The following is a 56345-nucleotide window of genomic DNA, read 5'->3' as shown; positions in this document are numbered from 1 at the left end:
CAAATTATTATCTTTTACATAATTATTAAATAATTTAAGAAATCACAAAATTTTGTCCCTCAAGGTAGTTTTCAGTTTTACGATTTTTCATCGAGAAGATGTTCTGTGTTGAAATACGCCCAGAAATCGTCGCCTCAAAATTTTGAGATAACCAACTGTAGAAGAGAGTGGGCTGGAATAACAGTGCCGGTCTCGGAAAGGGAGTGAAATAATTTCGCGGCCTTAAATACAAATTTGCAGCCTCGATTGTATCAAATATCCGAAAAATACAATCATGGGAATCCTTGGTCAAAAATATTTTAGCCCTCGTTTCCCTATAAAAAAAGATTCAAGTGCCCCTAGAGAGGGGGGTTATCGCAGTTAGTGTGCCGATATCTTCTAGAGAGGGACTTCACATATATGCAACCAAAAATCCAAGTTTGGGGAAAAACCTTTGCGACGGATTCGAAGTGACACAGATTGTGTTTCCGACCGTTCCAGCCGGCTCAGAACTAAATGCTAATACACGTTTCCCAAATTACATGTTTTTAAAAATTTTGGAACTTTATTGTTTTGACTTTAAGATCATATTCATTCTTCTTCATTTTCATTCTCGACCCCAGAGCTCGTTGAGATGAAACTTTTCAAACTTTTATCTCGAAGAGCTCTGGGACGAAATAGCAGCGGCACATCAGAAAAAACTAATTCATGAAAGGCGTATTCTACGCGCGCTCATGCTCGTCCCCAGGGTTTGTTGACTATGCAAGCCGCTAGCGCGCTTACTTGACGGCTAAACAAGATTTCGTTTGCCGCCTCGACGTCAAGAAGGCAAAAACCTGGAGACGAGGTTGTCCCCGCGCTGACCGGTCTACATGTTTTTTCAATGAGGCGCGCCCCGTAAGTTAATTTGTGATTTTGGCGCCCTATGCGTTCAATGTTTTTGACCTGGAAGGGAAAGAAAGAAACAGAAAGAAAGAGAAGGTGTTATATTTCTTCAAACGTAAATACTGTCAGTAAGTATTAATATTACATACCTTAAATTTATGATAGGTAATTTATATATAGGGCTGGGTTCATAAAAAAATCAAAAACGAAGCGAGCAATAGATTATTTTCTAAAGAGTGCAGTAAGAAAGATAGATGTGCATATTTTACATGGCTAGCCTCACAAATATCGAGGGATATACCCGGTCTATTATTTCCAGGAGGGGCCATGGCGTAGATGGAGAGTCCTAGAGTATTTAATGCTCATTTTGAGCTACGCAGACCCAATTAGAGCCCGCGCTCTACTAGACAACTCCCGGCAACATCCAACGGCCCACACAGTGTGCCATCTTCCCAATTTCCCTCACATGGCTTGGGTTAACCCGGGGCTATGGTAACATTCACTCGCCCATGTTGAATCGCCGTCAAGAGGAATCGAACCCTGGTCTCCTGCACAGAGTACGAGCAATTTTTCACCTTTTTGAGTGTTTACATTTTCTGCGGTAGGCCCTTCTTTTTTGCCTGCCACGCAATTGTTAAAGCAAAAAGTGTTTACCGGTGATATTAGCTTAGCTAGCAAGTTCTAAGCCATATAAATTTAATATATATATAGGCCGTCATCAAAAATATGTTGTGTTTGCGTCCTCCAGCGGACTCACTTTTGGTAATAAAAACCCAAGTCGATAAGTCGGAAAAAGATCAGGAAAAAATTTCGCGAAATATTTTTCAAAAAGAAAATTTTTTTCGCCAGAACTAATTTATGCAAAATTGGCAAAAACTCACGAAAATTAATTTTGATAAAAATTAATACCTTTAGAGCACTCCTGTGGCTACTGACAGTTTACAGGGTGACGAAAAATGGTCTACAAACGATGTTGAGTGGTGCTATACTGTCTTGGCCCCTGGAACGAATTTGCTTGCTCTGATCTGAAAATCCCGGGGAAAAATAGGCCCAACCGACTCATTTTTGCGGGGTCTTCAGGACGCGAACACAACATATTTTTTATGGTGGCCATATAGTATATATGTACTGCTGAAATTTAATTATAACATTGACAGGTTTGTAACATTATTAATTGATATGTTTAAACTAAATACAATTAAAAAAAAACAGAGAAAAAAGTAAACAAATTTCACAATGATACAATTTGTTGTTATGCTTCCCAGACTCCATGCAATTTGACAGGCAAAAATTTAGCAGCTCTGTATGCAAATAATAAAGAAAAATTATGATAAAAATCTGTATTAGATTTTGTAACACGCCACAATATATACAGTTCCGCTTAAATGTAACTTCACATGTACGCAAGTTTTACGATGTTGTGTAACAATGTCATGTCTACATAAAGAACATAGACATCTCATGTCTGTTAACGATCTCATGTCTACATAAAGAACATAGCAATAAGATTTGATGGATTATTTTGTTCTTACATGTATATATCATGAATGCTATTGTTTAAAAGTGTTAACGATCATGAAAGCTATTAAAAGATATATATTTTTCAAAAACTGAACGAACACACGTAAAAAGTTAAAGATTTTGTGTTTAATGTAAAATCATGTTCATGCGAAGAATGTAAAATCAAAGCGATCATACTAAAACTTTTTATAATAGTTTGTACCTTGCGCATTGCTACCTGTTTTTTTATTTCTATTTTGGGAACACTGTTTTAATACTCATGTCCCTTGATTTTTGTGCATGCGGCTAAAAATAGTAGTTTCAAATAGATTGTAGAAATATTCTTTTCAATTTGTTTAAAATGTAGGAAACAGTCTCTAAATAAAATGCAATAAAATTGCGCGCAAAACACAAGATTCTATCAAAGTATTATAATAAATCGCATGTAAAAACAAAAGATAATACGTTGCCGTGTAATGTAGCAAAACTTTAAGTTTTGTTACACTTTATATTTTTCCTTTCGTTGATCCCTTGATGGTTATAGCAATTAAATACAACACTGATTTACGCAAAGTTTACATGAGCTAATTAAAGTTCGCATGTGACACACAAACTCTATTGTTTTCAACATGTAAAAATAGCTCATGTATTTAACAATAGGTTAACAATAACAACAAAAGTTCTGACGCTACCGAAGGTTCGTGTGAAGCTGATTATCGTGCACATATAAAGTTACATTTAAGCGGTACTGTAGGGCATTGGAACTGTTTTTTTTGAGGGCAGTATCATTTAATAACAAGTCTTTAGGTTGTTGCAAATCTTAGGTTGTTATCTCTCATGATTTTGTGTGTGACTGTTCTGATCCAACTACAAACACTACGGGGGACTGGCCTGTCTTTTGATGGGCCAGTCTCATGTGCATGCACAGTTGGGATGGCCTATCTATTGACAGGCCAAGCCCAACTTAGACAAATGTATGCAAATTTTGTTACAGACCTAACTATTGACAAAGAAATCTCCTGCTTTTAAATAAATCCATAAATATCCATAAATATTCCTTAATGACCTATGTGTACAAAATTGCACAGGGAAAACACTACAAAGAATAGACAAAAAGCTAAACTTTTAGGATATTTTCTATAACCACTAAATAAGACTTTGTATGCAAACATAATTGTTTTTTTAGGTAAAGCCTTGTAAGAATGGAACCATATCCTATGATGAAAATTTCAAGAGACAGTAAGGAAAACAATGTTTGTAAGTTTATCATTTATCAGTTAAAAGTGTTGACGGGATCCATTTAAAAAAATGAATGTGAATAAGTTGCAAAAAGGTAAAGAAAGAAAAGAACATTCATTTTCCCTATTTCTTCCCTAAACTTTTAAAAATAAATACATTGTAAGAAATTCTGAAAAATTTGGTAATGAGGATTAATTTTTTTAAAAATGCTGGTTAAATTCTGACAGCAAAACAATATTTGTTTTAATAAAAAAATTAAAGCAATTTTATAACTATGAACAACTATATCATGCCTAAAAAACTGTATATTACAGTCTAATCTAATTAGTGAAATGTTCATGTATGAACAACTTGATAATAGTGCCCTCAATAGAGTTTTTTTTGCAAAGCTGAGGGCAGGTCTTACTTGTTGCCTGCTGTCTTAATGAGAGAAGTTTGAGGAGTGTTTTTTTTTTTTTTTTTCATATCTATTTAGTGACGTCACCACCTTGTTTCCAACTTATTTGGCCTCAAAGTTTTAGGTTATTGACGTTAAAGTGGTGTTATTGACGTCACACCACTTCCACTTTGCCTGTTACAAGGACACAGAACTGGCATATTATTATATAGAAGTAAAGTCATTGGATGGCACTTTAGTAAGAGGCCTAAAAACTTGAGAATGAATAAAAATAACTGAGATTGTCTTCTGCATGAGTAACTAGGGACCTTAAACCTTAAAAAGTGCGAACTTAATTTTAATAATGACCTGCTTCTGCTTCTCATAAAAAAACTATACATGCGTCAAGAAATTTTCCATTTTTTTATTATAGCCAAAGAGAGATGTCCTGGTGATGGTATGGAAGCATATACACTAAATAATCACATACAGCAGCTGTCTACATCCAAATACAAACTTCCAAAGTCAACTTACAAAAAACATGTAAATTCTAATCGAACTGTAGATAATTTAACAATTGACACCAACAGGGTGAATACAAAAGAGTCCTTCATAGAAAATACCTCCTTTCGAACCCCTGAAAATACCTTAAGTACCAGTTGCAATCAAAATGAAGAAACTTTTATGCGAACTCATCAAGATATGCTTGTGACGATTGATAGTTTAAAAACACAGCTGAAGTTATATGAAGATCATAATAATCAACTAGTTGAAGAAAAGATGAGGTTATCTCAACAGCTAGGAGTTCAAACGCAGGTAAATAATATTGGATATGATGTATATGCATTACGCAAAAACATATTCTAAAGTTAGTAATAGTAGAAATTCATCTTTAATTTTGCTAAGACATTAGGGTAGTAATTTCTGTGTGTATAGCAGTTTTTAATTTAGCATTTAATTATTTCTTTTTTCACAGGTCAACAATGAGATTAAGAAACTTTTAGTAGCATCCATAGGTGAAGATATGCAGCAAAAGTAATAACCAAACCTTTTACTTTACATTATATTTTATATGAACATTGTCGTGTATTTCTCAATGATTAAATGCCATATATTTCTCAATGATTGAATGCCATATATTTCTCAATGATTCAATGTCATATGAAAGTGGACAAAAATACCTCAAACATTGATTTTGATAAAAATTATGAATCTTTTTTTTGGGCTTAGTTTAGTAAATACTGAGAATTTTGTTTCGATGTTTTATCTTTTATGGTTCTGGTTATATACTTTCTTTTAAAGATTAAATGATATTCAATTGGTGCATTAAAAAAAAACATTATAAAAAAAACAGTAGGAATTTCAGGCAGACCTACATTTTTATACTTATATTTTCACCCTGTTTTTATTTTTCAAAATATACCAGTAATATTGTTACTTTTTTATTCATTTCATTCTAATCCATATGAACCATGATTGGATTTTGTTTCGTGTACTTATGACAGTTTAAAATTGAATGAACTCGAGTTTCAAAAGTATCAAAATCGAACATGTTCTTTTGTACTTCCTTGATGACATGACAATTACAACTAGAAAAATAGCATTAATTTTTGTTGACATAGAAAAATTTATTTTTCAAACGAGATGCAATCATGTAATAAAACGGATACTAATTCGCTTTTGATGTTCTGATTGATATATATTGTAAGATCCAATTCCCGCGGTCAAGGGCACAGACCTCACAAGCTTTATCTGTACTTTTAACCTTGTGCTTTGTATTTCACAGTACAACATCAAAACCAGTCAGTATTCATTTATTACCACTCACACCAAATTTCATTACATAAGAAGCATCAAACTGCCTGCTAAAAGGACCCCTTTATCTTTTGAAATGTAAAATACTTTGAACTTTTTTTTTTTAGGATTTTAACCTTAAGTGAAACATACTAATTTTCCCCGACATCTTGGACTGTGATTCAGATTTTTCATGTTCCATAATAGCATTACTGGCCAGTCACAGTTATCTTCAAGATAGTAGTATGTAATTGTTTTCCTCTGGAAGTTGTGGTCACATTTGGAAATTATTTTCAATATAGATACGAACGCCTAATTCAAGATAAAGCACATTCTGATTTGGAGCTGAAACACCTTCATAATGTTATGCAAGAAGATAGGGAAGAAGTTGAGCAAGCCATGATACAAGCAGATGTGTGGAGAAGCAAATTTCTTGCAAGCAGGTTTGGATATATGACTATTATTTTTGATCCAAAGTATCTTGCTGAGTGAGGACTTTACACTCACACACTTCCTTTAGTAAACATTGTAGGGATTGCTTTATTTCCTAGAAATTTTTAGAAATAATACAAATTTAGTCAATTTAATTTTTAAATCTCCTTGTCTTACATTTTAAATACTACACATTTTTTTGCAATTTCTGCTAACAATTTTCATTTTGATTACTCTATAAAATAACATTTATACCCTAAATAAATAAATTAATAACTAGTTACTGAGAAATGGTATAAGAACATATTTAATTGGTCTTACCATGTACTGCATAAATTGCCTTTCGATTGTAAATAATTATTACATGTGCATAAATAGGATGATTTTACCCTGGTTTTTCAGCATGGATATGTTATTAATTAAATGTGCTTATGAGAAAAGATCCTAAGTTTTCTTTTAAATCTGCGACTTCTGTCGTTGGAAGCCTTTTAACATTAGTGTTGACACCGTATTTCCACATAAAAAAGCGTTCCTATCCCTAATAATGTTTTTTTTTTCAAATACTACTTGTACTGTTAAGGGGTGGTGTATAAATCAAAAGGTATATTTTATACCGTCAAACATCGATTTTTCTGAGTACAAAAAGTACTTTTGGCATTGCATTCCTCACAGAAGCGTATGTCCGAGTGTTTCTAGTTTCAGAGATTGATACGTGAATTCTTTGGTTTGAATGTTAAAGGCAAGGAATGAGGAGTATAATCAAAACATCAAATTGACGTTTAGTCTAAATGTTTCATTTTGTGACTCCTAAGTAGTGTGAACGAAGCAGGTGTATAACTGGTTACTTCATCTTTATGTAGGGTAATGGGTGATGAACTAGCACGTTGGAAGTCAGCACTGTATTATAAATATCGCGAGTCACATACTGCTCTGCAAAGCTTATTAGAAGAACATTCAAAAATCAGAGCTTTGAACAATGCAACAAGAAGGTAAGCAGTGAAAAAAAAATCCACGAGTTCGCCCGTCCTTTTTATACCGTACTGCGTGCATCTCGCTACTTGCGCAGATAAGCTACCATTTTGCGTGACAGACGGACAGACGTATACCGGTATTATAATATAGACTAGTCGTTAACCCGTGGAGAAATCCACGGGGTCGCCCCCGTCGCGTTCGCTCGTCTTTTAAATTAACCCGTTGCAACAAAGTGGACAAAAATTTATCGCATTTGATATTCGTGCGTATTTTAAAAATTTCGTGTTTCCGTTACGGGACACGGCTTTCGCGGACACACAGACAGACGGAATACGGCTATTATTAAAGAGACTAGTCGTTAGCCCGTGGAAAAATCCACGGTTTCGCCGTCCATTATATTTACCCGTCGCAACAAAGTGGATAAAAATATATCGTATTTGATATTCGTGTTTCCGTAACATCATTTTCTATCTCAGCGGGGGGTCCGCGCAGAGACGGACAGACGGAATACGGCTATTATAATAGAGATGTTTGGAAGAATTTACTCTACCTAGATGACGCGTGTTCAACATTGCAGAACGATAGAAGTTAATAAGAAGAATTTACAACATAAAAAACTTTATAAAAAACGGTAGAACAAACTTAAACAATCATTAACAATCTACACAATCTAGAAAAAAATGCTACGAAAATGTGTAGGAAAAGAAAAGACAGCGTAAAAGCCGGGCATGTGGAGCATTTTAAGCGCTTATTACAGTCAATGTTGCGAAACTGAAGAAAAAAGAATATATAATATTCTATAACTTCTGTTTTAAGAACCCAGTCACAATAGCCAAACAACCAAACTAGAAAAAGAGGAAGTTATTAGGAAGTTAGCAAACATAAAATTCTTTTATAACTTATAGGAAGAAAATGAAAGTACTAAAATTCTTCACATGTTCTAATTTTCTGTCTTTATGCTTGACAATTATTCTCATGTGTTTTTTAGAGGACTTATATCTGTAGCTGAATTGTTAGGCTGCAAAGACCCCTCTCTCGATTCTCAACAATCGTTGACCACCATCGATGTTGCTTTCATGAATCACGATTTAGCAGAAGCTTTAGTTGAAATCATTACAGAGGATAAAGAGAAAACACCTGCTGAGTATCAGCCTCATATGATTGAGATTAAACATTCTGTAATGGAGAAAGAGAAAGGGAAGACCAGCATGAGGAATAATATTATAGTCGAGGCTGATGAACTCACGCCAGCCGAACAGTTGGCTCATGAGGTAAAACAAAAATTTAATTTCAGTTCTCCATTATTTTTCCCGCTAAGTATACAAGTTAAATTTAGCGGTTGTACTTACACCTACACGAGTTTCTTATTACGCTGATCTGAGAATAGGATCACCGAATTTCCTTTTACGCTAAAAAAATGGAAAACTGGATTACCAAACTTCCTCAAAACCTCTTAGTGTTTCTCCAAATGTAACATTACTTTCTCCTTAAATCTCTTTATATTCAATTATTCCAAATTTGCTAGTTCAAGATTTATCATCATAATGGTATTTTGTGCTACATTGTTCGCGAAATATATGTTAAGTTCAAAATTGCTGTTTTTACGTCATCAAGAACAACCTTTGCAGCCCTGTAGGAGTGGCAACCATGTGCGGAGTACTGTAATAAATTTAAAAAATAGGTGTACTTGACATAAGAGTATTATAAACTGTTTTCCTTTTCTTTTTTCCAGGTTGTCATTAATACAGGTATACAAACCGAAGAACTCACTCGGATGAGGCACGATTATCTAGCTCACAACCGGATCAGTCATTTTCTATCCACCAACTATCATGTTACGTTTAATTGCTGCGAACAATGTAAGGGACCTGTCCAGATTGTGTAGCTGATGAAATATTTTTTTTTAGAACTAACTTATTGATATAAATTAGTCAGTAGTGTAAAAACATAGGTTGGGCGACTGCTGTATGGCTTTTAAATGTATTTGATACGAACCGATGTAACCTTTTGAAATGCGCCGTTTCGTTATTTTTTATATTTTTAAAGGTCATTTATATTTTTGCAGTGTTTTTAACGTGGGATTCTTTCACGAAGAAAAGATTGTAAAATGCGTTTCCTGTAAAAAACCTGTATTTACAACGTAGAATATTTTTTTACGGTAATAATATTTGTATTGGAATTCAGTCCTGTTTTTGTCAGTTTGTTTCTATTTATAGATTGTATATTTACACGCATTAATGACGATTCCATGTGAAATCGTTTTCTAGAAATAGAAGAAAAATATTGTTTACTCATTTGCGTTCTTCTTTCCATCGCCTGCCTTCCCGCCCGCCCTCGTTTTTTTTTTTTTTGGTTTGTTTGTTTTTTTGTTTGTTTGTTTGTTTGTTTTATATTGTTTTTCATTTATTCCTGTTTTCTTGATACACAATTACTTGTAGCGTTCGAAACGTCAGGAAACAAGCTAATCTGAAAAAAAAAGTTTGAATAGTAAACCTAACAAATTCTACAATAATTTAATAACTATTGATATATTTTTCAATTCTTCGCTTTTGGGTTTTGTTAAACATTTGCTCAATTGATTCTTAGCTAATTGATTATGTTGTATACAAGATATTTGCTGTGGTGCTCTGTTAAGATTTATTCAAAGTACCATTTCATAATTGTTTAGGTAAAAAAATTATATCTCTGTAAAGTTCTTTTCTTGCCAGCAACGTCGGATAATTTGTTTTGGGAAAACTATTACACCTATAATTGTACCCAATTCCGCCAGCTCGATTCCGATAGCCACAACCTGGGAATGAGATTGTGTGGTGTTTTTTTAAAGAAGGAATGATTTTTGTGAATATACAATTAGGACTGTACAAGCACTCTCGTCCTCAGGTCTTTTTGGCATTTCTTGACACGATATTGCCATCTTTACTTTATATCAAAAAGTTATTATGCAGGTCTCTTGTTCTTCTATTTTGTTATACCAGTGAATCTCGCTGTCTTATTAATCTCGTCCCCAGCGCTTGTTGGATTTTTTACATTGGGGAAAAACCTGTCTGTGGGTAACGCTTACAGAGAAGAAGCCTAGCATTCAATGCGCAGAATAGCGCTATATGTTAAATTGGGGATGAGGGGTGAGCGCGAATGTTTATTTAAGATGAGGCACTTACTTGCCTTTTTTTACGAGAAAATGCTTTAGTTTGTAAAATATTATAAGACCTAAAAATAATTTTCTAAACAATGTTCCCCTTTTATCTTCTGTTCTTGTTCGTTATTCTGTTACCACGTGCCCCTGGGTATGAGGTTTGTTAAAAAAGGCCTTTAGCGCGCAAAAAACGCTAAAATGTTAATTTTGGCATCCCATTTGATAATTCCGAGAACTGACGAATCAACATGGCAGCGAAGGCTGGCGATAGTTTGGTTGAGAAGAAATACTTGGATAAATTGTCGCAATGGGATTCAAGAAGTACTTCCTTGGCCCCCCTTACAGACAAACAGAAAGAAAGTATCGTAGAGCTTAATACATATACACAAAGACCAATACCAGAAAAGGTAGATATAAACAAAATAGTTATTTTTGTTATTTGTAAATGAAAATGTGCAGACAAATTCTGAAAAACTGAGTGGATAATAAAATGCATATACGGTTAGGCCACCTTCGAAAATATGTTTGGTTAGCGTCATTTCTAATTACAAAAGTGAGTCGGTCGGTCAGATAAAAATTTTTCCCTTAAAATTACAAAAGTACTATATTTCGCAGCCATATTTTGTTATTTGTTTTAAATGTACGCCAGCTGTATTTTTAGCCTCCGTTTCAAGTTCAATTTTTGTCAGTCAATGTTGTTCCCATGGTTTTCGCTTGTATTGCCGTAAAAATGTGAAGCAGGAAAATATAGCACTGAGTAGCACAGCACAGTCCCCTATTCGGCGATTCGGTTGACGTCATAACAATTTTTTTGAGGTGAAAAGTTTCCGTATTTAGGTGAAGAAAGTGCAGAGATAGACACATTTTGGAGTTGTAAGAACAATGATAGGAAGTTTAAGCACATATAATTTTTTGGAGCTAAATCTAGATAGCTAAGCATCATTTCCAGACAGATTTTTATTGTGGTTACCTTTCGTTAGCTAATTATTCTTCCATTTCCACATATTTTAGCATTCTTCCCCCTACAAACTAGGTTTGTTTTCACCCTGCGAAATTTTAAAAATGGCGGATGTAGCACAAATGTGATTCGTCATTTAAGCAAAATGTCAATCATCGCTACAGCAACAAGGCTGAACCGAATCACCGAATCGAAATAACATTCGGACGTAACAACTGTAATTTGGATGACCGCTGAAAAGGTAAATGGTGGATTTTGTTGCGTGTCGAAGATTGTTTGTGGATTGTTTGGTTTATTTTTTACAAATTCGATTCGACAAATTCTATTCAACTTTCGCCTTTCAAAGTGAGTCGGTCTGGTGACGCTAACCAATTATTTTTTGGGGGGTGACCTTAGCCTCTGAGACACATTCTCAGTATATATATTTAAAATATCTACTTCTGCTGGTGATAGTATTCCCATCAACTATATACAGCCCTCCGAATTAGGGATATAGCATGGCAGCAAAGAAACGACAAAAGAAGCGGCAAAAAATTGCTCTCGTAATTCATATTCACAACAGCAATTGTCAAAGTTACTTTATTTTCCATAAGGTGACTCCAACTTAATTAGTTGCTCTACAGCTAATATTAGCAGCTTACAGTCGGTGGGTCGGGGAAATAAAAATAATGTTTTCGAGAATGTATGTTCGAATCAGCAACAAAAAAATTATAAAAAATAACAACAAATAGGTTGTTACGACAAGCATATTCTTTTATGTATTTTCGCATCACACACGCAGTTATTATTTTTTGTTGTGAAGGAAAATAATAATTATTAGTCTCACTTGTTTCGAATTAGTAAAATAACTAGCTGTCAAGGGCGAAAAGACTTGTTTTTAGAAGTTATGCAGCAAGAAATTATTCTTGTGCTGTTTCGAAATTTATACAGCGATTCTTCTTCCACTTAAATAATAAAAAAGACAAAAGGTATTTTGATAAAAACGTTTATTGTTCCTTTAAATGTTTTTTGTGCAGTCTTTTAAGAAAATCTAAATTTAAGTGTAAAATCTTTTTACTATATATAGTTTAGTTGACAATATTTAAAGTCTTTCGTAGCATTAAAATTATTTATTTAAAATTCTTAATCTAAAATAGAGCAGCGGTACATACATTCGAAAAATTAAATGAAGATCAGGAATGGTTTCTACAGAAAACTTTTGTGTTACATTTACATGTATCATATGTCTACACTGTGAACGTCTGTCATCTTGTATCACTGTCTGTCTTTATGTAGTTGCCTCACATTCAGTCTCATAGCAGCCTCCATTCTATATTGTATATATTCACAAACCCTAAATAAATACACATTCTTTTCGCAATTCTGGACTCATTTTTGAGCTTAAAAAACAAAATAAATTGTTTCCAAATCGTTTCAATTCCCTTCAGGTTCGTTTCATGAAATGATCTGTAAAGGAAGTTAAAAAAGGATGATACGATCTTGAAACGATCATGATAGTTTCAATTTTTTTAAAATGTGAAATGATGGTGGAGATAATCCCTATAAGGTATTCTAGATGAATGGATTGTTTGGGACCTAAACGATTGCACTATTCGCCTAACAATAATTGAAATAATTAAAAACTATGATTACTCTATTTGTGGGATCCTAAGTTTAGTGTTTTTTTAAGTGATAAATTTGAGAATGTGTAATAAAAGTAATAAAATTCCAAGATATAGATTGAAGCCAACAAATAGCCATTTTGTGATATTTTTAGCATCATTCTCATTTTGGTTCCCTACAAACTTTATTGGTGCCTTACCTTTTATTGGTACTACAGCTTAGTAGTTATAACTTTTGCACTTTTTGAGAGGAGACCGGGTTTCGATTTCCCTTGCCTGCGATTCAATATGGGTGAGTGAGTGTTATCATAGCTCCTGGTTTAAACCACTTTCCATACCCATATATATAAAAATTTAAGTCATGTATTAAAATAATGTAAGGGAGTTTTTTTACATACATACAATTTTAAGTTTCTTTCTCAAATGTGGAAATAAAACTAAGGGATCATCATCATCTTCATTCTTAGCTTAACATGCTTTTTCCATGATGCTACATAAGTTGGATGGGGTATATTAATGACCCTCTTCCAATCTGATCTAGACTGTGTTAGATCTAAACTCAACTTCCTCTGTATCAAGTCTGTCCTTACCTCCTGCCAAGTCTTTCTCGGTCTGGCTCTGGGTTTTGCCCCAGGAACTATCAAGTCTCTACACTTTCTTACCCAATTATCTCCCTCCATTCTTTCCAAGTGCCCCAAACAATTTAATCTTTTTATCTGGATAACATCTTTAATTCTACGAATACTTAGCCTGCTTTTTAGCTTATCTGAACTCTTTCTGTCTCTCAGACTGGTGTTACACATCCACCTAACCATTCTCATATCATTTCTTTCTAAACGGTCAAGATCTTCCTGCTTCACTGCCCATGTCTCACTACCGTACAATATATGCCCATGTCTCACTACCGTACAATATCACTTTTATCATATTTTGATAACAGATTTGTTGGAAATAATGTCAATATTAACAATGATCATAGTGTAAATACCAGCCAAAGTTCCTATACAAATGTTGATGTATATAGTGGAAATAATTGTTGCAGCTCGCCTTGCGACACTGGTGATAAGAATTTGATACAGAAAAAGCTTTATCATCCAGTGAAAGGATTTTTTTCCACGGTCAAAATGTAAAAAGTTTACTGACAAATTAGATTTGTATCAAGTAGGCAGGGAGTGTCGAACCATATGAACACCTGCAAAATTTGAACAGAGGATTTTTTGTACAAAAATACAAAATGTACAAAATAGGTATTGCTCTCTGAATAGTTTTGTTATAAAAAAGGTGCATTTTTCTTATAATACACTTTTAATTGCTTATAACTAAACACTCAAATAAAGTTACATAAAAGGATAGGAGAGTTCATTTTGAGGCATTCTCAAAGGTGAAATTTTGAAAATCTTTATTTATGTGTGCACCCAACCAGGGTGGTTTCTGCTATGTCAAAAAAATGCTTTTATTATTTTGTTGACAGATGTGAAATATAGTATCTTTATGGAAAGTCTCAGTAAGAACACAGTCTTTTTAGACTTTCATTGTAAAATTCTCTAAAATGTGTGGTACTCTAAATTGTTCTAAGTGAATTTTCAGGAGTTTTGAGGACGTCATTAGTGCAAGCACAAAAGATTTTTAGTCAATTTATGAAAATTAATCTATGTAAGGAGCACAGGTATATACAATAAATCTACAAAGCAACTATGTATTAAAAATACTAATAACTATTAAGCACCAATTTTCTTACAATAGTAAATTATAAACATTATTTACAATTAAATATTTATTAGTTACTGATGCAAGTTATTTTAAGTCCATATCAAGTCCTTCTGCATTGATTACAACCAATTATATCATGTAGGGTGATCAGAAGACCCATGTAAATAAACATTCAATATCTTAAAGTCATGTCAAGCAAAATAAATTAAATCATTACAATCTTGTTTAAGGCATTCTTTCGATAGTTCAAGTAATGTTTTGGTCTTCAACTTTTCCTGTGCAATATCCTTTACAATTTTTTCAATTCTTTGAGTACTCTCAGGGTACCTTTTCATGTTTTGTTCTGTGTATGATATTTTTATAGACAACGGGTAGCTTTTACTTGTTTTTTGTTTGACACCCTCTTGTTCGCCAACAACTGGCCTCAAATCTTCTACTGATGATATGAGGTTAATTCTGTCTGAAAATTTCAAAGTAGATTTACTTCCGTTGTTTTTGTATTTCGTCATTGCTGCTATGTATTTGTTTTTATATATGTTACTAAGACAATGCTAACACTGTTTTTACCATAACAGTTTTGTTTGAACTGCTTACCAGTGTATTAAAATCTACAATTCCCTTAATAATAATATTAAACTTTAATTATATGGTATTTCAGTTGGTTTCTATTGTAGGTTTCCTATTGTCATTTTGTCTATTAGATGTTTTTTTTATATATCTGAAGCATGAAATTAATTAATTTAACTAAGCAATTATAATATTTTAACTAAGCAATTATAATATTGCTGACTGTTATGGGAACAATAATATTAAAATTATAGAAATTGTTAATATTGTTTTGTTATTATACATGTCTTGCAGCATTAAATTTGGCTTGGATCATTTTTTTCAGTAAACCAATTTAAAATGTAATTTAGATTTAATTAATATGGTGTTACTGTTTGTCATGTCAAAGTTTGACAAAATTAAACAAGTTCTTTTCACTAAAGTAGAATTAAGGCTGAAATATTTTCACCATTTTTTATTTCAAACGAATTCAATTCATGGTATTGAGGTTAATATCTTGTATAAATTGCAAATTGTAGTTTTAAAGCATCTTTTTTATTTAATTTCACTGTTACTTCCTTATTTACATTGTACCAATCCAGTTGCTGATAAGGTACCTTGTCATCACATTTGTACAAACAAAAATGTTGGCCCTTATTACCACATCACAATATGCTACTTGTATTTTCTCTGCTTTCAGGGAATATTTTATTCCACATATTAGTTATGCTGGGACAGCCATTTTTTTTACAAGTTTTTTTTATTTTTGTTATTAATTCTTTTCTTCAATTTTTTAAAATAAAAAGGTAAATAGAACCACAAAAATTAAGTAAATAAAGCTACAGATTAATTTGGTGTATGACCTTTAATAGGTATTAATACAGCATTGTTTCTATAATATAAGCTGGTGATGGACTTAAAACCTGGGTCCATTGAGTATGCCTTTTCCATAAAAAAAGATTAACAAATATGGCAAATCTAATTATAGAGTATCTTCACCCGCATATGATAGGGAGATAGTATCGAGTTAATAAAACAGTAGAGCAATTGCTTGACAAACAAAGGAGATTTAAGTTTGAAATATTTTTACTACTTTTTATTTCAAATGAATTCAACAATCTATACATGGTATTAAGGTTATTAACTTGTATAGATTGCAAAATATAGTTTTAAAGCATCTTTTAATTAAATTCCAACATTATTTCCTTATTTACACTGTATGCCTCTCCCATAAAAGGTGTATTTACTATGGAAAATCTGATTATAGAGTATCCTCACCTCTATGGAGATAGTATTTAGTTATTAGCACAGTAGAGCAATTACTTGACAAACAGGTTGTGAATTTAAGTCCCACTCAATTTATCATCTTTGCAAAACTTATGAAGCTAATGTGCAGTTTCACGAATGTAATTAGTTAAAACCTCATATATGCACAGCTGTTTCTATAATTTATTTAGGTCTTTGATGACATTGATTGTCTTTTTTTTTAGTTTCGTGTTGAAAAAAAGCTCAATGAAAGCCTTTCTCAAGATGACGAGCTTTCGCGACATATTGCAAGTTTGGATCTGGGGACAAGAAAAATTGAGAACGCACAACAGGTAACATAAAAAATAAAACTTTTTATTTTGGAATTCAAATATCTATTACAAGCTAAAGAAGTTTAAATATTACAGGCTTGTAAATTTTTTGTGAATTCATATGGGCTCTTACTATATTTAAGGGGATTAATTTTTGGAACTTCTCAGTTTTTAATTGAATCCAAAAATTTTAATTGAGGAGAACAATATATATAAAGGGGTCATCTATGAAAATATTTCCGTGTCAGAACTCTTAAAAAATAATGCTAAGGCTCGAAAATTAAAACTCTTTTCTGTTGCTGCAGTTTGACTTAACAACAATATTTTTGATACTTTGCTTCTTCTAATGATTGTCTCAAATGCACCAAATCCCTGAAATTTTTAGGAAATCGTTCCTTGTGAAATAATGTTCCCAAAAAATTGTGCCTTATTATTATTGTTACCTATAGTTTTTCTCCTGGTTTTCTCAAGTAGAAGCTCAAATGGAAAAAGAACAAGAACAAAACTACAGGTATTTGTGGAGTTAAAAACTTTACCTATGAATTTGATTAAGATGTTAAAAAAACACATTTTCTAGATTGTTAAATACTACTGTAAAACAGTAATATTTTTAATAGTATTTTTTGTTACTTATGCCATAACTGGATTCAAATGGATTTTGTGTTTACTGATAATTTTATTTACAGGAATTATGAGGATGAATTGTTGCAGTATGTTTCTAAATGTGATGCCATTCTTAAAGAAGTTGATAAAGTTCTCAGTCATCTTGAAAAGTTAGAAAAACAACATGTTTTTGTTTCCACACAAACGAGAGCTCTTCATGATGCTTGTGAACAGTCCTTACAAGATCAGGTACTATCTGTGTCTGTTTAAAATAATACCATCACAGTGCACTTTAAACTTTGAGGCCAAAAAACTTGGAAATAAAGTGGTGACGTCAGTCATTTTTCACTGGGGGGGGGTAACTAGGGACCACTTGGAACCAAATTTGGTAAGTTTCCCAAACCTGGGCAAGATTTTTAAGCCTTTATATCTCTCCTTAACCCTTTGTCAAAAGCACATTATAGATTTTGCTCATCAGCATTTCAGCTCTGCACACTAGAGGCAACGGATAAACAAGTTTCGCCAATTTTATTTTTGTTTATGCACTGTTGATGTCAGCAAAAGACCTAAAACAACCTATTTTTTCCATTATTTTTCTGTGTAAGTGGATTTTTGCATGGGCCTGATTGAGTAGTTTTTATTTATTTATTATTATTTACTATATATTTGTTTAGGCAAATCTAATGGACCAAGCAGAAAATATTTCAAATAGATTATCTTATTTCAGTTCATATGAATCTATAAAGCATGTGAGTAATATTTTCTATGTAGTTTTTACCATGAAAAACAGATTCCTACAGAATAGATATTTCACCTGAAGATCTTAACCAATTAGATGATAATAAAAGAGCAAAACACTTCTCCTGCCACCTTAAATCTTAAATTTCGGTTCTTTGTCTGAATTGGGTAAATTCTGCATATTTTATACTTTCATACTTTTTCATTTTACCAAATTTAATGAGAAATTTTTATTTTTTGCTTACCTTTCTCAATGTATGAACTTGCAATAAAACAAAGAAATGTCATCTAGGGTTCCTTGGTATATTTCAACTCTTTGGGCAGCTTGTTAGGTAACAATTAGGAAAATTCGTTTAAAACATTATACTTAATCAAAATTACCGTACCCGTACCAGAATTTCACAAAACTGAGATTTGTCATTACCTTGAAGTTTCTGTAATGTAGACTATGTTCACACATTTAAATCCACAGTTGGATGATCACACCCCATATTTTCTGTTGTATTCCTGTTTACCTGACAAGAAACTTTCACTAAAAAGCATCTATTTTTTAATAGAAAAATTAAGCTTAACCTGGCTGCTTCTGAAAATTTAATTTTAACATCACATAGTCACTATTATTGTTGATGGTGCAATCATTATTGCTGTTTATGTTATTTTTGTTAAATTTAGAGATTGAATAGTTCCACAATGTCAGTGACTGGAGAATCTTTTTTACCTTTACTGAAAAAAATAGACGAGTCTATATCTTACATTGATTCACATGTAAGTAGAATTTTTTTTAATTATTTTTGTTAGTTGAACAGAGAGCTGAAAGTTAGATGTAATTATTTCCATGATTGGCCTTCCACAACAAATTATTGTGAATCAGGACACAAAATTCCCATGTTATGTAAACTTTAGGATAAATGCAAGGTTGTAGTTAATAGCTGTATGTGTTGGCGATAAAAGATCATTTTCCACCATGATGATAATTTGTCACGCATATTCAGCAAAAATAATCATATATATTATTTACCCAGGATAGCCTCATTAGTTCTGTTTTCAATATAATCCTGTGAAGATGGTCCTAGTGCATTTAATTAAGCTCTAATTTGTGCAAGCGCAGCAATCAATGAACTAGGCAACTGTATATTCTCATGCCAAACAATAAGCTGAAAGGATTGATTCACATTTACAGTCTCTGGCATAAGTCAACCAGGGTTTGAACCCAAGAACTTCTGTTCTTGGAGCAAATGTTCCAGCAGTCGGCAGAATATAATGCATAATAGGCTAAGATGACTGAATAATCAGTTCTTATATGAAATAATATGAAATAACTGTAACTCAGTCTTTTCACGTTGTGATATCACTGTGAGGATGGCCAAAAATATTTGACTTTTTTTCTGTTATAGCCAGAGTATAAAGAATCTTCGGTTTACGGAGCGCGCTTCAAGCAATGTTTAACACAAGCTTTGGGACTGGTAAAACAATACGTCATCAATATTTTACGAAATGCTTCAAACCAAGCTTTAGCTGCTTTACATAAGGTAGTACTTTCATTATCCCAAACAGGTTTCAAGTGACTACATCAATTAGCGTATTTTGAAGGTACAAAAAATATTTTAAATAAAATTAATTGATCCTTTTTTCTAAGGTTGGATGGGTTAAAATGGGGGTAAAAAGCATCAAAGGATAGCAATAATTTGATGTATATGTAAATAAAAATCATATTTTGTAAAAGAGAAAGAAATAAAGTTTAGAAATACTTTTAAACATAAAGAATGTCAAAATTATCAATCCGGTATGATAAGCATTAAAACAGATAAAAGTATAAAAAGGAAAGATGTTATTTCTAATACCTAACACAAAGTAGCAAAAGTTTTGGATTTATAGAATTGAATAAATTGCATAACAAACGCCATCTTTCTTTCCTTTTTCTAGACATGTACAGTAAAAGCAGTAGTACAACTTTATCCTCAAACATATCTTCATAAGCACTCATAATGTTTGCTATATAGATGTTTCAGGAAATAAGTGTAAATTGAGTAAATACTCTTCTTTTATAGGAGCTATGAATATCTATTTTCAACCCACAATACAAAAAATTAAACCCAAAAGCTTGACCCATGTTAGCCCACGTTAAACCAAAACGGAAACTAAGTTGAGGTGTAATTTATTGAGAGGGTCAGGGGACGACCAATATCTTACACGAAAAAGGTTCACTTGAGACTAAACATGGCTATGCAATTTATATGTATTAGCATTTAGCCTAAAAAATATCCGCAGAAATTCACCTGCTCATTATACATACACTTGCATGGCAAGTGTACGCATAATGAGCACCATAATATTGGTCACGGAAAATTCCATGGGTTAGCTGGCTTCACCTATCGTACATATCAAGGGCATCTTTAGGACAAAGTAGCCATACAGATACCATTTTTAATAGAATACAGGTCTTATCTCTATAACAATACCTGTTTGTCCGTCTGTCTGTTTTTAACAGTGTTAACGATGCACGAAATCCTAAAGCTACAAATTTTATTGACTTTGCTGTGACGAGGGAACTCCCGCAGATTTTTGACGGGCTAAGGATATGTTAATATGGAAGTAATTTTGTCTTTTTTAACAATTTAAAAATTGATACCGTAGTCTTAAAATTTGAATGCATTTCAGTTCATCCAGAGGTTTTTCAAGGTTAGAAGGCTAATGCCTCACACATGTCTCTTAGTCACTTAAACCCTAAAAATCTGCAATCTCCCCCTCCAATCCTAGAACCTATAGCTACGCCTCTGTCAGGCCTAATTAATGTAACTTTAATATGATCTAGTATAACAACGAATAAATAAATATCCAATTTACCAATTGCTCAAAAAAGGTTGGTCTCACTCTCCTTTAATGTGGAGAAAATCATGTGAGGCTAATGTTGTGAACCTTGCATGATACAACTTAATTGTGAAATAAATCTTGCTCATTTTATTTTTTTTGAGTATACATTTACCTAGAAATCCTTGTTGTACAAGTATAATTTTCTAAGGGTAATTTCCTCATTTTCACAAAACAACTTCTGCTATATTCAGGATAACCAACCTGCAATGAATTTTACCGACAGTTCATACACAGCTCTTTATGGAAAGTTTAAGACCCAGTCAATGCGAGTAAAGGTAACTTTATATTCAGCATTGATTTTATGTTGACTGTAAACAATTGTGTTTTTACTCCTTAAACATTGTTTAGCTACATATATTATATATATATATAAGTTGCAAGGGTTTATCTGACAAACTATACTCAGGACTCAAATTTGCACCATAGAAAGGCTGTGTCATTTGACCAACTTTTTGCCAAGCAAACTGTTTAATTTTGGACTTTTCAGCAGTTTTGATGGCGATTGTTAAATTTGGCGTTTTTTATAAAAAAAAGTGTAATACTCCGAATAAAATAGGACAGTTACGTCATTTTTTTATTTATAGAACATCATGGAGCAGATTGAGGAACGATCAGAAAATAATGCAGAGTAAAGCTATATTTATGTATATTTTTAAAAACTTGATATGATATTAATCGTGTTCATTAAAAACAAAAAAATTTTATAAAGCATTTTCCATAATAAATCGAATTGATAATGCTTAGTGCAGGAAACAAAAGACAAAAACAAGTTATTTTTAAAAGAAGACATATTGAATGAAAGTTAAAATTGTTTATTTTAATTTTTCAGGTACGAATCACTGATTTCAGACTGTCAACAGTGTTACCTGGAATACCGTTGGCAACTAATTTCACCTTTCGTTACAGAAACTGTGCATAAATTTGCACAACAACACGCTAAGAATCCATGCACATTGGTAATGTTTGATTTATAACAAAGTATAGCTACTTATGAAACTGAACTTGTTTCAGATGTTATGTCTTGCAGTAGTTGTATTAGTACATAGTGTTTATCGTAATTCATGTGGACTTTATCTCAAAGCTAGCACACATAAGAACTAAATGCTAAGAACAAAAAGCTTTCTTGCTGTATCGAGAGGGAACAGCACCATTTTAGGAAAAAGCATTACCTCTTCTACATGTTGTTTAAAGATTGTAGTATTTCTTTTGGTACATGTGAGATTGTAAAGCATAAAGATACAAATTTTTACGAGAAAAGTTAAAACTTTTAAGTACAGTTTCATGCACAGAAATCCTTTTTGCATGGACTGGAATTCTTATGTAGAACTCTGCAAGATAAAATTGTCTTCCCAACTCTAAATTTAATTTTTTTTCTATTACAATCAAAAGCAGTTAAAGCCAGCTTAGGCACCAATTACACTGTGACTTACTTTCTTTTAGTTTCGTTCTGGCTGTTCTTTTATGGTTCATGTATGTCAAGACGAATACCAATTATACCATGAATATTTCACAAAAGGAAAACAGAATTTTGAGTAAGACAGTTTTTTGAGAGGGTTTGTATCTCTTAACTTTTGTTATGCTTGTGATTAATTTAAAGAAGGTGCTCTTCATTAGTGTACATTTCTTCACCTCAGTTGAATATCATCGTGTATCATTGGATTTAAAACAATAGCCCAATTTGTAAAATTTCAGTCACATTGACTCCCCATGTACACAGATAGTTTTTTGTCTCGATGCATATAGACATTGTCTCAATATACACAAACATTATATATGCAAACGTTTGTCTCGATGTATACAAATATTTATGTGTCTCGGTGAATACACATCTGAAACAGGTTGTTTACTGGATCTTGAAGACCTTGAAAAGCTTGAAATCAGTATAGGTGACTTTGTATCATTCTTGGGAGAAAAACCTTGAAAAACTTAAATTTGCCAGACACCCTGAAAACGACTCAATACTCGGATAAAGTATCTTCATAAGAATATACTTGTCAATAAGTGTCAATAAGTGTCACTATCTTTGTTATGTTTTTTTTTGTTAGTACACTGATGGAGAATTTATGTGGTATATTATACGAGACATTTCGCCCTCTTATCATTCACATGACCCATATGGAAACATTAGCTGAACTCTGCAACATATTGAAGGTTTGTCAAATCTGTTTGTTGTTGCTTTTCGTATGTTTGCATCACGTAACAGTTGAGTTTCACTATACCTCTCTATTTTCTCAGGTTGAAATGTTAGAAGATCATGTTCAAAGGAAAGGTACGTTGCTGACTCAGCGTCATTGTTTAGTTCATTGTATAATTCCTTCTAAACTGTTTTACATAATGATTTCTGTGCTTTTGTACTTTAGCTGAGCAGCTTTTGTCTTTTCAAGTGATAGCTTCTGAAATGCTTGAGGATGTACAAGAACGACTCGTGTATCGCACGCAGGTGATTACTGTAAATTACAAAAAAGGCGGCTGGGGAGCATTTTTTAAAATTTCATCTTGACAGGGGGCGCTTGCTGGGCAGGGGCGGTTAATTCAGCATTAAATTTTTTTAAACTTTTTTTCCCATAACTTTTATGAATAAAAATAGAAATACAAACAAAAACTAAAGAAATAAAATAGTAATAATCTATCTTTTATGAAATTTTAATATTTTCATTTTTATCTTTATCGTCGTTGTGAGGAATTCAAAGGGATAGTAAAAATTATTTCTGCTGATTCAAATATTAGAGCAGGGGCACTTATTTACATATATTTTCCTAACCCCGTGGCGCTTATTCGACAGGGTTGCTTATTGGACACGGTTCGCTTAATCTGTCATTTACGGTAGTGGTAATTCTCGGTGGTTATTAAAGTTTGGGGATTTCGTCTGCCTTAAGGGGATTAATTTTCTCATGGACTTAATTAATTTTTGCGACTTTCGCAAAGAACGAGTTACTCAACTGATTTCCAGAAATTAAAGAAAATTGTAATCGAGACGGTTTAGCAAGATTTTGATAAATCAATTTGGAGACCCAGTTTTTTTCTCTAAAATTATGGGGTAAGATACTAAAATGTTTATGCAGGTCGTTTTAACCTCTGTTTCAGGCCTACATTCACAAGGATATAGCTAGTTATGCGCCAGCACCAGGTGATCTCGCTTATCCAGACAAACTTATGATGATGGTATGTTTAATTTTATAAAGCTTACCTTCCACTCAAATCAACTTGTTTTGAAGTGGAAGAGATAAGCGTTAAGTATTCATTAAGGGAAGAATTTTTGTACAAGCAATGTTGGACGTTAATAACTTTAACATATTCTATGGTAATTTGTTGGAACTAAACTTTTACAGCACTTTTCCATCCCTAGTTTGATCACGTGGTTTAAAAGTAAACGTATCCCATCGCGTAAAATTTCTTATTCAGGCTGACCACTCCTCCTTAAATTCCTTAAATAACCTTAGAAAAAGAAAATCTCGTTAAAAGTACTTAAATATACTTAAAAAAATTGAAGTTTTAGCTATTCTCCTTAATTTCTCCATATTTCTTAATTTTTTGATCGTAACTTTTTTCGAAATGTGTTCATGGATTGTTCATCACCAGTGAAATAAGACATTTTTCTGTGTTACCTCAAATCCTATATTTTCTACCTTTCAGGGCATAATTTATGTGTATATTTGTATAATATGTATAATTTCCTTATCATAGAACATAGTATGTAACATTAAATATAGAGAACTAAAATTGTTTTTCTCCTTAATTATCCTTATTTTTTTATTTTTGTATTCTCGTTCGCAGGAAAATATCCTTAGAAAATGTAAATTTGTCTCCTTAATTCTCCTTAATATCCTTACTCATTTTATTAATGGTCACCCTGTTATTGGTCAGAATGTTTGCATTTAAAATTCGCCTTGAGGAGTATTTTATTCGAGGGAAATATTCTTAGTTGATTTCTACACAAGAATAAGATTGAGAATTTTTTCATATTAGTTGAACTCATCAGACGGTGACACGGATTTAGAGAAGAAGACATTTAATAGAACTGGTAAGTACCGCATATTTATCTTTGAGCCACAGTTTTTGTGTATTCTAATTTTTCCTCAAACTGCTTTTACTTTCGCCTTACTTCACCATGTCGTGCTTGTTATTAAGTAATAATTTTTTTGCTAGATTTGGCGTTTGCAGTACACTATAAATATACGTTATATATAAAGCAAATCAGTTTATAAGAAACTGTACTGAAATTTGTGAGATTGCTAAGCAACTTTAATACAAATAATATTAACAAAAAAAAATATGTAACAGACAGATTATATCTTGGAAAAACGAACGTTGGTTGTGACAAGAGTTCTTTTTTGTGTCTCACCTCTATGCTCTGAGATTATCGTTTACGCACATTTTGCGAAATCTTTTTTTTCGTTCATACTACTGACTTGAACTTTGTTGACATGTGTACTTGTCACTTATTTACAGAAAATCAGACGGCAGTTGTCGACCTCCAAGCGATGTGGTATCCTACCGTGCGCAGAACTTTGGTGTGTTTATCGAAACTGTACACCTGCATCGGGGTACGTGGTCCTGTTTCTTTTTGTTAGTAGCTGACGTAGCAAAAGACATTCTTATAGATAAGTTGCAGCGTGACGTAGTTGTTTTGATTTTGCGTCTAAAACAATGGAGATGCACGAGCATCCACATAAGCAAGAAATATAAAGAACAGACCGCAACGATCGAAGAAATCAAGTTGAAAAAGCAACTTACTTTTTAAAATAATTAAAACCTGATCTTTAAAAGAGAAAATAATAGTTAAGAAAAACCAATTCCAGCTCCTTTTAGTTCGTTTATTACATAATTACATAAATTCAAGGAAATAGTTAATCTTACGTGGTCCTTCTTTTATTGCCTTCAAAGATGCGCGTGCATATACGGAACTTTGTAAACATTTGCAACTTATCTATACTGTACACAGCGTTCTTGCTTTACATTTTATTTTCTCTAAGCACTTAGTCAATTATTGATTAATATTTCAGAAACCAACGTTTGAGGGCATTGCTCAAGAAGCTCTCTCTAACTGCATCGTTACTTTGAGATACGCCAGCAAAGAAATCACTAAAAAGAAGGTAATTTTTTAAAACATGATACGCTCATTATCTTCCATCGTTATGTTTTAGCGCCCTTACGCCCATTATTTGATGTGGTGGTACTTTTAAGAATAGTAAATGGCGGTAGATTCACGTGATAAAATTGTGACTAGCACAGGGTAGCAAGTCTTTTAGTGACGAATATTAAATATTATTTTTGCTTTAAAACAACGTGAGGCTCTGATCCTGGAAAGAGCGAAGCTTGTAAGAAACAACTAGCCTAAGGTTAAAAAATAAGGCCAAACAACAGGAACTTAAAAAAAATTAGTTTTCGAAATTTTCGTTGTTTTAAAATTCATGTAAGTTGACACAAGGATAAACGTGTTAAAGTGGGAATTTGATTTCCATTGGCGCTCCTGTCTAACTGACCACGAAAACACATGAATTTGGCCTTCTGAAGTAACTGGCCAACAAAAATTATGTAAGCAACATTTGAGCCTGTTAAATACAGAAAGTTAAGCAACATCGAACCTCAGTCAAATATTTTGTTGTTTATAAAAGAGAGTATTTATCTTTATCACCTCGTACGGTTGTCGAAGGTCTGCATAAAAAACTCATTACGCTGTGTCCCGAAATCGCAAAACCTCATTGCTTACATTTTACAAATTTATATCGCTTCTTTTCTTTATCAGGGAGCAATCAATGGTCATTTGTTCTTAATAAAACATTTGCTTATTTTGCGTGAACAAATAACACCATTTGATGTCGACTTTGCTATTAAAGAGGTGGCGTTGGACTTCACCAAGTTGCGTTCCGCTGCTTATGGTTTGTTTTCGAAAGGATCTCAACTACTTAGTATAAGTTCCAACAACGCGCTACTAGAATTTCTGCTTGAGGTAAGTGTTACATATACAGTGAGACTCCCTGTAAGGGACATCCTTTATATAGTGGACATCTCTTTACAACAGACGCTTTTTTTCAGGAGTTAAACTCATATAACGAAACCTGTACGTAGCGGACAGTTTATAACATATTCACAATATATTTTATCCCAAAGGCGGTTTTCTCTAGGGAACACCTCTCTCTAATGAACAACCCCCTATAGGGGATACCCCTCTATAGCAGACACTTTCATTGTTGTCAGAGGGTGACCGCTATAGGGGGCATTTCGCTGCATTAACAGGTTGAAAAAATTGTTGTTCTCTGACCTTGAAGGACTCCAAGCTCTGACACCGTCATATTGTTCTGCCTGCGTTTTTATATATTTTATTTTTAATGTAGGGTGTTCCTCAACTTACGGAATATTACATTGATTCAAAAAAGGTGAGAATGATTTCTCGACAGAGATAATTACTGTAAATGTGTGTTAGTCACATATAATATTTGTTCATATACATACGAAACTATACGAGTATGTGCATATATGTGTACATATGTATATCTATGTTTATATGCGTATATATGTGTACATATGTATATCTATGTTTATATGCGTATATATGTTTATATGCGTATATATGTGTACATATGTGTATCTATGTTTATATGCGTATATATGTGTACATATGTGTATCTATGTTTATATGCGTATATATGTGTACATATGTGTATCTATGTTTATATTCGTATATATGTGTACATATGTATATTTATGTTTATATGCGTATATATGTGTACATATGTGTATCTATGTTTATATGCGTATATATGTTTATATGCGTATATATGTGTACGTATGTATATCTATGTTTATATCCGTATATATGTGTACATATGTGTATCTATGTTTATATGCGTATATATGTTTATATGCGTATATATGTGTACATATGTATATCTATGTTTATATGCGTATATATGTGTACATATGTGTATCTATGTTTATATGCGTATATATGTGTACATATGTGTATCTATGTGTACATATGTGTATCTATGTTTATATGCGTATATATGTGTATATATGTGTACATATGTACATCTATGTTTATATGCGTATATATGTGTACATATGTGTAGCTATGTTTATATGCGTATGTATGTGTACATATGTATAACTATGTTTATATGCGTATATATGTGTACATATGTATATCTATGTTTGCGTATATATGTTTATATGCGTATATATGTGTACATATGTGTATCTATGTTTATATGCGTATATATGTTTATAAAAACAGGCAATACAATAAATTTTAAATATTTTTATTTTTTTTAGGAGGTGGATTCTGAACTAAAAGTTGTGTGTGAACAATTTATTACTGAAGTCACAGATTCCTACGTGGCTCCGCTTATTAACCTGTTAGACAAAATGGATACCCTTTTAAAGATGGCGGAGGCCGATGGAAAAGACGGAAATGCATTGTTAAAGCAACAGCCCTTTGCTAAAGCTGGTAGGTTGTTTGTAGTTCATAGCCATGTAATCTGAATGCGTTATAAAAAGATCATTTATAAAGATCACCTAGCTATGCAACTTTTTTTGTTTCTTTTATTTTATCTCTAGTTGTCCGGGGTATATGGTCGGTGAAAAATTTAGTCTTCTCCCCAGATTTTCTCCCTGTTAATGTGTCTATCCCCTTTTTGTCAAAAAAAACAGGGTCCCCCCTGGATCGCTTTTAAGAAGGAAAAGCACGGCGATTCTATGTCATAAGATTGAGATCATTTTGTAGAGCTTTTGTTCTATTGCTACATTTTTTTGCTAGTGTAAGATCATTTATTTTTAGATGCTATACGTAAGGTGGTAAGCGAGACATACATGTTACTCAAATCAAAGCTACCTAGCACTATACAAAGCTTATCATTGTATTTGGCTAACAAAGACACAGAATATATTCTCTTCAAACCAATCAAGGTAAACTATCCATTATAACTATCAATCTTGGTAGATACAGAGTTGATGAATATTAAGAAAGGTAAATGCAGAGGGTGATAATTATTGAGGGCAATAAATATAATTGGTGGTAAATACAGAAGGTGGAAATTATCAGGGGTGTTAAATGCAGAAGTTGGTAAATATGGAGGGTGGTATATGGAGGGTGGTAAATATAGGGGGTAAATATAGAACAGGGTAAATACAGAGGGTAGTAAATATGGGTGGTAAAATAAGTGGCGTCTTTTAATTCAACTTTTTTAATAAGCACATTTTTTAGGAACTTTCCTTAATAGCGTTTTATATACAATTTAAAAAGATTTATTTTATTGCTTGTATAAAAGAATCCTAGTCTGAATAAATTTTTTATTAAGTTTTAAACCACCCTGCTCCCCGCCCTGTCACGCATTTCTTCTCATTCTAGTTTATACGCTATCTAACGTTTACAATTGCTTCCCTCAAATCTATTGTCTTTCTAAAACGTCACATTTGTTTGGAACATAAACAAAGGGATATAATGAGGGGGGAAATCATCAAGTATAAATAATGTCGCTTTGTTTTTCTTTTCTGGCAGGCGAAAGTGCTACGTACCTATAAACAACTTTCTACGATTGTTCAACAATACTACAGCGAAGAAGATCAACAAATTATCGGCTCTCCTTCACAGGAACAGGTGACGATTTAATTTTTTACGCTACAAGGTCTGCCAAATTTTAGTATGAATTGCCAACCTTGAAAAAGCTTGCGTTGGAGGCAAAATTTTAGAATATCCCTGAATAACCTTAAATTCCTTTATATGAATTATGCTTTGACATTACTGATGATTGCCTAAATTCGGTATAATATCAAACCCAAATTTCTATAGTTATATGTCTATAGGAATTTGTGATTGCTAATTTTGAAATATATATTTGGTGAAAGGTCCCAAGAAAGTTCTTACTTATTTTAAATGTCAAAGTTATATTTCTTTCATGAAAATAAATATATTTATTCATTAAAAATAATTACAATTTAATTAAAATATAAATAGATTAAGGTTAAATAAAATGAAAATTGATAAAGAAAGGACAACTGTTTTGTCTTGTTTTAAATTGACCTTAAAAATCCTGAAATTTGAGTATCATTTTGGCTGACGAGTCTGATCATGTTGAGTTTGAACAAAGCTTAATTTCGACTTTCCCAACGATGACATCATAGTATTTAATCCCTTGACATCATCATTTATTTTCGTCTGTATGTTGTCTGTCTGTCTTAACTTGAAAACTTTGTGGAAATCAGACTTCCATACGAATTCTTTTGTGTTAAATTCGATTGACGTTTTCTTTTCAGTGGATTTGATTTTCTAGCTTTAGTGAATTTCATTCTGGTCGCCTTTATTCGTGACCATTACATCAACCATACAACGTTTTCAAAAGCTGTTTTGATAATTTCAAGAATAGTTTATATTTACTTTTAGAAAAAATTACTTTCCTGAAATGTTAGATTTTTTTTTACAAGTTTTCTTCATTTCGCGCGTTTGGAGAGTAAGGATTATGATTTAGATAAAAATGATGACTGCATTCAGATTACAACTAAATATAATTGTATATCGCAGTTTCACAGTCATCTATGTCCGAAAATACCCCAGGATATTATCGTAAACCAGTGTGATCTGTGGTTTGATATTATTCACAATATTCTACCTCGGAGTTTGGAATGTTGCCAAAAAAAACTTGTTACCACCATACACAATCGTTTGAAAATAGTTATTTGCGTCAGTATTGAATAATAAAAAGGACACATGTTAAATGGGCGACAGATTAAACAATATCGTTCAAAAGGACGTTCTCTTTTCTTTCTTTCTTTTTTGATTTTTTGTAATAAGAAAAATTTATCTCAACACGTTGATCTTTTGATTAAAGCACGCTGTTTCGCTAAACTCATAACATGTTGAGGATTAAATATTTAATCATTACAAAGATTATTATAGTCTAAAGGTACCTCCTCTTCATTTGGATAGTCTCCAAATCAAAAGGGATATTAAATTAAACTGGATTTCCGGTTAGCTGTTTCGCCTAATATCATCATTAATGTGATTTATGAGTTTTCTTGATATAAATAAAAGTCATTTATTAACTAGTTAAGGATATTTTGTTTGTTTGCGCCAACCTAGCTTCAACTTCTCGGAAACTGTTTTTGTTACAGGAATCGCTTTCCTGAAATTGAATTCCTTAACCACCTTAGCTTCTGCCAGAAGAGGTATCCATTTAACATCGCCAACGTGCAAAAAAAAATACATTTCGTAAATCACCTTATTGACTGCGTAAGGGCGGTCCGTCATCAGCTGGTTAGGGCGCGATATCCCCCCATTTTTGGTTTTTTTGTATGGATTTGACTTTTTGGCGCGCAGCTTCGGTGCCATTTTATCTATTGTTTGTGCGAGGCAAAATAGCGGTATTCTTTGAATAAGGAGATCATTTTTACTCACCCGAACATATATGTTCGAAATGACCATAACTCGCTACGTAGGGACGAGTTCTCGACGGTGGTGACTAGTTTGTATCAGCGAAAGTAACAGAGAAGTTAAGCAGGTCCACCCACGCGCGTGGGTTGCTTTTGATTTGACATATTAACTTGGCCTCGCACCGGTGTCTCACCGTACTAATTTGACCAACATATCGACTTTAATTGTCAACGACTCCGACATTTTTTGACTAAACAGAATTTTTTTTTTTTTTTAAAAAAAAATTATTTTTTATAGTATAATTTTCTTAATAGTCGACTTCCGTTACAAAAATTATGGTTCTGCTTATTTCACTAATTATTTTCTTGGAATCCATTACAATGCTAACAGGACATGTTAAGGTCTGCTTCCATTTTTCTGAGAACGATAAAAACAGGATCTAAATAAGTTTTTAAAAGCACTTGTAGCGTCCAATTGGATGAAATTAAGCGCGGAAGAGTTAAAATATGAAGGGCGTGTATTATGTGATGTTGAACTGTAGTATACTTCAAAGAATTAATAAGAAACCTTATTTCTTTATCTGCGCAATTTCTTATAATTTGCGAATGTTTACAAAGTTCCGTATATGCGCGCGCATCTTTACAAGTAATAAAAAAAGGACCACATAAAGAAAATTGACTATTTCTTTAAATTTATAGATTTAAGAAATAAACGATCTAAAAGGAGCTGAAATTGGTTTTTCCTGACTATTATTTTCTCGTTTTACGAACAGGTTTTAATTATTTTAAAAAGTAAGTTGCTTTTTCAACTTGATTTCTTCGATCGTTGCGGTCTGTTCTTTACATTTCTTGCCTGTGTGCATGCGTGCGCATGTCCATTGTTTTAGACGCAAAATCAAAACAACTACGTCACGCTGCAACTTATCTTTACTTATCTATACAAATTTATATATAAACGATATAACCAAAGTGAATTAACTTTCGCGAGGGCTAATTTTCGTAAGAAATGTTTTATAAAAAAATCGCGAAGTTAGCAAATCGTAATATTTCGTGATATTTGTTTTTCGTGAATTTCGCGAGAAGAAAGAATTTGATGACTTTTGTTTCCTGTCAATTGTAACCCTTTTTTCAGAGAGATTAAATAAAGATTACTGAAGTTAAAATTCAATTTGGTAAATCAGAAGAAAAATTAGTGTAAATGGTTTTTCAAAAAAATCGCAAATAATTTTCGCGAGAATTGATTTCGTTAAGGTATGATTTTTTTGTCCCAAACGTTTCTTAAATTTGGGATGGGCCAGTACTAACTCACTTATAAATCGATTTCTTATAAAAAAAGAAACATCCACCCCTACCCCTCCACATCCACTCCCTCCCTCTCCACATCCACTCCCTCCCTCTCCACATCCACTCCCTCCCTTCCACATCCACCCTCCCCTTCCACATCCACCCTCTCCTTTCCACATCCACCCCCCAATTTATTTTACACCTTGCCCGTTTAGTTATTCCCCCAATTTAGTTTTAGTTTCATGCCAATTGTATCTGCACGCTGAACAAATTGACAAACTGGAATGTGTCAATTAAACAGAATTTTTTTTCAAAAATATTTAATTTAACGAAATTTTTACAAAAATTTAGAAAAATAAAAAATAACATAATAAAAGAATAAAACTCAATTTAATTTAAACTGATTACAAATTATCAAGCATCCTTCAATTAATTTTTACACACCCTAATAATTTCCAAATTTTATTCCGGTTTTTGTGTTATATTATCCTTCTCTCAAAAGGTACAACCTCGTACATTCATGAGAATTCGTGAGAACTTTAAATTTCAATTTTCCTGATAATGCCATTAAAATTATTCATTGAGGGCGGATATGTTTGTGGCGGGTGGGCGTTAAATTTTTGTTTTATCTAAGTTTTAACTTTACAAACACTATTTTGGTATAATCATTTCTGTTTCTTTTTCGTAGGTCTCGTTGCTAATGTCCTTTCAATAATAAAAAGAAGTCATCGCTTATATCCTCAATTTTCGCAGTGCATCATGGACGTGGTTATTTCCAGGCAATTATATTAATATTTATAAACTCTTTGTATCGGTGTTATCCCACTAAATAAACTGAACATATATTTACTATCGATATGTTGTGTTCCACTAAAGCCGTATTTTGTGTTCTGATTCTTATCATTATTATTACACCTGTTTTTACTTTCTAAACCTGGCTCCCACAGATTAACAGCGAAATTCTAGCTGAAGTAAACTAAAAGATTCTAAAGTACGTTTACTTACTGAGATGCATCCAATAAATTTTATGCCCTCCGTTACAAAGATACGTCAACTAAATTTAGCGTCCCCTTAGATTAAGCGCCCCAAGGCTGTATAAAATACATTTAGGAAATAATTTTCGTTTACTCACTTTAAAAAAGATTGTGTATGCTGTTGTAAAAATATGTACCTTGTAGATAAAATTAAAAAAGGTAATTTTTATTAAATTTTTAAATAGCCGCCTCGGGTGCTTAATCATGCATATACGGTACGATGTAAATAACATAAGATGTGGCCATTATGGATTTTATTTAAATGATCTAAAACACGACGAGGCGTGCTGCAGGAGAAGAGCGACTGAATCATTATCTCGACTCCGCAAGGAGAAATTTTACCTAGATATTTTCAAATACGAGTAGTACCTGTTATTCATGCAGTGTTTCTTTCTCGACCCTAATAATTTACTTGGTTCAGTTACTATAAACAATAGTTTGGAGCTTGTGTTTTAAGATATTTACAGGTAAGTTTTGGATACTTTTTTTATCTCCGTTAGAAAATTTTGCAAGAAAACAAGTCGCAATATAGAACTGCACTGCTACAAAACTTTTGGAATAAAAAAAGATAAAATTGCTAACAGGCTGCGCTTGTTGGAAAACATTTTTGGTTACAAAATAAGGGTTAGATTCCAGAAGTAAGTTTTATTCTACTGAGAACCAGGTATTACTTGTTGTGGACATGTTGGAAATATTACCTTCATATTTGTTGAAACTTGTTTGTGATGCAACTAAAGATGTTGATTTGGTAAAATATGTACCAGTTTTGCCCTGTTTCAAAACATGCAGTTTTTCTTAGTTATGTACTAAAGAGTAAAGCAACTCTTTGATCTATTCCTTCGTTACATGTAACATTGATTTTTTTATATTCATATAAAAAAATGTTATTAAAATTAGACCTCTAAAATTGTTCAGTAAGACGAAACCTTCTTCATCTTTTCAGTAAAATTTCTTCTTTTTGTAATTTTAAAACTAAGATGGTTCCTGTAAACTGCTTCTTATTGGAAATAAATCGTTTGTGCATACCATCCTTGAGCAAAAAAACAGCCGTTTCTACTTCAGGCTGTCTATACTCGTCTGTCCTACTAAAAATGTGCTCTGTAAAACTTGAGAAGCTTTTTACGGAGTAACCAAGCACGATTCTAAGCTCCAACATCGCAGCAAGAAAACTGCTCAACTAAGCTGAAATTTTTCGCTTTTAAAACGATAAGTGTTGTGTGTCATATCGTTCCAACCTTAAGTGGACGGACGTACCTAAAGAATTTCTTGAAATGATTTTCTTTAGTAGCTAAAATATAATCTATATTTTTATAATCTTTGGTAAAAAGGCGCAAAGGTAATCTGTAGAAGAAATCAACATAATCTCCGTGATTAATTTTTCCGGTCCCTTGTTCACCAAACTGGTAGAATGTTTAAGCGATTGTATTTTTACTTGCAGCAGTGTGTTCACGGTTTTTCGGACTTCTTAGAAAAACTCAATTGTTCCATGAAAGTATTTTTTTTTGTAAAGAAACGTCATTAACTTAGATATCTTTCGGATCTCGCTTGCTTTTATTCTTCTTGGATTTTTTATAAACAAAACATTCCTCGTGTTTTTGATCAGCTTGTTGATCCATTTTTTTTATTTTTAAAAAATTAAAGTAAATAAATTTAACACCTTGTTTTTTTTTGTTTAATCGTGATATACTACATCTTTCAAATATAAATATTTTGGTGGGCGTTGGATATCTTTTGGTGGGCGTTGGATATCTTTTGATATACGTGTTTTTTTATATCTACTCCGTTAGAGTTAGACAGGAATAAGAGTTATTTTGTTCTTCTTTCAATTCTAATCTTAGGCGAAAAAGAACGTAATTAGGGAAGTTATAGCTCATGTTATCATCTCTGTGCGGCGACACCAGGGTTGCCCCAAAGGGAAAAGTTTCACATTATGTATTCTCTGGATAATGACGGGACAAACTGAATTTTTAAAGTCTCACATAAACAAAAAAGGTTAGGTGCTATTTCCATTTGTCACCACTTATGTCGAAACCAATGATTTTATTCAGTTATCTTTTTTTCCTTTTTCCTTTTTTATTATTTTCATGTCCTTGTACAAAGCAAACCTTTTTTAAAAAAATATTAGTCGATTCTTTGTTTTCTTGCGTTCCTCTATCCTCTGAAAATGTCACAATCTGATAGATGTAATATTTATTTTTCGTGTCATGGCTATAGTGACGTCGGTATGCACTTCAGTCATGCAACTTCACTTTGTCCAAACAAATAATATTTGCAAAACTCTCCGTATTATTACCCTGATCAAATATCCTACTTTAAAAATGATGTTTTGTAGAATACTAATCCATTTGCAAGTGCGGCCACGATTAAGTCGGTAATGTTTATATTTAATTTGACGACTTAAAAGGCCTCAGAACTAAATGCCTAAAAAAATGAACCAATCAAAAAGTCGCTTAATAATGTAAGTAAAATACATTTCTAGGAATTTAATGTAAATAAAGAGACGATAATATAAAGCTATACCTAATCAAATTTTAGAGCTTTTGAACCTTTCAGTGCAGAAGCAGCGTGTTTAAAGAATCGCATGGCTAACATGGAACCGGCTATTATTCACCAACAAAAACAGATCTCAAAGAAAAAATACAGACATCGTCCATGCAATCTCATCACGTTCTTAAACATACTTATTTCGTTGTGTTTATTCGCGCTGTACTGCGAACAACGTATCCAGATTTATCACTTGAAAACAGCACTAGCTCAAGTGCAAGAAGAAGCCAAAAAGAACGAAGTAATTTATTTATTTATTTATTTTCTTATTCCCTTTTTGTTATGTAAAGTTTGAGCCCATACAACACCTTTTCTGTGAGGAAATTATAAATCAGCGTATTCTGATTAATTGTAACCCTTTTAAATCCCTGACTTATTTTTTTAGCAAAAAGCAACAAGAATAGGAATTTATATTTTTAACTTTTTCGGTAAAATATATGCTTGAGGTAACGAGTCACTTAAAATTTTCTCTGGAGTATGTTTACATTTTTACATCAATAGATTACCGTATCTTTCTTTTTTTACAACAAGCGACAATCAAACCTTTTCTAAAAATTCAATTTTAAGCTGTAAAATTTTTATTTGTTTTGCACGTGTGTTAATTACAGCCTTAAGTCCTTCTTAAACTTCCCATTTTCCAACAACAACAACAAAAATCTTCGCCTGGCAGCCATTTTTAATCATTACATCAGTCGCTCTTCTCCGCCGAGCTGAAATTATTAAAATTATTATCGCTTTTTTGCGAATATCGTTGAATTTGGGGGTATTTGCATGATAGAATTTTAACATTATTTTTAGAAAGTTTTAGAGCTGTCGAAACTCACATGTTGCAAAAATATGTCATGTTTTGTTATGTTAACGGTTTTTCAAAGTTTATTCTCTTAACAAAAACAACATTCTTAGAAACACAATATTTGTTCTGAAAAGTTCGAAAACCTTCCAAGAAAAGCAACGTATTTCGCGCTTTTTTTAACAAAGAATTTGGGCACTAATCTTATTTTTCTTAGCGAATAAAAAGGTATGAGAAAAAGTTATTGCATACAACTCGCTCAATAAGATTAATCAACGCACGTGGATTTTTCCAATATTTTCTTCACCCTGCAATTTCAAATATATTTTTAATTCTTTCCTTATTTTTTATTATATAATAGATTGTCACAAGGATAAAATTTGTTTATACAAGGTAAATTGTTGGAATTACTTGTAGTTAATTAGAGGTCTGGGTACAACCCAACCTTGTCCTGAATACTTCTTAGGTCTTTTCATTTAAACAATAAAATTATAGAAGCCCAGGAGACGAGGTTGCAAAATTCTTTTATTTAGAACACACAGAAAAAAAGCTTCTAGAAGTTAAAGGTTGAGTTACACTGTGCAACTTTCCAAACCATGACGTAAGCAGCAAAGAAGGCAAGAGCGTGTTCCCATGTTAGTTAATCTATCAAATTACCTAACAACAAATCTATTGCCTGTACGGAATCCTCCTCCTTAAAAAATAGGATGAATTCTCCCTTCTCCCAATGTTCTCTTTCGCCTACATAGCTGTACGGTGGAGTGCATCTTCGGATTTAAACTCTATTTTCACATGAAATTTACCATTTAATATGAGCTTGAGGTTTCCTGTAACAATTAATCGATTTAATTAAGATTATTTATATTTTCCATTTCCCAGACTATTGCAAACTAAGCGACTTCTTTGGATAAAACGTAGTTTCTCTTTCCGGTAACAACAGGTAGCATTCCAACTTCGTTTCCAGGCAAAAGAAAGCTAAAGTAGGAGTGATGTAAAAGAGTTCAACAGATCCCGAGGAGTTGGGCAACACAATGGACACAATATTTCGTACTCTGTGGTAAAATAAACCATTCTGGAATTCTTTGTTAAATGTTTGTCTTATAAATTGCTTCTGAGGACAAGATCCACTAAAACACCGTTTTTGTGAAAAATCTTAATCCCAGGCTCTCTTCCCTAGAGCCGTTTTAATTAGTTAGCGCGTGTGTAGACCAAGTAAACACCTAAAGTATTTTTTCACAAGACATCAGTAACAATTGAGCATTTTTATTTAAAAGAATCAGTAAAATCTGAGGCTAGCTTTTCTTTTTTTGAGCCTTTTTAGCCTGATTTCTTTTTACGTTAATAGTAAGAAAATCTGAGAATCGTGTTCTTATAAAATTGTTCTTATACAACAAACCGCGTACCCTAGCTTATATTTACTTAATGAAACGAGGTATGAAAAGTTTCCACCTTGTCTCCATGTATAGATAGTAGGATTCTATAAAAAATACATAATTTTTTTTAACTTACCAAGCTCTGTATGTGATCTTGTCGAATCGTGTGTGTCTCAAAGTCGAAAGTATTTATACCATAATTTTTCATAGGGAAAATCCATAATAGTATTTTGTGTCACAGGGAAATACGACATAAAGAGACAGGGGAATATATATGACTCAAAAAATAACAGGGAAATTTTACTAATGTTTTCTTGGAAATTTTATGCAATAACGTGACGATTATATATTCATTTTTTTGTAGGACTTGCTTACTCAATATCGAAGATTAAACGATGGTACGTATACTTATTGGTAAGCGAGGTCAAAAACGTATTAAGTCTTGTGTCGCGTGGTTGTAGCAAATTTGAACCTTGAAATTTTAAGTTGTCAACAACAACAACAACAACAACAACAACAGTAATAATAACATAAATTGAAAGTCAACTTAAAACTCTGTTTTCTTTCGCGGGTCGAAACAACTGTCGCGTTTTTTGTCATTAGCGAAAGTTCATGCCTTTGGAAATTATAAATCAGTTTTTTCACGTGAATTCATGGATATTTTTCAACAGTTTTTTCACCACAAAAAAATCTCAAAGTTGTGATTTATTTCTTCTTGAATCATCAACTACAATAACATTTGGTGTTTTTATCCTTCGTGGGTGCTACCATAGTGCTGCAAACATTTCTCGGATATTCCGATTCCTTGAAACACTAATGTATGCAGACTTTGGATTACTAAATAATAAGAGAAAAAAAGAGAATTGTTGCCATTCGCTAAAGACCTCCCTTAGCAAATGAAATGATTTTTGATATTTCGAAAGTCTTACGTAAAATTCGTTGCAAAATTTTGCAATGTGTTGACACCACGAAAGTTTTTGCCTCTATAGTATTTGCCGAAACGTTAGAAACAATCGGTACATCTTGCTACGCATGCGCAGCAAATAATCATATTTAAGCGCTGACACAAATTACAAGCCTAAGGGCTCCAGAAAATTAATTTTTGCGAAATTTAATTTTCACGATTTCTGTCAATTTCTTGAATTTAGTTTAAAATTTTTTTAGAAATTAGGTATTTACAATATTCGAAATAATTTGAATTTTTTCTATCTTTTTGGAAAATAGTTTAAATTAATTTTTTTATCTGATTAATCTTCCACTTTCAACTTCAACAAATTTTAATTTATGTATCCTATGTAAAAGCAATTGAAAAACGGTATAAATTGGAGAATGAAATGACATTCAATTCTTTTTTATAAGAAAATTGCGAAATATTAGGACTTCTAGCTTAGTTCTCGCCAGTAATTACTTTTTTGTGAAAAAAAATTCTTGCGTTAAATTAGTTTCCAGCAAAAATTAATTCCGTTAAAAGGTACTTTCTGCCCGATACTTGAGTTGAAGCCTTAATGTATAAATGTCAATTTTGAAAAGTCATCTTCGGCCGCAGATTCCAATTAGATAAAGCCGAAAAAAACTGGAACATGAAGGTTAGGCAAGACAATGGGGCATTTAATCTATCTACTGTTCAATACCAAATTAGTTTATGGAAGGAGGCTTAAGCAAAGAAAAAATGTGTATGGACTTGTCGACGAAACGAAATTGTTTCCGTAAAGTTGTCTGTGTTTTTTTTTTAGTTCCATCTCCACGAATGGCCAGATCTGTTCACCATGGCAACCATACGCATTTCTGTCAGAAAGTAAAGACCTGTCCACAACAAATTGAAATGATCCAACTCGCGTCGCCGGATGTACTGCTACGTAATATCGGAGAAATAACTGTGATCGAGGGTATGTGTAATTTTTTCTTATCCTCAGAGTATTGAGATAAACCTCAAAAATATTTATCTTAAGAGCTTTGGGGAGGAGAATTAGAATTTCATCTGCGGTACCCTGGGTTAACAGTGTTCCGCATTTAGGCGCCCATTTTACATATATGTTCTTTTAACGATAGAAGCTGTCATTTCTAAATCGTGTTTATTTTTTCGCAATAACTTACATAACAAAATCTATTTTTCTCGTTTATTCAAGCGTTATTTTATAGGTTTAAACGCGCTGCTGGTTTAAGGCGAGCAAACTTTAACGCATTTATTTAGGTATCAAATAACCATTATTATTGTGTTTATGATATTTTCATACTGTTTTAGTATTACGGTTTCTTGCATTTAGTGGTGAAAAACTGGAAAGAGGAACATCGTTCTGGACAAATAACATACAATGCTGGAAAAATAGAAATTAAAGCATCCGGTTATTATCACATTTTTGCCCAGGTAAGTGCTTTTGCAACCTCCTTTACAGGGTGTTTTATTTTGTATACAAAAATTATGCCATGTTAGTAACTATGTATGCAAGTAAGTAACTCCTTGGTCATAACAATGTCGCAGCATCTGTTTTCTCTTTTTTACATCGGAAAAGAAAAATCAAAAGAGAAAACAAACGCTGGGAACGAGGTTAATTTACGTATGCCTGTTCGTTTGTGTTGGAAGTTTTTTATGGGAAAAAGACTAACTTTCCTTGCATGTAAACTGTCTACTGTCAACCTCGTCCCCAAGACTTGTTGGGTTTTTTATATGTATTTTTATACTTTATATTTAGGCCGTCCAAATATAAAAAGCTTAACAAGTCCTGGGGACGAGGTTGATCTACTGTTTTAACCCTTTCTTTTCAGGATTTACTTGAGGTTTTTTGTAAAAAAAGGAAAGTAGAAAATTGGAGCTTTTTTCCAATAAATATTGTCTCACATTATAGATGAAACGATCCAATACAGGTTCCGTTTCAAAGTATTATATAATGAAAAACAACGACGAATATCTGATAGCTGCAACATCAAACTGTGACGAATGTACGCAAGGGATTTCCAGAATAGTGTTTCTTCACGCTAACGACAAATTGTACATGAAGACGTCAAGAAACACGAAATGGTGGTCAGCTAAACGTATCATGTACTTTGGAGCTTACCGTATTGGAACGCTTTAAAAGATCCTGTTTTTTGGACTTCTCCGGATACTTCTGTAAAGTTAAATAAGGATAATTTACACCAACTGCTGCACGTGTGAATGGCGATGACAATTTAAAGAATTACAATATTTGTAAATAAAAAAATTTAAGCCATATCAACCTCGTTCTCAGAGCCTTTTGTCTACGCGCATTCTCGTCATCAGATATGGGAAAAGAGACAACAGGGCTGGGATCGAGGTTGGTGTTGCATATAATAAAAATGCACGTAGTAGAGAGAAGTATTTGGCTTTTGGAAATTTCGTCCGTTTTTTAATTTATTAAAAATGAGATAACGACTACTGTTGCAAATTTTAAAGCAAAGGATGTTGGGTACGCGACATAATTTCTTTCCATTTACAACAAATGAGTTTACTATTTTTCCTGTGGAAATTTTTTAGTGTTGAAATGTTTCGAAACAAATGAGTTTACTATTTTTCCTGTGGGAATTTTTTACATTCAACAACGATTTTGCGTTGGTTTGGTGACGTGTATATAAATAGATGGTTCCTAAGGTTCAAAACAACTGTTTAGAAAGACCTGCGAACTTATTTTTTGTTTTGTTTTAAAATAACATTTTTATCTGTTAACAAATGTTATTGATCGTTTTTAGTACTCGATAATACAACGACCACTTTTTCCAAGACGAAGTTCAAAGCTGTTAGAATCGAACTTGAGAAAATACAAGTGACAGCCTGTCCACCTTAGCAGGCAACCCGGTTTTCTATCGATGCCAAAGCCGCTAGCTCTTACTTGACGGCGCTGTCGCACTCAATATACAAAAAGGGGGAATGCCTTGGTCGCTTTTGCGCGATTTGATCAAATTTCGTTTTGAGCGGAAATATAATTTGCCGGCTGACATTGTCAGAAAGAGCCCTGGTGTTATTTAGTCATATTGCGCAAAAAAGTACTAGTTCAGGCAGCGAAATTTTGTTACAATTTCTTTTATTTTATTCTCATGTTTTTACGAGCTTCTCGTTTGGAATGCTTATAACATTTTGACAATTTTTTCCGAAGTAACAGGAAATTTGGCTTCAGATCGAGGTGTTCTTTTTTTACACATGTTCAGCATGATTCAGTTTTGTTCAAAACAGTTACGCCATTATTTTTTTTCAGCAATCCAACACTGTTGTAGTAAAACAATGTGTATTGTGCTAGCGGTATTAACTCATTAAGTTTTTAGCTGTATAATGGATAAATGACGATACTTGTACTTTTGTTGAAGGGTAAAAAAACAACAACAAACATCTATTTCTTTTTTCTTTTGCATAGATGACTTTCTGATATCATATAAATTATACCAAAATAAATAATTTTCAACGTAAAAAATTAAGGTCATATTTATAAGTAAAAGAATAGGGGAGAGACCATGCAACTTTCTTCTGTATAGAGTTAACAACGTACTTTATGAGTAGAAAGAGGGGCGTGTACAAAAAGAAAGAAAGAAATATCAGGCAAAGTTATCATACGTGATACATGTCCTACATGAAACTAAATATTACCGCATTTATTAAGACTGACATCTGACATAGTACATGTATCACAAGAGCATCAAACTTTACATTATACGTTTTTTCACGACACATCCAAGTCTTCCCTTCCTATTGTTTGTTCTCCGACAGCATTAGAAAAAGTAAGCAAGACACAATCGTGTTCAGCAACGACGTCGGATTCGTTGGCGGAAAACAAACAAATGGAAGTGAAGATTCATTAGTAAAGCGTTGTGAAAACAAATACTATTAACGACGCGGCCAAGGTATTTTTTAGTCTTTCGTTGACTTTTTGCTCCAAGTCGATTTATACTGCTTCTTCCAGCTTCAACAATATATTATCAACTCTGTCTCCACCGGGAGCGAATGTTATAATTCAACCAGCGTGAATTCTACAGTTCTTTTTTCCATGCCGGAAATCAAAGACGGAGCTATCTATGAAATGCGGTCTGGCGTTTTTCTTTATTGTGTAGGACGTCTTTTTAACACAATATCTTAAATTTAACCAGCTACGGTTTTTTTGTATGATAACACAACAATTAAAATGTTCAGTATAGGCGGTCATATTTAGGAGCACCACCATTTGTTTGTTGCAGTTAATCACGATCCATCTGAGTAACACGATATAACCCTGCCACAGAGCGCATAAAAATCTGTGCTCTTTTCTGGCAACAATACACTGTAATGATTTCAAGTCTGTGCATTTTCAGTTTATAAATTGTCCATGCTTCTCATATCCACGATAATTATACAGCACCGACAACGACTTGAAATGCGAAGCTTGGTGTTAATCCAACCAAAAGTTCGCCTAATTACTCTGGGTAAATCTTCACGAGCATGAGCTTTAGGTTGGATTAACACTAAACTTAAAATGTCTTGCTTCATCCATAAAAATCTAATAAATTTTCAGCAATAATTAAACGTATTGAACAAGCTTTCTTTTTACTACTCACTACAAGGTAACACATAACAGCAAGCGCATACTTTCGCAAGTATACTCCTTGCTAAATTGCTACGTGTCATAAAAATCACAAAACAATATTTTTTTAATTAGCCTCGAACAAATCCTTGCACGAATCGATGTTTTTGCTTGCGTAACACGGAGAAGAACGATAAGCAAATAAAGACGGCACTGCTCTCCGTAATAAACATATATATTATAAACTATTTACAATGGGTCGTCGACACAGCGGAACATGTCGGCTAGATTCGTACCCTACTTGTAACAAACACAGGCGGAAATGGACCATTACAGATTAGATTGTTTATGGTTCACCACAACCAGGGTACAAACACAATGAGTACAATATCATAGACATTGTAGGCGGAGCTGGAGGTAACCTAACTTGAACATTAGATTACCTTCACCTCCACAATGGAGAGCATTGTCGCCTATCTAACAATGTACAAAAACGTTTAAGTACTGTGACCAAACAATACTTAAAACTAAACTCAAAATAATTACAATTATTTATACTGTCAAGATTTCTTTATTTCTTACTCTTTCTCATTTTCTGGTTGAGGTTTTTCTTGTTGAAACTCTGCCACATACAAACTTTTATCAATTGAAGGTGGAATTGGTTTAATCTCAGTTCCAAGCTCTTGTTCCACTTGATATAAGTTAAAGCGGTCATCATATGTGATCAAGTTAAGAGCAATACCTGAACATAATGTGAATAGGTAACCAAAAGCAAATGTTACACCCTTCCTCCAAACTTGCAGTAAAGTGAAAGAGAAACTTAAAAACTCAAATATTACTTAAGGCCAAAGTAAATTTCCAAACCGAAGTGAATAGCATAGATAATATCATGTCACGAACAAACGAGTTTATTATATACTACATTTTGGTACCAATGATAGAAATTAACCAGCAAAACGTTTTTTACGAAGCAGGCAAAAACAGTTCCCAGCTCTGAAAGTTTGCTTTTTGTGACGTTCTAGAATACTCACTTGTTCATGACATAATGTTTATATTAAGACAACGACTGGACAAATCAGTGTTGATATTTTTTAAAACCATTTATGTTTTAATCATAGTTGAATTTATTTGCAAGACTGACCCGTAAAGAACCACTTCGCATTTTGCAGTTTTAAGCATTCCAATTATGCAAGCATTTCATTTCAAGGTGAAGTATTTGCATGGAAATATCACACTGGTTTCACTTAACCTCAAGAGATTAAGAAATACAGTCCACAAGTCAGTTTGAGTTTACTTTGTGTCTAATGTACACAGCCTGAGATGAAAATATTGAAATGCACCTACCCAAATGGCCAAAACGACCAGATCTGCCAATTCTGTGAAGATAAGTTTCAGAATTCTTTGGAAAGTCAAAATTGATAACAACATTGACTGCTTGAATGTCAATACCTCGTGTAAACAAATCTAAGGAAAATTGGTTTTAATTAACCCAATACATGTTTTTTACAATATGACCTTGAAGTAAATGTATTTTTAGTGCAAAGGTATATATCAATCACATTAAAATGGTACGTTCCTAGTAATAGCACAGCATGACAGGTGTATTGTTAGGGGTTTGTTCTCAAAAAACATTCAGTTTTCTGTCCATGGGTGAGCAAATGAATTAGGGGCTGACCTGTATGATTTCAAACATTGACTATGCAAAGCAGTCCTTAAACAATATTTCACGTAACATTTTATTTTACCGAAAAAACTATTTAAAATAAATTTATACTCACCAGAGCACACTAAATTTCTGCATTGTCCAGAACGAAAATCATGAAAAACTCTGTTTCTATGTGACTGTTGCATGCGAGAGTGAATATAAAAACATGAATAGCCAAGCTGTGTGATTTTCCTGGCAAGAAGTTCAACACGTTGCACAGAGTTGCAGAAGATAATTGACTGATTCACTTGAAGCTATGAATATATAATTAACGAAGAAAGCATTACACACAGTAAATAATTTTATGATTTCTGTATACAATTCAATCTGTAACGATAAGTTAATACTTTCAATTTACCTTGGAAAATAATGTATTTAAGCAATGAACTTTTTGTTTCTCCTCCACAAAAGCATAGTACTATAAAAGATAAATCTATACGTTTTAAATTGTTTGAACTAAAAATAAGGTTGCTCACATATAGGCCAAATGCAAAAAACAACTGATTTACGTTTTGCAAATTGCACGCTAGCAATTGGAGCACTAACTTTTTTATATAAAATTTTTAGGAACTTGGTTTCAGAAACAAAACCCATCTTCACAGAGTTTCTGAATGAGCATGGATTTATGTCTTCATCACCAACACAACATTTTGTTTCCAGTTAAGCTTAGCCGTTCCAATCATAGAGTTGAAAGAAAATTATCTTATTCATTTTGATTTAATCGCAAATACATTAAAATGTCAATTGCATGTTCTCGAAATGTTTAGCACATTTGACAATTAAAATACTTATGTGTTGGTTCACACCAGTGGCCTTAGTTCATTCAGCCTACAGAGTTAATTAATATCTTGGCTCACTTTAGAAAACATTTTTATTAAAGTGGTGGATCATCAGTGTGCTAAGGATCAAAATGTTTTGATTTTAGCTTACTGGTTAAGCTTAGTAATTAAAAAGAAGCCTGTTTTTAAAAACTCAAGAAATATGTTGTACAATGTTCCGCAAAAAGCTTTTTTATTATAGAGATAGATTTTCTTAACCAAAGAATGATAACAGCCTTTTATTTCACAATACAGATCAACAAATCACATTTTTTGTGCGTTTAAAAGCTAGCTGTGTTTGCGTTTTTTATCCATTTATCTACTTAAAATAAAGTTTGTAGCTTAATTCAATGGGATGAGTTAAGTTGTGTTAAGGTTAAAGCAACTGTTGTGAAGCATAATGTACCTAAAGTAGGCTAATTTAAAAACATTTACACTTGATCAAAATATAGGAAACATAGTAACCATTTGTTTCAGGCTTATTTGTACTGCGAACACTTAATATAGAACAAAAACATCCAGCTGCTAGAATGAAAGTTTAGATAGTTAAAGCTGTTATTGGTGAATTTTTATAAACATGGCAAATTTCCTGACTTTTTTTCACCCAGTTTCAAAAACCTTTTGCTAGCTTCTATCCACCTTCTCATTAACTTGGTTTCAGAAACAAAACCCATCTTCACTAAATTTCTGAATGAGCATGGATATGTTTTCATCATTAACACAAAAAGTATGAAAGAAACGCAGCCAGCCAGAATTTTTAAAGACTAATAAGCCTGAATATTAAAAACATTATTTTGAAGCCCAAAACAGAATTAGGGGAGAATTGTTTGTAAGACACTCATCTGAAAATAACTAAGGGTTTTAATAGTATGTATATGGAACTTACTAATACCCTAGAGAGATAAAACAAAACAATGGTTTAATTAGGAAAGGCAGCATACCTGGGTAATTCCTTTTAATGTTAGTTCATCCATTAAGTTTATTTCATATGGTTTTGTCAAATATTCATCCTAAAAATACCAAAAAATCAATTTAAACAAAATTAATACATAAAACCTCAAAACACAGCACCAGCAGATGCAAAACATACCTTAAATTCTTTAACAGACAAGGGAAATGTGGCTGAGTACAGTAGAATTTGTCGATTTTTAGGCAAAAGTTCAATTAAAGTATCCAATAGGTTCTTGAAGTCCATGGATAGGAGCTTATCAGCCTAAGTATATAAAAAAGTAAGACATACAGCTTTAAATCAACAACACAATATTTTTTGTAAAGAGCTAAAATTTTGGTCAGATCTCAAGTTGCTTATCTTTTAATCAATAATTTGATCTTGTTAAACTTTATTTCACTAATTTTCTTAATTTATTGAAGGGAAAAGAATTCATATTAAGTCAAATAAAGTTCAAGACTTTCAGCGAAAAGACAAGTGGAAAGTTCTTTAAATTAAGGGCTGTGTTCAGTTAAGTGTGAAAATTTTCTTCAAAATGTTCTCAGGTGAAGAAATTCTACAGCATCACTACACAGAAAATATAAAATAATTTGATCACAAGGAAAGCAATATGAAAAACCATGGTGTGCAGTTGAAACTCAGCATCAACCAATCAACGAACACGTAAACCGCTGAACGTAACATGAAGTTTTTCATTGAGATTTTTGTCCTAATTTTCCAACTTGATAAACAAGCTTCACACTAAAATAACTTTACATTGCACAAGCACATGCTTTAATGAAGGCAGGCATTCATAGATTTTAGAGCTTTGTATTTGTACCTATAGGACAGATACAGTCTGTCAAAAAGCATGTGTAAACTATTGTGTGAACAATTCTTAGCATTTAGTTGTTAAAATGTAGCTAGAAAACCTAGTAAACAAACCTCATCCATCACAAGCATCTGACACTGACCCATTTTAGCAATACCTTTCTTCATTAAGTCTAATATTCTGCCTGGTGTAGCAACAACAACATGAACTATGAAAAAAAAATTTTAATAGGAATAATTTTTAATTTAAAATGTATATAGTACTCACTACATAATTATAAACAAGGCTTACCAGTTTGATACAGACGCATAATATCATCTTTCAGACTTGTTCCTCCTAAGGTAACCATAACTTTAGTGCCCAAGTGATTGCTTAAATCTTTACATATTTGTGATGTCTGAAGGGCTAACTCTCTAGTGGGAACAAGAACCAAAGCTAAAAAAAAATATTTCAGCCTTAAAACTAACTTGCAACGTTTTAATTTGATGACTTTTGCCACAAATATAAAGTAACAGTTTTATGGTATATACAACACATGTTGGATTCCTTTTTAATTTTTTTAAAAACTCTTTGCACATGACTGATGAAAAAAATGTTTTGTATATCAAAAATAGTTTGCGCAAGGCAAACTTTATTGTATATACATACAGCCACTTGTAGCTCATCAGCACCCTCGTGATCCTTACCTTTGTTTAAAATTATCAGTTAAAATTATATATGAAAATCTATTGGGATGTCATGGTTGCTCAGTGATTGAGTTGCCACAAATATGGCAGGTACAAGCATACCCAGAAAATATTTCTAAATATTATTGCCGAAGCAAAAGCCTTATAACTGCTAATACTTTGGCAATTGCCGAGTGCCGAAGCGAAATTCATAACCAGACTGAAGCCATTAAAAAAAATTATTTGTTAATGGCCCCAAAAATAACAAATACTGCATTTTATACCTTGTATGTGGGTCTTTGTTGGATCTACACGTTCTAACAAAGGTATTAAATAAGCAGCAGTCTTTCCGGTACCATTTTTAGCTCTGGCCATAATATCTCTTCCAGCCAAAGCAATAGGGATACTCTGCTCTTGAATTGGGGATGGTTTTTCAAATCCTTTTTCAAAAATCCCCATCAACAGTTCACGTTTTAGACAGTAATCTTCAAAATCATTTCCTTTTGTGTCTGTTACATCCTATTTAAAAATGAATTCAGGATTATGGATTTGGTAATGTACAGTGTTTTCATTGACTACCCACAGTATCTTGCTTCTTTTTTGCAGTCAAAAACTGGCAAATTTGTACCACCATGGGTCCCATTGATCTAGGGTATCTGTGAGACGTTAGTGGTTTGGATTTAACTATATTTTAAATTGTGGTTGTCCAGAAATGTTTAATCTCCATAAAAAGCTACAAAAGGACAGAGCAACATTGAGCATAAGGAAAACGTGGCAGAGGTGTACCATGGTAGTAATGAGTGCAATTTTTGGATACAAAATCTTGAAGAAACAAAATAAAGCTTACAGCGGTTCTTATCCTTTTATCTTTAGGAGGAAGTTTTAAATTTGCCTTCCAGTCTGCAGATCCTTTTTTTGCATCGTGATTTGTTCTAAAAAAGAGCACAAACTTGGTTACATGTATAAATAGTGTTAGAAAGTTAATCTTCTTTTTTTAGATATGGGATAATTTCAGAAAATTTAAGTTTCATAAAATTTGATGCTAAATTTAAAAATATTGCTTTTTTTTAAACGATAAATAATCTCAAGCATGTTATCCCGGATCCGTGAATGAGGTGTACAACAGATACAAAATACCATCCCACTTACACACTGCCATCTGCATGGTTATTCACGACTGCAACAGTGGAAGCCATTGAGTCTTCTTACAGCAGTGAAGACCAAACTTCCAACCTTTTGAGTTAAGAAAGTGTTCTTAAAACACTCTTACTAATTTTATTTAAGAATATTTAAACTTCCAAACTAAGTAATTTATTTAATGTAGTTGCTACTATGTTAGGTATTGAGGAGATATAATAAGATAAAAAATTTTAGACTTCAAGTTGGAGTACTCTTTTCACCTTACTTTGTCGCCTTCTCTTTTCAAATGCCTGAGACGAACGTCGAACCAGTTTTCGAGCTTGACACGCATGCGCATGCAAAAAAAAAAGGGAAACCCCATAATCAGCGAGAACGCTGAACATTGAAATAATTTTTTTTCCTATTTTTTTTTGCGTGCGCATGCATCAATCTTTACAAAAATCACAAGCGCATATTCCAAAAACTTTGGACATTTTCCTTCTGATTTTTTTAAATAGATTTTACGTTTAATAATTTGGGACCATTAAGGAATTCTCTCAACCTGGATCCCAAGGCCCGTTGCCTCTTTTTGTATATCTTGTATACCCGTAAAAACAAAAAGCTAAAAATTATATTAGTGTGCCTAAAGAGGATTAGAAATTGTTTATCAAGTCATTTAGGATTTATATTTTTTGTAGCATACTACTAAAATATCGGATCAAGTAAATTTAAATGAAATCGAAAAGATCTTAAGACACGATATTTAATGGCAACACCAACCCAACTTCGTCCTCAGGACTCTTTTTCAGTTTTAATAGATTATGACACAAAAGAATTATATCTTAAAGGCAAAAATACACAATTCGATTTGTCAAATTCGACGAAATGGATCGTTATCATACAAAAAACAAACATTTCATATTCAATTTTAAAAATTGGACCCTCTAATGATCCGAGTGTGTAGTATATTGTTCTCACTTGATTTAAGGTTATCCCGTTTCAACTGGAAGACTTTATCGGGAAAAAATGGACATTGGGCTTGGGTTTTTGCACAAAAGACGTGGCTTTGCTTCCTTTTTTTATGTATCTGCACTTTCTACCGTGAACAAGGGTATGTTTAGTTGGAAGTTCTTTTTCTTAAAATGCAAGTGTATAAAAGGTCATTGATTCAAGCTTGAGAAAGTGAAATATATGAAATCTTGTGTAAATACTTTACGGGGCATAACTTTGGAAAATTAATAAGCGATTAAATTTAATAACTGTTTATTTCGCATGACGTCATCTTTCCATTTATGGTACGAAAGTCACTCTCTAACGTTTTGCTGTCATATGTTGCTATGGCAACATTAACAACACGATCCTGCGTGTTTTGGTTTATGAAAATAGTTATGCAAACAGCGCGAGAAAACAAACAAAAACAACTTAATGCCAGTTTGAATATTTTATCGCTGACAACTAAACGTAATGGTATATAATGAGTCAGAAAAATACTCATTTTGCTAAAAGAAAAAATTTGTTTACAAAATAGTGATTTCAGCTCTTTCATGAGAGGGTAACACCCTAACCCAAAAATAAACCAAATCTGAATTATATACTCAACAAAAACAGAAGCAGAACAAGCAACAATACGACTTAGTATGATTATATGCAATACGTCTTTCCTTTTATAAGACTATCAAAATTCTAACCAAGCATTTCTCTATTGTCTAAAACAATAAACCTATTGATTTTAACCTAATATTCTTATGAGGCATATTCTTATAAAAGAAAAAAACAACAAGAAGAAAGAAGTCAAAAGAATCCCTAAAGTAAACAGCAGAATAATTTCACGAAATTAATCTAAATTTACAACTATTTTGTTATTTAAAGTCTATCTTCGAGTCGGGGTTTTTAATTTTAAATACTATATACTAGTTTTAAGCTCGTAACAAAAATCCAACCGCTGAAATATCTCATAAATCTCTTGTTGCTAAACGCAGCCATCATGGCTTTAGCTCATAGACGGAAGTTCGGATATTAAAATGTTGATAAAAAATGATTTAGAATGCGGCTGGGTTTCTTTCTAGCGACAAATAAATATTGCTTCGAAATTTTCGAAGAAATATTCAATTATTACGCAAGATAGTAAGAAGTGGTACATTTTCAAAACTAAGGCTGAGGCATTGTTTAAGAGTTTAACCTAGTGTCGCTTACGAACATAAGAAACAGAACCATATTTCTCTATTTTCGTGAAATTCTGGTGACACATCGTTCAACAGTTTAAAACTGTGTCTGTCATGTAGATTTTCATACGAAATGCAAGTTTTTTTTACTCGAACAGCTAAAACTTTTGAATCAAAAGCGTCCTTTATTATCCATAGTAAAGCAAACAGCACATGTATAAATAGAGTCGAAATCACTCGACCTAGCAGGCTTAGATAAATAAAAAAAACAGAACAGCAAAATAAATAAGTCAAATAATAAACACAAGTTCGTTACCAGGGCAGTCTTACAACAGAAAATTACAACAAAATTCTTTTAAAACGGTTTCGTGCACGCGACAGCCTGGTAACGAATGTATAATAAATAACAACCAACCAAAAGCAAATAAATATTCACTTAGTGAAAGCGCTGGGAATCGTTACTCAAGTCAAAATTAAATAAAAAAAAAAGATCATGTAAAGGCACAGTTTGTTTAAGACAGTCCGAGCTCTTCGAGGACGTTTTTTAACGTAGGAACCTCACCATCCTAAAAGCAAAATAACAAGAAATATTCTCTCTATATCACAACAATTTCCCGTGTACAGTCTCTTAATCTTAATTACTTTAAGGGAAGAAATTCCACGAAACCTACAATTTTTTGCTCAGTCGCGAAATTTTTTATAACATGATTTCTGATACCGTTCGAAAACGTTCAGAACAATATAAAAATGAACAAAAACCATTTTACAGGGTGCTTACTCGAAAGTTGACTTGGATTTTCTTGACATTTCGGATATTTTTCAGTTAAAAAACCTGACATTTTCGAATTTTCTTCACTACTTTTTCCTATAGTTATGACTGACAAATTACCTGACTTTTTAAGGACGAAAAAAAATGGCAATATACACGAAGAAAAAAAATGATGAAACAAATACAACCGGAAGATAAAAACTGATATCAAAAATAATATGCAGTACGCGGGGTCTTAGTGGAATGTTTAAAATTCCTGCCATTTTTCTCCTGACATTTCATAAAAAGACCAAATTCCTGACATTTTGCTTATACTTTCAAAATTCCTGACAAGTCCTGACATTCCTGTTTCATTTTCTTAAATGGCTAAAATTAACTCCGCTATATTTTAAATTCTGCTCGGCAATTTTTCAACTACAAAATTAAATTCCGTCACAAAATGTTCTATTTCCTAAGGTAAAAAGAACATTTTAAAAGTATTGACACTTTCGTCTCCTTCTTTCTAACTCAGGTATGCACTCGGTAATTGCCCACGCAAATGCCGAAATGTCTTCAAACCAAACAGGCAAGTAATTTTGTTTCAACGTGAAAATAGTGGTTAGAAAATAATAAAATAAAAAACGTCGAGCTTTTTTCGAGCTTTTGTTCGTACTTGTCAATTGATTGGCTAAATGCACTCTAAATTTTAGTATTACAGTGTACTATAATAGATAAGCTGCAGTGTTCCAACCCACAATGTTTAACATACCTCTTGCACCAAATCTTGTTGTGCAATTGCTTTTAAAACAGTGTTTTTACTTGTCTCTTGAATCTGACCACCAAGAATTAACTCATCCAGCACATAGTATGCCTGGAAAATAAGAGGACAATGTATTAGAAGGAACATCAAAGATAAAAAAGTTTGCACAGAACTAACTTTCTAGGAACGTCAACCTATTTATGGACATTTTTTACTTATTAAATTTAAGGTATTAAAGAAAATTTTAAAAAATGATTGCATTACTATAATTTCTTTGTAAAAACAAATGCATTTCCAGAAATCTTGATAGAGGTTAATTCAAACTGAAAGTTACATTGTCATCACACTGATCTCTTAACATTAAGCCACCCAGAAGTGAATTAAACAAAATAAGTTTGGCAACATTTTACAACGACACTGGAATTAAGGTAGGAATTAAAGATCTGGTGATTCTAGTCAAAAAACTTAAATACGCTACTAATACCTTTTCGAAATTGAAAATAATATCTAATTCACAGACCTAAAATATAGAAGATAAAATATTTTTTTAATTTACAGTCAATGATAGAACACCTGGCGTAGATACTAAAAGTAGGAACCAGCAGTAACCACCAGAAAACCAGCAATTAATTATTAAATTTACTCTGTGAAAATTGATTTCTACGAATCAATAATGTCGATATATTTCACGAAGATTTATTTCATAAATCTAGTTTTTTTTGCAATTTTATTTATTTCAGGCCTTTTAAATTCCTCACTCACAGAGGCTGGTTATATTTTTACCAACTCCAAAAAAAACATGAAAAAATTAGTTAATTTCGTTGAAAAAGTCATTTCTAGTAATTGTGTGAAGTTTTATTTTCGCAAATTCACCTTTCTGGGAATTTTCGTACAGTACAATTTTTATGAATATGGATAAAATTCACGACAATTAATCAACTTAAGGTATTTTGTGATCAATACTATGTTTCTCAGTAACCATTTCATGAATTCATTTAATTCATTGGAACTTTACTTTGTCTACCAGAAGAAAAGAATGTCTCGTTTTGGACTCTCTTTCGTATAGCCTTTTTCATAATATTTGGTTTACAATTCAGATATTTGAAAGCAATACTAGTTTTAAAATACTAATACAGTCAGTATAGTTTTTTTCAAAAAGCCCACAGTCTTTCAATCAACTGGTGGATAAAGACTAAATTACACCGTAACCAACATTTCAGGAAGACTAAACAAGTCATGGACTGTTATATACTTTATAAAATGTCGCACATTCGAAGCAGTAGTTGTGTTTCTTTTGTTTTTATCTGGTAGGGTACAGATCGTTCTATTGTGGTAACATTAAAAAATCTGCTGGTTCTCTGTTGTTTACTTCATAATACTGGTGGTTCTCTATACTTCGAAATACTGCTGGTTAATGCTGGTTCCTACTTTACGTAAAGCCAACACCTGGATGCAAAAGCAGTTAACAAAAAAAAAACAAGCTTACATTTCCAAAATATTTATCTAGTACTTCAACATATCTATGTATAATTTCCAATGCCAGTAGTTCGTTATCATCACGTTCAATTGCAACACAAAAAAATAAACTTGCATATCTAAAAAAAAAACAGTTTGTCCACTGAAATAAAATAAATATATAAGTTATCTTACGATTCAAAAGGGAAAGGGAGTAAAGACTAATCTTTACCTTTATAAAATTATTGGAATGATTTTTAGCTTGAAAAATTTCGAATTGTACTGATAAACATTTTTCAGCAGAGACGAACCTTATGCATCTCATTTTCTCATTCATTACAAGTATAACATTTTACAGAAAGTAAAAACAATGTCACCAGACTGACTAAGAAGCGCAATACTGAAATTTAAAATGTAGATATATACCTCTTGTACACTACTTTTAAATCTTTGTACTCCAGGAAACTACACATTTTCGGTTTTCTTGACAATATCATAGTTGTTAAATCACGAGTAATTTTTTTCTTTTCCTTTAACGGCATTGCGTTGTACCATTTCTGTAAGCGCAATTTTCCCTGTCGACTGAAAAGTAAGATGTAACGAATCTAAAAAAAAAAAGTAAAATGAAGCTATATAATCTTATTTTTATTAAAAATAACATTTTAAGGAAAACTAAAACTTATCTCACCATCTTAACTAATTTTCGTTGTTTTCCTTTATGTGTACAGATATTTAATATTTTGTTCTAAAATACATTTCAGTTGATTATTCTGGTTAAAACTATAAAGAAGGTGTATTATCTTATTTGGGTGTTTTTTGCGGGTGAGCACCTCTGAACAAGATATGGTTTAAAATTTGATAATAAAGCTGCAATTTGTGAGGTGAAAAGATAAGGTTGTGTCATGGATACTATATTGAGCTACACTTTTGAAGTTTAACTATGCAACTACCTTAAATCATAAGATTTGTATACACACTTAATTTTTGATCAGAGCTGTTTGGCTCAAAAGCTTTGACTTTGATAAGTATGGAAATCTAATGGCGTTCAAAGCCATAATAGCGAGCTCAAATGAAAACAAATAAATAGGTCCACTTTATCAACTTTAATCTTGTAATTTTCATTGACCACTACGTTTCAAACATTTATAAGCAAATCTTTTATATAGAATAACCATTTGTTTCTTCCATTCTTAAAGAATCACAAACATTTTATAATAAACTAAGCAAAACAAATCAATTTATTAGAACTGAAATCAATTTTATTATAACGGGCTTATACACTAATCACTCCAATGGTTTTGGTATAAAATGAGTTAAAATCATGAAGAAAACTAACAAAACCGTTGAC

At 32.6% G+C, this 56345-nt stretch overlaps 5 protein-coding genes, 1 long non-coding RNA gene and 1 other non-coding gene across 11 annotated transcripts; 3 read left to right on the top strand and 4 right to left on the bottom strand.

The window, feature by feature from the left end:
• Positions 1-874: 874 nt before the first annotated feature.
• Positions 875-9469, top strand: LOC130636388 (golgin-45-like). Its single transcript, XM_057446091.1, has 8 exons — positions 875-992; positions 3551-3621; positions 4413-4795; positions 4956-5014; positions 6076-6216; positions 7066-7194; positions 8166-8448; positions 8910-9469. The coding sequence occupies exons 2-8, from the start codon at positions 3567-3569 to the stop codon at positions 9060-9062; spliced, it is 1203 nt and encodes a 400-aa protein (XP_057302074.1). The 5' UTR covers positions 875-992; positions 3551-3566; the 3' UTR covers positions 9063-9469.
• LOC130636391 (uncharacterized) lies at positions 6734-38474 on the bottom strand. Its single transcript, XR_008982262.1, has 2 exons — positions 38444-38474; positions 6734-25996 (listed from the first exon to the last, which is right to left on the bottom strand). It is a non-coding gene; the product is annotated as an uncharacterized LOC130636391 (long non-coding RNA).
• LOC130636384 (conserved oligomeric Golgi complex subunit 3-like) lies at positions 10559-33441 on the top strand. The gene is made up of 24 exons (XM_057446086.1): positions 10559-10717; positions 16616-16723; positions 17152-17213; positions 17389-17554; positions 17980-18054; positions 18716-18808; positions 19438-19572; positions 21106-21189; positions 21499-21542; positions 21744-21870; positions 22355-22446; positions 22960-23065; positions 23150-23183; positions 23275-23354; positions 23999-24076; positions 24881-24935; positions 25364-25458; positions 25918-26007; positions 26661-26864; positions 27250-27291; positions 28190-28364; positions 28695-28822; positions 29415-29513; positions 33255-33441. Exons 1-24 carry the CDS (start codon positions 10559-10561, stop codon positions 33279-33281), a joined length of 2358 nt encoding a protein of 785 aa, XP_057302069.1. The 3' UTR covers positions 33282-33441.
• LOC130636389 (uncharacterized) lies at positions 33850-42645 on the top strand. Of its 4 annotated transcripts, none has more exons than XM_057446096.1 (6): positions 33850-34067; positions 36154-36385; positions 38672-38705; positions 40041-40193; positions 40572-40672; positions 41151-42645. In XM_057446096.1, the coding sequence occupies exons 2-6, from the start codon at positions 36182-36184 to the stop codon at positions 41376-41378; spliced, it is 720 nt and encodes a 239-aa protein (XP_057302079.1). In that variant the 5' UTR covers positions 33850-34067; positions 36154-36181; the 3' UTR covers positions 41379-42645. The 4 variants fall into 4 exon arrangements, with proteins under 4 accessions (XP_057302079.1, XP_057302078.1, XP_057302077.1 ...); XM_057446095.1 differs by having other exon boundaries at positions 36136-36385; XM_057446094.1 differs by lacking the exon at positions 33850-34067 and adding an exon at positions 35453-36058.
• On the bottom strand, positions 42644-50176 carry LOC130636386 (probable ATP-dependent RNA helicase ddx6). Of its 2 annotated transcripts, XM_057446089.1 has the most exons (12): positions 50159-50176; positions 49903-49986; positions 49601-49685; positions 49038-49272; positions 48380-48523; positions 48202-48296; positions 47419-47541; positions 47270-47338; positions 45869-45928; positions 45584-45764; positions 45150-45269; positions 42644-44547 (listed from the first exon to the last, which is right to left on the bottom strand). In XM_057446089.1, the coding sequence occupies exons 2-12, from the start codon at positions 49947-49949 to the stop codon at positions 44384-44386; spliced, it is 1323 nt and encodes a 440-aa protein (XP_057302072.1). In that variant the 5' UTR covers positions 49950-49986; positions 50159-50176; the 3' UTR covers positions 42644-44383. The 2 variants fall into 2 exon arrangements, with proteins under 2 accessions (XP_057302072.1, XP_057302071.1); XM_057446088.1 differs by lacking the exon at positions 50159-50176 and having other exon boundaries at positions 49903-50045.
• Positions 47780-47850, bottom strand: LOC130637056 (small nucleolar RNA SNORD36). Its single transcript, XR_008982301.1, has one exon. It is a non-coding gene; the product is annotated as a small nucleolar RNA SNORD36 (small nucleolar RNA).
• LOC130636390 (AP-1 complex subunit sigma-2-like) lies at positions 49903-55798 on the bottom strand. The gene is made up of 6 exons (XM_057446097.1): positions 55686-55798; positions 55424-55602; positions 55029-55137; positions 54027-54062; positions 53552-53653; positions 49903-52600 (listed from the first exon to the last, which is right to left on the bottom strand). The coding sequence occupies exons 1-6, from the start codon at positions 55686-55688 to the stop codon at positions 52547-52549; spliced, it is 483 nt and encodes a 160-aa protein (XP_057302080.1). The 5' UTR covers positions 55689-55798; the 3' UTR covers positions 49903-52546.
• Between the last annotated feature and the right edge of the window lie 547 nt (positions 55799-56345).

This window comes from Hydractinia symbiolongicarpus, chromosome 3 (genome assembly GCF_029227915.1).
Source record: "Hydractinia symbiolongicarpus strain clone_291-10 chromosome 3, HSymV2.1, whole genome shotgun sequence".
NCBI classification, from domain to species: Eukaryota; Metazoa; Cnidaria; class Hydrozoa; order Anthoathecata; family Hydractiniidae; genus Hydractinia; species Hydractinia symbiolongicarpus.
This window is presented reverse-complemented; position numbering and strand designations above follow the sequence as displayed.

Excerpts from the sequence above, each read along its gene's own strand:
- LOC130636390 (XM_057446097.1), bottom strand. Across the intron at positions 55,138-55,423 it reads TTAAAAGTAGTGTACAAGAG|ATATGCAAGTTTATTTTTTT; the intron begins GTATATATCTAC and ends TTTTTTTTTTAG. Across the intron at positions 54,063-55,028 it reads TAGATAAATATTTTGGAAAT|GTCTGTGAATTAGATATTAT; the intron begins GTAAGCTTGTTT and ends TCTATATTTTAG.
- LOC130636384 (XM_057446086.1), top strand. The coding sequence starts at position 10,559 with ATGGCAGCGAAGGCTGGCGATAGTTTGGTTGAGAAGAAATACTTGGAT. Across the intron at positions 16,724-17,151 it reads AAATTGAGAACGCACAACAG|TTTTTCTCCTGGTTTTCTCA; the intron begins GTAACATAAAAA and ends TGTTACCTATAG. Across the intron at positions 28,823-29,414 it reads TTCTCTTCAAACCAATCAAG|GCGAAAGTGCTACGTACCTA; the intron begins GTAAACTATCCA and ends CTTTTCTGGCAG.
- LOC130636386 (XM_057446089.1), bottom strand. The coding sequence starts at position 49,949 with ATGGCTTCCACTGTTGCAGTCGTGAATAACCATGCAGATGGCAGTGT. Across the intron at positions 45,929-47,269 it reads CATTAAAAGGAATTACCCAG|TACTATGCTTTTGTGGAGGA; the intron begins GTATGCTGCCTT and ends TATCTTTTATAG. Across the intron at positions 45,270-45,583 it reads CAGAAATTTAGTGTGCTCTG|ATTTGTTTACACGAGGTATT; the intron begins GTGAGTATAAAT and ends AATTTTCCTTAG.
- LOC130636389 (XM_057446093.1), top strand. The coding sequence starts at position 36,018 with ATGCCTAAAAAAATGAACCAATCAAAAAGTCGCTTAATAAT. Across the intron at positions 36,386-38,671 it reads AAGAAGCCAAAAAGAACGAA|GACTTGCTTACTCAATATCG; the intron begins GTAATTTATTTA and ends ATTTTTTTGTAG. Across the intron at positions 40,194-40,571 it reads AGAAATAACTGTGATCGAGG|TGGTGAAAAACTGGAAAGAG; the intron begins GTATGTGTAATT and ends TCTTGCATTTAG.
- LOC130636388 (XM_057446091.1), top strand. The coding sequence starts at position 3,567 with ATGGAACCATATCCTATGATGAAAATTTCAAGAGACAGTAAGGAAAAC. Across the intron at positions 6,217-7,065 it reads AGCAAATTTCTTGCAAGCAG|GGTAATGGGTGATGAACTAG; the intron begins GTTTGGATATAT and ends ATCTTTATGTAG. Across the intron at positions 8,449-8,909 it reads CCGAACAGTTGGCTCATGAG|GTTGTCATTAATACAGGTAT; the intron begins GTAAAACAAAAA and ends TCTTTTTTCCAG.